This window comes from Euleptes europaea, chromosome 2 (genome assembly GCF_029931775.1).
Source record: "Euleptes europaea isolate rEulEur1 chromosome 2, rEulEur1.hap1, whole genome shotgun sequence".
In the NCBI taxonomy this organism is placed as follows: domain Eukaryota; kingdom Metazoa; phylum Chordata; class Lepidosauria; order Squamata; family Sphaerodactylidae; genus Euleptes; species Euleptes europaea.
In genome coordinates, this window is record NC_079313.1 from 122,086,906 (window position 1) to 122,158,994 (window position 72,089).

The window sequence follows — 72,089 nt, forward strand, 5'->3', positions numbered from 1 at the left end:
ACACCAGGGTCGCTACGCAAAGGGAGGCAATGGCAAACGACCTCTGAATGTCTCCCACGGGGTCACCATAAGTCAGCTATGACTTGACAGCAAAAGAAAAAAAGTGACATGGGGAGAGAAGGCGCATGGAAGCAGGACTTCTTCCCCTAAACGGGCCTTAGAGCCCACCTCTTCCCCAGCCCCATTCCCACTCACAGGATGAGCAGTCCGTAGCCCTCGTCCCTGTAGTCCCGGTAGGCTTTCCAGGGCTTGATTTCCAGGCGCTGCGGATAGGTGCTTTCCTTCCTATAGAGAGCCTCGAGCAAGCAGGGCGCGCCGATGTGCACCGAGTCAAAGGCGCCCAGTTTCATGCGGAAGATCTTGCCAAACTTGTGGTGGTAATCAGCCTGCAGGCAGAGCACACGGAAAGCTGCCTTCGTCAGACCCCTCGGTCCATCAAAGTCAGGACTGTCTATTCAGACCGGCAGTGGCTTTCCAGGGTCTTTCACATCTCTCCCTCCCCCCACCCCTTTTAACTGGAGATGCTGGGGACTGAACCTGGGACCTTCTGCATGCCAAGCAAATGTTCTGGATTCTCCCAGAAGGGGACAATAAGCCTGTCTGCTGGACTCAACGTGCTGATTTGGGCACTAGGGCCATGCCAAGACACTTGGTTAATCTAAGCGATTTCGCTGCACACTAAGAGAGGTTCACCCCCGGATGTCCTGCAAAGTCGCCGAAGATGCTGAAGTGCAGCTCTCAGGTTGCACCAAGATACTCAAGTGCAGCATTGCATGCAAGAGCTCCAGTGCTCACCTGTCATGCAAGATGAGCATAGGAGTTGAGGCAGCCCGCTGGGACAGGCAGCAGAGATTCTCTGGGGTTTCAAGAGGGTTTTTTCCCCCCAGCACCTGCTTCCTAAAATCACTTGAGATTGAACAGGGGACCTTCTGCATGCAAAGAAGACGACGAGTTGGTTTTTACATGCCAACTTTCTCTACCACTGAAGGAAGGCTCAAACTGGCTTACAATCACCTTCCCTTCCCCTCCCCACATCAGACACCCTGTGAGGTAGGTGGGACTGAGAGAGTTCTAAGAGAGCTGTGACGAGCCCAAGGTCACCCAGCTGGCTTCATATGTAGGAGTGGGGCAACAAATCCAGTTCACCAGATTAGCGTCTGCCGCTCTTGGGGACGAGTGGGGAGTCAAACCCGGTTCTCCAGATCAGAGCCCACCCTCCAAACCACCACTCTTAACCACTACACCACACTGGCAGGTGCTTTGCCATTGATGGGTTCTCAAGCCACTGCCTCCCCCAAAAGGAGCCTGGGGTGACTCACCAGCGTCTTTTTTTTAAAAAAATAATTTTTTAAATTGTTTTTCATTTAACATATCCACATGGAAACAATATCCAATAGTAAAAATAATAATAGTGATTAAAAAACCCCCAAGTAATATTACTAATTGGTTTTTGCAGGTTATCCGGGCTGTGTAACCGTGGTCTTGGAATTTTCTTTCCTGACAGTTTCGCCAGCAACTGTGGCAGGCATCTTGAAGATGCCTGCCACAGTTGCTGGCGAAACGTCAGGAAAGAAAATTCCAAGACCACGGTTACACAGCCCGGATAACCTACAAAAACCAATGAACTCTGACCGTGAAAGCCTTCGACAATAATATTACTAATTTAACAATAAAATGACTTCCCCCTCTCCCTCTCCCATCTAAAAATAAATTGTATAAACTTTTGCTAAGGGAACTAATCCCGATAATATTTTAATTAACCTGTTCTTATCCGACCCAACATTATTCGATCAGTACCCAATGCAAAAGGAACACCAAGTGTAGACTCACCAGCGTCTCGTGCTGCTTCTTGAGGCCGCCTTTCCGCAGGATCTGGACCAGGCTGCCCACCAAGGGCCACTTGGTGGGGCCGGGCAGGGCGGCGAGGGCGTGGGGCGAGCGGAAGGGGCACGCAGGCGCCTCCTCCTTGGGCTGCAAGGCGCACGCCGACGAGGTGGGCAGCAGCTGCTGCCGGTGCGGCGGGGGCGGCGCGCGGCCCGGCCGGCGGCGCTCCAGCAGGGAGCCGAGCAGCGGGGCTCGCTTGCCAGGGGTGGCCATGGCTCCGGGCACGGGGCGGTGGGGCAGGGCAGGAGAGCGGGCGGGACCGGGGCACGTGGCCCACTGCACACCTGCCGCCGGAGCCTCGAACCCGAACTAACCTCACCTCGTAGAAAAGGGCAAGAGTCCAGTTGCACCTTCAAGACGCAGAAGGGCAAGAGTCCAGTTGCACCTTAAAGACTAAGAAAGGCAGAAGGGCAAGAGTCCAGTTGCACCTTAAAGACTAAGAAGGGCAGAAGGGCAAGAGTCCAGTTGCACCTTAAAGACTAAGAAGGGCAGAAGGGCAAGAGTCCAGGAGCACCTTAAAGACTAAGAAAGGCAGAAGGACAAGAGTCCAGTTGCACCTTAAAGACTAAGAAGGGCAGAAGGGCAAGAGTCCAGTTGCACCTTAAAGACTAAGAAAGGCAGAAGGGCAAGAGTCCAGTTGCACCTTAAAGACTAAGAAGGGCAGAAGGGCAAGAGTCCAGTTGCACCTTAAAGACTAAGAAGGGCAGAAGGGCAAGAGTCCAGTTGCACCTTAAAGACTAAGAAGGGCAGAAGGGCAAGAGTCCAGGAGCCCCTTAAAGACTAAGAAGGGCAGAAGGGCAAGAGTCCAGGAGCCCCTTAAAGACTAAGAAAGGCAGAAGGGCAAGAGTCCAGGAGCCCCTTAAAGACTAAGAAGGGCAGAAGGGCAAGAGTCCAGGAGCCCCTTAAAGACTAAGAAAGGCAGAAGGGCAAGAGTCCAGGAGCCCCTTAAAGACTAAGAAGGGCAGAAGGGCAAGAGTCCAGGAGCCCCTTAAAGACTAAGAAGGGCAGAAGGGCAAGAGTCCAGGAGCCCCTTAAAGACTAAGAAAGGCAGAAGGGCAAGAGTCCAGGAGCATCTTAAAGACGAACCAAAATATTTTTCTGGCAGGGGATGAGCTTTCGTGAGCCACAGCTCACTTCTTCAGGCACAACTGAAGATGCGAATCCATCTGTCTTTAAGTCGAGGATTAAGTAATCTCACCTAGAGGGGCAGGAGGAGATCCGGCTGCAGGAGCGCTGGCCACGCAGGCAGGAAAGCCAGCGACGAGGCGCCGCTATCGGGAGGCAGGCATCGGGTTCCCCAAGGCGCTCTTACCAGGGATCCTCCGCCCGCTGCCTGGAGCTGAAGAGGCAGGGGGATCTTGTGGGCAAAAGGGGAGGTGGGGGGAAAGGGGGGGGGTCAGGGGCTCGACTAGGAAGGCGTCTGAGCGTCCTCCCTGGCAGCCCAGAACTAGCTAGCCTTGCTAGAGGGGATCTGAGCCGAAGGGCCGGCTCAGTTGCCTCTGGGATGCGCAGCGCAAAAGGGATCTCTCCCTAGACCACAAGGGGGGGGGGAAGGACCGATCCAGCCGCTGCGATCCTGGGGCCCAGGGATGCCGGCTGCTCTCCCGGCTGCCTTCCCGTCGAGGGCCCGGGACGAGGCATATATAGCGTGCGGACTTTCCTCCGGGGCCAATTGGAAGGGAGAGGAGGAGAGCGGGGTGGGGCGGGCGGATGGCTTGCGGGCCACCCCCTGCCCCCGATGCGGGCCAAGGGGGAGGGCTGCGCCCCAGGCGGAGAGGTGAGCCGGTTCGAGGCTCCCCCCTCCCCGCCGTGCCGAGCTGGGGCGCGAACGCCCGTCCCACCTTTCTCCAGGGCGGGGACGTTGGGCTTTGCATTAGAAATTTATGCAAAAGAGATTGCAAGTCTATTACAGGATGGAGGGAGAAGCAGGGGAAGTCGATTCCCCCCCCCCTATTCAATGTATGTTATTGTTACACCTTTTTATTAATAATTTTGGAAAATAATAAAAAAAAACATTTTTTTTTTAAAGAGAAATAACAGATTTTGTGATTTTGTGATTTCAATGAGATTGGTTCAGGGGGAATATATTGTTATGGTATTAGTGATGCTATTTTTAGTAATTGTTTCTACTGTGTATTAACCTTAAGTATACGTTGGGTGTTGTAAATTGATTATGGGTTGTTGTATTATGTATTATGGTTATGGTTAAGCTCAAGACCTTTGGTCAAAGGAGCTAGTAAATAAATGGAAATTAAAAAGAGAAATCTCTTTGCGGCGGGCCGAAACGCAGGCGATCGGAGAGCGAAACCAACCACGTCCACGGGAGGTTTCGCCTTGCGGGGGCCGCTCTCTAGATACGCATCGCCCCCATCGGGTTTCTCAAAACTCAACAAAGAAGCCCCCCATGCCGAGTTCTGAGAATTCAGATGGGGGCAATGTGCACCTAGACAGCGGCAAATCCGAGGCAAAACTTCCCATGCAGAAACGGCCATAGAGCACCGCAGTGCTAGATTTGTTACAGGTGAAGCATGGGAGGTTTTGCCTTGGATTCGCCGCTCTCTAGATGCACCTTTTCCCCATCCGGATTCTCAAAACTCAACTGTAGCGGTAAACAGGGGTTCGTGGGGGAAATAGAGACCCGAAGGATTATTTCAAGAAAACAGTCTATTCTGGCAGCTGCGACCCAGAGGCCCTAGCGGGCAGAAATCTCTGAGTCCTAATACCTTTCAAGACATTTCCAGAAAGGAAAAGAGATGATTACAAATTGCAAAATCAGTGGCTCTTCCATAGTCAGGGGAAGTCTACCTTGCTGTCTCACAACAATCAGCCCCCCCTGCAGAGTTTTGAGATCTCCGGATGGGGAAAATGTGCGTGTAAAGAGCGGCGAATCCAAAGCAAAATTTCCCGTGCGTGTTTTCTTCGGAGGGGAAGCCGGGATCGCTGAAAGCCAGCTGCGCAATATTGCCCCGGGGCTGCTTCCGTAATGAATAGGAAACCTAATCGCGTGCCTTTCCCGGCGTCACGCCCCCGTCTCCGGCAGTGGCCCATTTATTCATGGAAGGTTTTGCATTGGATTTGCCACTCTTTAGATGCACTTTTTCCCCATCCATATTCTCAAAACTCAAAAATAAGCCACCATGCAGAGTTTTGAGAATTCGGATGGGGGGGAAATGTGCATCTATAGAGTGACAAATCCAATGCAAAACCTTCCATGAATAAATGGCCAGTGTGTCCCCTTAGCCTTGCCCTCCTACGGCCCTAAGGAAAGCCTGTTGACTTCGGCTGGACCCTCCCGAGGTCGTGTGTGTGCCCCGACCGCGCAGTTTCGTTTCGAGGTGGGCCATTTATGCAGGGTCCGTTTTGATGCTTGCTCCAAGCTCCTTTTTAAAATCCGACCTTTACCAGGGCTATCCAGGCTCCCGTTGCAAGGGGAGAAAGTCAAACGAATTCCAACAAACCCCCACTCGCCTAGTCCTTCGTTTGCATAGCCATTGGCAATCCTCGTTTGTGTAGCTAAACCGGGGTTGTGATTCTTCATGCTTCCTTCGGTGAATGCTTCGAGGCAGGGGCTGAACAAATAAAAAAGGTCGCGTTAAAGGGGCTCTTAAGAAATGCGAAGCGGGCATGCCCCGGCTTCGCGGTGATGTCTGGAATGACCGTTCAGCGTGAAGAAATAAAAAGAAAATGTGGGGCACTTTTGCCTAGAACGCGCTGCTAATTACCAAGCATAAACGTCCTGGGAGTCCCTTGCCTTTCTTTCCAGCCACCCCGATCTCCGCCCCTGCAAGCAGGTGCAGCGGGAAACAGCTGGCAAGAAGCCAATCACCCTCTTTCAGCCTAACCTACCCTTGCAGGGTTGTTGTGAGGATAAAACAGAGGAGAATTACGTAAACCGCCTTGGGAGAAAGGCAGGGTATAGATCACACAAATAAATTATTGGCTGGTGCTTTAATAGGTCAGCTTTAACATTCTACAGTTGCTGATTGGGGCCAAATTAAGACGGCCTCTTCCCTTTGCAGTTCAAACGTCTGTAGTGCAATTCAAGGAACCGTTTAAATCTCTTCCACAGGTTGCCCCAGCAAGACTTCACAGGTTTTTTTTAGAACGAGTGCACTGCAAGCATCCTCATGGAACCATAGAGTTGGAAGGGACCACCAGGGTCATCAAGTCCAACCCCCTGCACAATGCAGGAAATTCACAACTACTTCCCCCCCCCACACCCAGTGCCCCCTACTCCATGCCCAGAAGATGCCCAAGATGCCCTCCCTCTCGTGATCTGCCTAAGGTCATAGAATCAGCATTGCTGACAGATGGCCATCTAGCCTCTGCTTAAAAACATCCCGGGAAGGAGCGCTTACCACCTCCCGCAGAAGTCTGTTCCACTAAGGAATTGCTCTGTTTCTTTTAATTTCGACCCGTTGGTTCTCGTCCAACCTTCTGGGGCAACAGAAAACAACTCGGCACCATCCTCTATATGACAGTCCTTCAAGTACTTGAAGATAGTTATCATATCCCCTCCCAGTCTTCTCTTCAGCCTAACCATACCCAGCTCCTGCATGCTTCTTTAACAGTCAGCAGGTGGGACTATTGATTTAGTTACCTCTGCTGTAAGAAACTGCCAGACTTGAGCCCCAGAAACTCATTCCAGTTATTTGATGTGTCAAAAAACAAACAAACAAAAAAAAAAAAACACCAGGAAGCAGGATTAACAGTGCCGCCCTGAAGGAGAGTTACACCCTTCTCACCCCACTGGCTTCAATGGACTTAGAAGGGTGTAACTCTATTTAGGATGGGCATGGAGTAAATCTAACCGATTGTGACAGGAGCGGTCATGGGTTGGGGCCTGCTTGGTCAGATGCTAGTCCCTAAGGGCCTCTGTCAGAAGGTCCCAAGTTCAATCCCCGACATCTCCAGTTAAAGGGACTAGGCAAGTAGGTGATGTGAAAGACCTCTGCCTGAGACCCTGGAGAGCCGCTGCCCGTCTGAGTAGACAATGCTGACTTTGCTGGACCGAGAGTCTGATTCAGTATAAGGCAGCTTCATGTGTTAATGTGTCTCAATAAATCTAAGTCTTTAAGATGCCACCAGACTTTTGACGTAATAGATTGGCATGACGATTCCTCTTGAATTTGCCAGAGCACGGTTAAAGCTCATACACCTTGGGGAGGGGTTGTGGCTCAGTTTGTAAAGCCTCTGCTTGACATGCAGAAGGTCCCAGCTTCAATCCTCAGAATGTCCAGTTAAAGGGTCTAGGCAAGCAGGCAATGGGAAAGACCTCTACCTGAGAGCCACTGCTGGTCTGAGCAGACAATACTGACTTTGATGGACCAAGGGTCTGATTCAGTATAAGGCAGCTTCATGTGTTCATGGGACAGCACCGTCTCGTTGACCTCACCCGGGATTGTGATGCCAGCACACACCACCCTGTTGCTGAAATTAATTTCTAGAGAATCAACAAGAAAAACCATGTGATTAAAAAAAAATGATGGGTATGTTGTAAGGTGTATACTTGAGTCTTTTCATCAAACCAGACAGAACTTTAGCGTTCCGTGGCTGGTAGAGGAAACTTTCTTTCCTGTTTCCCTTTGCATCACCTAGACTTGTTTTTGCCAAGCACGAAATAACAGTCGTGCTTTCATTCAACCAACAAAATGCTTTTTTTATTAGCTTTGGGAGAGGTAGGGAAAAGGTCCTCCCTATTGGCAGCATGAAAAAGATGCTACCGACATTTCAAAGGTTCTGGGATCACTAAGAAAAGCACGTCTGATTAAGGCATCATAATCCAATTGGGCTGCTGCAGTTTAATGAAATGGGGCCTTGGTGCGTTTGATGAACAGAGTTGCAGGTACAGGTGTTATTAAATGATAACATAGAACTCCTTCCCCCAAAGGACATGTTCAGGCATTGCGTCGGGCTCATGAAATCAGCAGCAAGCGCCGCTGTAATTGAAAACTGCCGCTGCCAGCTTTGCATCTGCACATAGCTTTTTTGGTGCTGGTCCAAACTTGGGAGTTGCCGGTTTATTCTTGGAGTAGATTAAGCTAAAGGAATGTGCAAGGGACAGGAAGAAAGTCTAAAGTGAATTCTGCTATTTGCTGGCAAAAATGGAAATGGATAAAGAAACGGGCATAAATCAGGGCTGTTATATATACTGCTGAACAGCTGTTCCAGTGGGGACAAGAGGTGGGATTTCTAGGAGAGGATGATTCTTTGGATCTTGTGCCAATACATCATAGCCTGATTTCACTGTGTTGCTGGTGAGCCAAAAGAGTTTACTCAGATGACTTTGCACATCTTGTTTAAAGTACGCTACTCTCTCTGAAGGGGAGGGAAGATGGCATGATGTACACACATGAACACATGAAGCTGCCTTATACTGAATCAGACCTTTGGTCCATCAAAGTCAGTGCTGTCTGCTCAGACCGGCAGCGGCTCTCCAGGGTCTCAGGCAGAGATCTTTCACATCACCTGCTTGCCTGGTCCCTTTAACTGGAGATGCCAGGGATTGAACCTGGGACCTTCTGCATGCCAAGCAGATGCTCTACCACTGAGCCACAGCCCCTCCCCAAATCTGGTCAGGTAGCCCAATCTGGTCAGGTCTCAAAAGCTAAGCTAGGTTGTTACTTGGATGGGAGACCACCAAAGAAGACTTTGTGGAGGAAGGCAATGGCAAACCACCTCTGCTTCTCACTTACCTTGAAAGCCCCTTGCTGGGATTGCCATCAGTCAGCTGCGACTTGACAGCACTTTACACACACAAAGTTAGAAGGCGGGAAGGTGGCATGGTATCGCCTGGTCTCGTCAGATCCTGGAAGCTAAGCAAGGTTGGTACTTGGATGGGAGACTACCAATGAAGACTCTGCAGAGGAAGACACTGGCAAACTACCTGTGCTTCTCACGCACCTTGAAAGCTCTTTGCTGGGGTCACCATAAGTCAGTTGCAACTTGATGGCACATATGTACATAAGCTCTATGAAGAGCTGTTGCAGTGAGCTTCCATGGCAGAGGGGGTTTGAGCCATGGACTCCCAGATCCTAGACCAAAATTCTAACCATTGACAACCATGTCCATTGACAGCCATGCCGAGTTTATTAATTTGGATTTTGAGGTGGGGAGGTATGTTAGCATTATCTGATTTTAGTTTATTGATTTTGTGTTGGGGATACCATGTTATGGATATCTCCATTGCTGTAAGCTGCCTTGAATCCATTTGGGAGAAAGGTGAGATACACATATTTTAAAAAACAACCCCCATTTCAATGTCCTTCTTCACCACTGCTGGGGTGGAGCCAGCAGAGGTTGGGGTTTGGGGAGGGGAGAGACTTCAATGCCATAGAGTCCAATTGTCAAGATGGCCATTTTCTCCAGGAGAACTGATCCTATCAGCTGGAGATCAGTTGTAATAGCAGGAGATCTCCAGCTAGTACCTGGAAGTTGGCAACCCTATTCATACCCCTGAGCAATAACTTAGTGTTGCAGTCCTCAAATGGGGAACAATCAACTGTGAGGTTGGCAACCCAAGCCTGAGGAGGGCAAGGTTTGGGGAGGGGAGGGACATCAATGCCATAAGAGTCCAATTGCCAAAGCGGCCATTTTCTCCGGGTGAACTGATCTCTATCGGCTGGAGATCAGTTGTAATAGCAGGAGATCTCCAGCTAGTACCTGGAGGTTGTATTCAAAAACAGCTATTAAGTGCTTACAGGAGGTTAGAATTCAAAATATGGCACTTAAACAAAAATATCCAAATCAGGACAGTCACAATGCAAAACTTGCAGTTAAAGCAATGTATTAGAACATTAGAAACAAAGCCACTTCTAACACAACAAATACAGTTAGAGCAGAGTTCCAAAACAATTACTAATATAATTTCTAAGGATATGCCGGCAACGCTCGGCGAGATTCAGTTCGTAATCTGTAGTGTGCTAAACAGTCACTTCATGCAGCACCAGGAACCAAGAGTAGAGTAGCAATGGATATCCGGTAAAATTCCATTTCGTATAGACTTTCTCAAGCCTTTTGAAAGTTCCGTGCAATATTCTGTGAAGAGATGCATAATTCCATAACAGCCCATCTGTTGTAGAGCACCAATAAATAAATAAATACATAGCAATAAATACATCGCAATAAATAGTTAAATAGTTAAAATAGGATACCATTCAGAATTTGAAGGAGTGTGCCTTTTCTTCTTTCTTGGGACGACAAAAGTAAGACGCCTAATTCATTCAGTGAGCCACGTCATTAAATAGGGTCTCAGAGCAAGCGAACTCTGAGACCCTATTTAATGACGTGGCTCACTGAATGAATTAGGCGTCTTACTTTTGTCGTCCCAAGAAAGAAGAAAAGGCACACTCCTTCAAATTCTGAATGGTATCCTATTTTAACTATTTAACTATTTATTGCGATGTATTTATTGCTATGTATTTATTTATTTATTGGTGCTCTACAACAGATGGGCTGTTATGGAATTATGCATCTCTTCACAGAATATTGCACAGAACTTTCAAAAGGCTTGAGAAAGTCTATACGAAATGGAATTTTACCGGATATCCATTGCTACTCTACTCTTGGTTCCTGGTGCTGCATGAAGTGACTGTTTAGCACACTACAGATTACGAACTGAATCTCGCCGAGCGTTGCCGGCATATCCTTAGAAATTATATTAGTAATTGTTTTGGAACTCTGCTCTAACTGTATTTGTTGTGTTAGAAGTGGCTTTGTTTCTAATGTTCTAATACATTGCTTTAACTGCAAGTTTTGCATTGTGACTGTCCTGATTTGGATATTTTTGTTTAAGTGCCATATTTTGAATTCTAAGTACCTGGAGGTTGGCAACCCTAGCCCAGGCCCAAACTCTACTCTTCTACTTACTGTTTCCTGTCATACAATACAACATCTCCCAACAGACAATGTTGTTCATGACCAATGCTATATCTAAGAACACCACACTTTCATCAGTCACACCTCACCTCTTCAGATTTGTGAAGGGAAGATCATACTGAGAATTTATCTTATGGGGAAGATTACAAAGCACCGGAGGGGGTGGGGATGGATGGCAGTTTCTCTTCATGTTTTGTTTGACCCCAAGTCTAGGCACTCAAAGAGTGTTGGTCAAAGGTTTTAGCTTAACAAGTTTGGGTGCCTCTGGCTGCCCCACCCCTAGGATCCAGCCAACACTCCTTCACCCCTCATTACCCAGGCATCTTGAAAAGCTGAATAGGCGCCCTAGGACTTGGCAAACATATATTTAGAGAGAGTTTGGAAAGCCCAAATGGGCATGCAGGGCCTGTTACACTGCATTTCAAGATGAGGAACAACCACAATATGATAAATGGCAACGGCTATATGATAAATACTCATGTTTTAAGTCCTTCTGTTTTTTTTGTGAGCATAGAGTAGAACGTTAAATTGGTATTTAGTATTTGAAGATTATAGTTCTAGTTTACTGATATATAAAGAGTATAGACCTATATTAACATGATAGCCTCTATTTGATTAGTAACTATTAATTAAGTGCTCCCAATTCCTCTGTATTATAATACGTCATATAGAAGAACAGTAAATTAATATTTAGTATTAATTAGCAATTAGTACTAGAACTTAATAAGGTGAGATTAAAGTTGATGATGGATGCATGTATTATTTCATTGAAGCTTGGTCACAGACATGTTTTTATTTGATTCCCCCCCCTTCTTTATATCTACTCATAGCTAATGCAGACAACAGAATTGTCTGCCCTCAGCAGAGGCTGTTGGTTGCTTCTCTGCATGAGTCCTAATGAGAAGATTTGCCCAGTTAAGAGTTTCATGAGAAAATGTAGAGGGGTGGGGCCTAGCTATTCTGGAAGTAGCTCATTCTTATTTAACACACACTGCAAGTCACATTTACATTTGACTCAGAAAATCTGTGATCAGAATCTCTGAAGGTTTTTGTTTTTAAAGGGAAAAATTACTCTAGGGTGCACAAGTGTGATTTGGATCAGAGCTGTGGTATGTTAAGTCCTCTGAAATTATCGTGTAACCAGGTGTAATGTGTAGTTCCTCCCTTTAAAAAAAAAACAGGAAAAAGAATACCCTGGCTGTTAGCTCCAACACAAACCCACAAATCAATATGCATTCGTTACCTCTCTTTCTTAAGAAGGACTTTGACTTGAAATGCAATTTTGAGATGGTGAAATGAGCCACAAGCAGGGAAAACCGTGGCGGGTATAGAAATGTTTTAGAATCCACATGCACTAAAGAATTATTCTCTTCTTCTTCTTTGGCTGGCTTCCTAGAGAAGCCCCTCTCAGTCATAAACATTGCAACACCAGGGTCACCAAGGAGCTCTTTTATCGGTGAATAGAGGCCAAGAAAATGGACAAGAGCCAGGCTTGTGTAGTCCGGTTAATATGGATTGGGAATGCAAGAAAATGTAGCTAAGCTTTTTTGCACAGCCGCAATCTTCGGCTTCTCTTGGAGAAAGAGGTCGATATTCCAACCACTTTAAGGAAACCAAACAAACTCTTTGGTCCAGAACATATATGCAGCAATGGAACAATGGCCGTTTGAAAGGCAGCCTCCTGGAACCAGCTTCAAGATAAAGGCAACACACTTTGTTGATTTTCACCAAGAAAAAGAGTTGTTTTTTACATGCCAACTTTCTCTGCCACTTAAGGGAGAATCAAACCAGCTTACAATCCCCTTCCCCTCCCCACAACAGACACCCTGTGAGATAGGTGGGGCTGAGAGAGTGTGACTCACCCAAGGTCACCCAGCCGGCTTTGTGTGTAGGAGTGGGGAATCAAACCTGGTTCTCCAGATCAGACTCTACCGCTCCAAACCATCGCTCTTAACCACTACACCACACTGGCTCTCTACACCAAGCCATCACAGACTGAGACAAGATAATTTCAGAGGGTAGCTTAGTTGGTCTGCAGTAGAACAGCTAGATTCAAGTCCAATAGCACCTTAGAGACCAACAAGATTTTCTGGGTACAAGCTATCGAGAGCCAAAGCTCCCTTTGACTCGTCGAAAGCTTATACCCCAAAAATCTCGTTGGTCGCTAAGAGGCTACTGGACTCAAATCTAGCCAAGACAGAGTTGTTCTTTTCCATAACATCTGTTCTCTGCCCAACATTTTAGGGAACTTAGATGGGGCACACAGCCCACATTAGGGCTTTTTTGGTGGTGGCTCCACTTTTGTGGAACAGATTGCCAGGTGAGGTAGGGCTGCCCTGTCCTCACTCTCCTTTTAAAAATACTTACAAAGTTAAGAGTGGCATAGACATTTGAGAAAAGCAATACAAGCTATAAATCACCATCTTTAAGGTCCAATTAGAATAAGGAACGGTTGCCCATTTCGTTGCAAAGGGGGCAACTGCCTTTCAGCAAGAAAGAACATTCGGGCCATTAATGCGTGGCTGTTCCCTTGCGGTCACCCTGCTGACTACTTGAGGGCTTTGCTTTGATTATGCTTGCATTTTCCCACTGTTAGAGGTCACCTCGCTCTCCCCCCGTGTTTTCCCCTTGTTTTCTGAATGCTGGCTAAACGCGAATCCAGAAAACGTGGGCAAAACACACAGAAATACACGGGGAGAGCGAGATGACGGTCGTAAAATGCAAGCATAATCAAAGCAAAGCCCCGAAGTAGTCAGTGGGGTGACCGCGAGGATACAGCCATGCATAAATGGCCTCAGTTAGAGTTTTATTTCATTGTTTCTCAGCACTAAATTGGCAATTCCTTCTTACTGGGGAAAAAATGTAAAATATGCCCACACCCCAGCTTAGCAGACACTTCCTTATTGCAAGCACTCTGTGCTGTGCAAATTCCTGTCAGACGCCTATGGCTTATTGCTGTAATCTCCCCACACCCCCAGCTGTTATAAGTGCTGGAACAGACAGAAAAAACTCTCCAGCCCTTAACTGACTTTTTTTTTAACCTTCCAGGGCTAATAGCAATCATAGAATCAGAGTTGGAAGGGACCACCAGGGTCATCTAGTCCAACCCCCTGCACAATGCAGGAAATTCACGACTACTTCCACCCCACACCCCCAGTGACCCCTATTCCATGCCCAGAAGATAGCCAAGATGCCCTCCCTCTCATGATCTGCCTACGGTCATAGAATCCGCATTGCTGACAGATGGCCATCTAGCCTCTTCTTAAAAACCTCCAGGGAAGGAGCGCTTACCACCTCCTGCGGAAGCCTGTTCCACTGAGGAACCACCGTAACTGTTAGAAAATTCTTCCTAATGTCTAGATGGAAACTCTTTTGATTTAATTGCAACCCATTGGTTCTGGTCTGGCCTTCGGGGGCAACAGAAAACAACTCTGCACCCTCCTCCATATGATAGCCCTTCAAGTACTTGAAGATGGTTATCAAATCACCACTCAGTCTTTTCTTTAGGCTAAACATTCCCAGCGCCTTCAACCTTTCCTCATAAGACTTGGTCTCCAGATCCCTCACCATCTTTGTTGCCCTCCTCTGGACACATTCCAGCTTGTCTACATCCTTCTTAAATTGTGGTGCCCAAAACTGAACACAATACCCTAGGTATGGTCTAACCAGAGCAGAGTAAAGCAATACCATCACTTCGCATGATCTAGACACTATACTTCTGTTGATGCAGCCCAAGATAGCATTGCCTTTTTAGCTACTGCATCACACTGCTGACACATGTTCAGTGTTTGGTCTACTAAGACCCCAAGATCCTTTTCGCACACACTACTGCTAAGATAAATCTCCCCCATCCTATAATTATGCATTTGATTTTTCTTACCTAAATGCAGAACTTTACATTTATCTCTGTTGAAATGCGTTTTATTGGTATTAGCCCAATTCTCCGGCCAGTCAAGATCATCCTGAATCCTGGCTCTGTCTTCCACCATATTTGCTACCCCTCCCAATTTAGTATCATCTGCAAATTTAATAAGCATCCCCTCTATTACTCCATCCAAGTCATTTATAAAGATGTATAACAACACAGGGCCCAGGACAGATCCCTGAGGCATTCTGCTAGTCACTCCTCTCCAAGTGGATGAGGAGCCATTAACAAGCACTCTTTGGGTGCGATCTGTCAACCAGTTACAGATCCGCCTAACAGTAATAAGATCTAATTCACATTTTCCCAGTCAAGTGGGAGGGCGCTGAACATGTGGGAAGAAGGTTTTAAACCCCACCTCTCCTGCCACTCTGTGGCGCTTCTCCAAGCCAGGTCTCTCTCTCTCTCTCCCCCCCCCCCAGTAATATTTAAAACCACTGGGCAGATCCATCCACCTGAGCCATGGGTTACAATGTCCCACCTTCTTTTTGGAATCTTCCGCACAGGGGATCGGATTTTGCACTTTCCCCATTGCTTGTGTGGCTGCAGATAAACTCCCGCAGCAATGGGGCTTCTACACGGCAGCTTTCCCCACAGATTCCCTGCCCCAGTCCCCTGGAAGTGAGATCCTCCTCCCCTGGGCCACCGGGGCTTTTGCAATTAAAAAAAAAAAGCACTAGGATTAATAAAGGATAGTTCTGAGGAAGGGAGACTGAGGAGTCTCCTATGGGAAGGATCAGACCAGAGGGTGAAGCAAGTAGCTAAATTCTGTGCCGCAATATATAAGATCCATCTGACAAAGCTGGGGCTTGGTAATTTAACTTAAAATGGAAAATATTTTATTAACTCGAGATGCTTAAATTGTATAAACTGTCTATGGCCATGTTTGCATGGTCAATTTTGATGCTCGCTCAAAGCTCTTTTTTAAAATGTGACTTTAAAAATGCCTTTTCACGGTCCTGACACAAAAGGAGAAGTTCCACTCCTCCCACTCGCCTGCTCCCTTGTCCCTGTTTGCATAGCCATTAGCATATGCATAGCTAACACACCTCTGTTGTTTTGCATTGTTCCTTCAGGGGGATTCTTTGCGGCAAACACCAAAGGTCGCATTAAATGGGCTCTTTAGTAATGCGAAGCAGGTGTGTGCCGGCTTCGCAGTCACTTCCGGCATGACGGTTCAGCGTGCAAATTTAAAAAAAAATATGCAGGGCTATTCAGCCTGGAATGTGCTGCTAATTACCATGCAAAAATGGCCTATGAATCGTATATCCCATAGTTTTAGTTGATGTATATTCTCCAATTTTAATTCTGTAACTGATATGAACGTTTTTAATGGCATTTGCCATATTAATAAATGAATCTGAATCTGTGCACTAGGATATGATTATATTGATACACCACTGTAACTATAGGTGTAGTAGTTTCTGGGAGAAATGGCTGCCATGTGAATAGGACCAGGAAAGTCTGAACTTCCCTGCCTAGCAGGCACCCATCCAGACTGTGGCATTTTATTGTTCCATAATCTGTTTGGGTGCCAGGATGAGGAGTTTGTTTTTCACTAAGGCTATTGTTTCATTAATAAGCCTCTGCTAATCTGCTTTCTCTTGTGGGTGCATTTTCTCTGGGTAACAAAAGACAGTTACGGGAGATCACGCAGTCAATTGCTGATGTCATACAAAAGCAATAATTCCCTTCAACAAGCCACTCTATGGAACAACAACCTGAACAAATCTATTTAATAGGCAGGCACAGGGGAAAAAAATCACTGCAGAAACTGTGGTTGGAGAGCAACAGTCGAAAAACCCTGCACACATTAAGCATTTCTGCTGTCTGCAGTACTGGAGTGACCTTTGGCGAATGACCCCAGATAAACTGGAACCGATTCATAAAAGGTCAATCACAGAGGATGCACTTGGAAATGCCTGAGAAATAATCACACCATAGTGCCCTCGAGGAACAGGCCAAGGGGAAAAGACTGCAGGTCTAAATAAGGCCTCCTGCGGCTAGCAGTAGCTTTTTTGGATGTTGCTAGCTTGGGCACTGTTCACTTGGCTTGCGGTGACCTGTTCAGACATGGCAGCGGGAGTTTCCCACTCTGGGGTGTTCTCTACAGAAACACTATGTTGGTGCCTGGGTTGTGCTTGTATATCACCTTGCCTAAACAACATGACCTCAGCAAGGGTTTTCATAGCGTTTACAGCAGACGACATGACATCCAGGTTCTTCTCCGGGGTGCCCTGGAAAGCCTTTGGCATCCTGTCGTGCCTGCGGTCATCTGCATCGATGCTCTCAACATGTCTTTGATTGTTGTTGGCCAAACACAGTGCATTCCTGGGGGGGGCAGACTCCTTTGGAGGCAGCGGGACCCCTACGCCGGCATCTGTGCCAACTGGCACGGATGCCAGAGTGGGGCCATTAACGCCGGCCCCCCTGGACCATTGGTGGCTGTGCAACCCTTGGAAGCTGGTGCAGCCTCCTGCCGGCATTCTCCCAGTGTAAGTCCCTGCGCCAGCATCCCAGAAGGCTTTCCTGGTGCTTTCTGGGGGCGGGGGGAGCTGCTGTTAGGCAGCTTCCTAACCCCTTTGCAATGGGAACATCCTCTAACGCAACAGCGTTGCTGTGACACCATTTTTGGTGGCGCAGCATCGCTGTTTGAACTGGGGCCTTTCCCCCCATTTTGAGGTTTAAAAAAATTAAACCCCCTTTATTCCCACGGAAACCTCATTGGAGGCACTGTGGTGGTGCTGCGACCATGCTATCCCTGGCCGCTGCGGCTCTCAGGAATGGGCTGTAATTCTTCATGTCGTCTGGCAGAACTTTCCTCCTCAGAGTCACACCGCTGCACTAGCTGCTGAGCCACATCGTTGAGCACTGCAACGCGCCTCTTCCTGTTTCTCACCAAGGTAATCCGTCTTGCGAATGACACAACCCAACCAGAGGCTGTCCCTTCTGCTGTGGGCATGATGGATCACCTACCAAAAGTAAGATCTGTGGTTAGGTCATTGATTAGGCATCCACATTGTGCCGTGTACATTTCCTGAGATCTTCAAAAGCTGCATCTGGAGAAAGCAAAACTGCAGAATCCCTAAACAGAACACTGCATTTTGATTTGACAGTCTAATGGCAATTTGGGAAGGACCCTTTCTTTGGACAGCACACCGTATAGCATGTCACAGTTCCCTGCAAGTTGCAAAAACATGTGGCTAAACGGTTATATGGCAAGTGATGAGGTGTGAAAAAGGCCTTTGCGGCGAGCTCTCCCCAAACTTCATAGCAAAGCATGTTTGGGAAAGATTGGGAAAGGCTAGGGAAACCCCAGGAAGTACACAAATGCTCCATAACACACTGTATGTGTGGGGGAAGAAATCCTGCTTCCCAACAGTATCCTACCTGAGGCAAATAACCCGTGTGCCCAGGTGTGTGTTCTTCAACTCTGCCTCCAAAGGTTATTTTTGGTGCTCTGAATTAGGTAATTTGCAATATTTGGCATAATTTATTCCGCTTCCAAAAATCACTAGGGTAGAAGTACATTAAGAAGAACTGGGGAGTCACAGCGATTGGCAGGAAGGGGATTAGTAAGAGGATCATGAGTGGAAAAAGCAGGTTAGAACAGTAATCCTTAAATGTGGGGCTGGGAACCCAAAGTGGGCTGTGACTCTCTCACAGTTGGGTTGAGACGGCTGCGGGGTGGGGGGGGAAGGGTGTGCTGTCAAGTGAGGCTTGGTGGTAAACCTGCGTTTACCCTTGTCCAATATCCAAAATGGGCCATGTACCACGGCCTGTCTGTTGCTCACTAATGTTAAAAATGTATAACTAATGACAATGAAAAATAAAAACTTGCTCAGTGTTAACTGACGCTCTCTTTAAGTATTTGAAGACTGCCACTTCAAGGAGGGCAGGGAGCTGTTCCTGTTGGCAGGAGAGGATAGGACTCGCAATAATGGGTTTAAATTACGGGAGGAAAGGTACCGGCTGGACAGTAAGAGTAGTTCAGCAATGGAATCAGATGCCTAGAGAGGTAGTGAGCTCTCCCTCACTAGCATTCTTCGAACAGCGGCTGGATGCACACTTGTCAGGGATTCTCTAGGCTGATCCTGCATTGAGCAGGGGGTTGGACTAGATGGCCTATATGGCCCCCTCCAACTCTATGATGTAAGAATTATTCTCCGTGCTGAGCACATGCCCAGAAGGTCTGGACATGCTGTAATGCTCAGCGTAATCAGAAGATATGTTTATGCAGTATATATACGTTCTTTACCCTGATATGAATGCTGAAAGGAAGTGGGTTTTTCTCTCATTTCCCCACCACACTGTGATTCTTTCATGCACCTCCCTGGTTTTCCCTACATTTCCTTTGCTGCAATATTTTGGGAAAGATGGCAGCACAGCTGAGGTGGTTGGCATGCAGGCAGGAAAGCTCAATGAATCTTTGGTTTCTGTGTTCACTGTGCAAAATGTGGGGAACGTACCCATGCTGCAGCCACTATTTTCAGGAAGGGAGTCTGAAGAACTGAGTCAAATTGAGGTGACGAGAGATGAAATTCTAGACCTATGGGAGAAATTAAAAACCAATAAGTCTCTAGGTCCTGATGGCATACAGCCAAGAGTTCTTAGGGAACTCAAATGTGAGATAGTTGATCTACTAACCCATATGTGTAACCTATCACTAAATTCATCCGCTGTACCAGAACACTGGAGAGTACCAAATGTTACACCGATTTCTAAAAAAGGATCAAGAGGGGAACCAGGAAATTACAGGCCAGTCAGCCTAATATCTGTTCCAGGCAAATTAGCAGAAACTGTAATCAAAGATAGAGTTATTAGGCACATAGAGGAACAAAGCCTGCTGAGGGAAAATCAGCATGGCTTCTGCAAAGGAAAGCCTTGCCTCAGCAACCTTCTGGAATTCTTTTAGAAAGTGAACACACATGTAGATATCGGTGAACCAGTAACCACTGGACTTTCAAAAGGTGTTTGACAAGGTACCTCACCAAAGAGTCCTGAGTAAACTTAGCAGTCAGGGGATAACTGGACGGGTTCTCTTATGGATTAAAAGTTGATTAAATGATAGGAAGCAAAGAGCAGGAATAAATGGACTTCTCCCAAAGGAGGGCAGTAAGCTGTGGGGTCCCACAAGGATCAGTGTTGGGGCTGGTACTATTTAATTTGTTCATAAATGATCTGGAACTAGGGGTGAGTGCATAGTGGCCAAGTTTGCAGATGGCACAAAATTTTCAGGATGGTGAAATCCAAGGATGACTGTGAAGAGCTCCAGGAAAAACTCCACAGATTGGGTGAGTGACAGTGTGGCCAATGAAGCTCGATGTTGGCAATCAATGTCCTCCAAAATATCCTGTCTTTAACAGCTTTGCTCGGGTCTTGCAAATTGAGGGCCGTGGCTTCCTTTATTGAGTCAATCCATCTCTTGTTGGGTCTTCCTCTTTTCCTGCTGCCTTCAACTTTTCCTAGCATGGTTTTCTTTTCCAGTGACTCTTGTCTTCTCATAATGTGACCAAAGTGTGATAGCCTCAGTTTAGTCATTTTAGCTTCTAGGGTCAGTTCAGGCTTGATTCGATCAATAACCCACTGATTTGCTTTTTTGGCAGTCCATGGTACCCATAACCCTCTCCTCCAACACCACATTTCAAAGGAATCTACTTTCTTCCTGTCAGCTTTCTTCATTGTCCAGCTTTTGCACCCACACACAGTAATAGGGAATACTATGGCATGATATAGGGAATACTAATATCCCATATATATATATCCATATGATTTCAGCCAGGATTTGGCCTCGTCTTTCTCAATCTACCACCTGTCTATCTGCAGTTCCTCCATGCCCAACTCTGAGAAATCCTGAGTCAGAGCTTTGATGTTCTAATTATAGATGCTTTCCATTCTTTTACATACACATACAGTACAAAGAAGAAACAAGAACTAACAGAATTATCGTTCCATCTTCCTGCAATGTCAGTTAACCCCAACCCATTGGCCATAGTTCACTGAACTCAATGCCCTCTGAGAACCAGCCGGGATATCTCCATTCTTTTGTGTCGAGATGTTAAAGATTAGTTCGGGCAGCTGGAGCGGCTCTCGGGATAAACTCTCTGCCTTGGATCCACCCGTTCACTTCTCCTTCCCCACCTGGCTGGCAATTCTCCCTCTGTAGCAATGGGTTTAAGATTATGCCGCCACAGGGGTAAAGGATTGCAGCTGTTATCCTGTTATGCAACTAGGGTTGCCAACCTCCAGGTGGTGGCTGGAGATCTCCCGCTATTACAACTGATCTCCAGGTGACAGAGATCAGTTCCCCTAGAGAAAATGGCTGCTTTGGAATATGGACTCTATGGCATTGAAGTCCCTCCCCTCTCCAAACCTTGCCCTCATTAGGCTCCACCCCCAAAATCTTCAGGTAATTCCCAACCTGGCAACCCTAGATGTGGCTCAGGTTCCAATTAGGGCACATCATAGACGCTTGCCAAGATTCTACTTCCCCGTCTGAGTCTTATTTTAGTGATGAAAACTTGGGGAAGGGGGGACTTTGCCCTGAGCCAGAGCCCCTCCCCTTGAACCTGGGTTCCATGTGGGTAACATGGGCCTTGCTTCCAGGATTGTTGAACAAAACCCAGTGTTGCAATGGCCCAGCACTTGCTGTTATAAATCAGGGGCGATTACCTTGGAATTTTGTGGGATTCCATTGCTGTGCAAAAATGAAATTATTCATATTTTGGGAAATAATGAAAGTGTGGGGGGAGACAACCCACATAACTTTCTAAGTTGCGAGCTGCTTCCTTGTAACAGAGGCCAGCAAGTTCATCCAATTCCACCAGGGACATGGCTTTCACTTTTATAAGGCAGGAGGAAAAAACAGCAAGGCAGTTCCAATAATACCTACCCTCTCGCACAAATCTTGCCTGTGCTTGTGGGGTGGGGGGAAGTCTTCTTTGTTAAGCTCGGTAGCCATTCCACCCCTTGGAACCAACCTTTCTGCCCTCCCTTTCAACTGGGAAGAAAGAACAAAATTGACTCAGACATAACATGGATTATTCATTCGAGAAAGTCATCAGGGAGCTGATGGGACCAACCTAGGGTAATACCCTTCAGAGAAGGGAAAGCAACCCAGTCACCTTTGCAAAATTACAAATGGGTGGGGATGGGAGAAGGGCAGATTCTTCAGAAGCATCCTCTCAAATCTCCTGGCATCCTGAAAACTCCAGACATACTGGCGCCCAAGGAGGCAGATCTAAATGGCACCCTCCCATGCATGCTAACACATGTGAAGTTTTCCGATGCAACGTGGCAATTGCAGCCGCACGGGGGCACCTCAGAAATCCCTACAAACACCTTGTAAGGTAGGTCAATGTTATTAACCCCCTCCCGTATTACGGATAGGGTTGCCAGTTCTGGGTTGGGAAATGCCTGGAGATTTGGGGGGTGGAACCTGAGGAGGGCAGGGTTTGGGGAGGGGAAGGACTTCAATGCCACAGAGGCCAATTGCCTAAGCGGCCATTTTCTCCAGGGGAACTGATCTCTGTCGCCTGGAGATCAGTTGTAATAGCGGGAGATCACTAGCCACCATCTGGAGGCTGGCATCCCTAATTACAGATCAGGTGTTAAAGCCCAGTGGTTTCTTTAAATTCATGACCAAGTTCTAGGGTTGCCAACCTCCAGGTTCTAGCTGGAGGTCTGCTGTTACAACTGATCTCTAGTCGATAGAGATCAGTTCACCTGGAGAAAATGGCCACTTTGGCCATTGGACTCTATGGCATTGAAGTCCCTCCCCTCTCCAAACCCTGCCCTCCTCAGGCTCCACTACCCAAATATTCCAACCCAGAGCTGGCCACCCTACCAAGGTCAGGTATGAAGGTGGGCCTCCCAGGTCCAGAACAGCCAGCTGTTCTGTGCTTTAATTGTATAGCTCCCACTCCTTTCAGTGATGCTTATTCATGAGATGGCGAAGGGGTGCCAAGAGTCCTGGAGAAAAATGTCCTCCCCTTTGAAAAGAGGCTTAATTTGTTGGATTGGCAGCTGAAGGTTTTCATGGCATAGATGTATCGGTAAGTAACATCGTCTTGTAAATAATACCCCATTAAGCCTGCCTTAAGGGACATTTTTCTTCAGGTGTCTTGGCAACCCTACCTTAGCCATGTGATGCCCCAAGGTGCATCTCTAGTCAAATAGCCACATGATGCAGGCCACAAAAAGCTTCAACTGTCCAGTTCTACAAATTAAGCCTCTTTTAAAAAGGAATAGTTTTCTTCAGGTCAGTTAACTTGTCAGCACTAGTCCCTATTCAGAACCAATAACCACAACAGGAGACACACTGGCCCAAGGAAGATGGTTTACTGGCAGCATAGGGTTGCAGAGCATACAGGATCTAAGACAGCAATGGGGGGGCACTGGGATACACTTGACTATATAAAAGCATAGAAAAAAGCATTCAGCATTCAGCAGCCTAGGACAGGCTAAAGAGATTACATTTTCAAAACAGCCTAGAGATGCCTCCGTTCCCACGGAGTACCGTCTACTTCAAAGAGGTCAAATATGCAAAACAATCCTTGGGAGCAAGGTGGTGGAAAAGCGAAACTGAGAGACAGGCCTGACATAACTCTAGTGGTATTCTGGCAATATGTTTTAAATCTGAACAAATGCTAAGAAGTGGGGTGGGGGGATCATTCCTTCATTGTCGAAATTTGGTTTGTTATATCCACTACTTCTGCATATCGCAGGTCAAATGGTAACATTTCACAATGGCAACAGCAAGACACAGCCTCTTACCAGCTTCCCCCCATCCTTTCATTTAAGGGGGAAACTGCCATGCCAGGCGTGGGAGCTCGCATGGAACAAGGTGTGTCTGTGGATGCCCCATGAGAGTTCAAAGTCCTTGCCAAAGTTTTGAGAGCGGTTGGGGAGAAGAAAAAGAGTTGGTTTTTATACGCCAACTTTATCTTTTAAGGAGAATCAAACCAGCTTACAGTCTCCTTCCCTTCCTCTCCCCACAACAGACACCTTATAGGTGGGGGTGAGAGAGTTCAGAACTGTGACTAGTAGGGTTGTGTATATCGATATACCCGAACCAAAAATAAACCTGAAATTAGCCGTTTTGGCAATATTTGGGCTTTGGGTCGACCGAATACCAAAACCTGGGAATCTGCCTGAAGCCGAATAAGCGATACCTGAAAAAGCCAAATACATATTCAGATATTTCGGGTTTCAGCTATTCGCCTTTGCTCAGATGCACGGCTCTGTGCTTTCTCCCATTTTTTTTTTAAATCTTTGACTGGTTTTGTAACTCTTCACCTGCGTGGATGAGCAATCTCCTTCACAAGAGCTGCCTTGGTCATGAATTCGGCTGGCTCCGATATCACCCCCTACCCCTGAAAACCTGCTCTCAAATTGAAGGTCGCCCCGAGTAGTCTTCTTTCCCCCGCACCGTGACCATCTCTTGAAATCACATTTTTGATTACTATAATACAGGAACGTTCATAGGACGCCATTTGCCAACAAAATAATTTTTTTCTGTGCCTTATTTTTCTTGCATTTAAGCTGTTTTCCTCAGTTTGAAGCTAATTTGCATGGACATCATTCTATGCACCCCAGATACAAAGGGAGCCCCCACACTTTGAGGCACCAGCCTGCCAATCGGCTCTTTCTGCCAGTCCTCGGCAATACTGAACTTCTGAACCCGAAAACCGATGGACAGATCGATTCGCAAATGCCTGGAGAATGGGGGTGACCCCTTTGCAGGCCCATAAAATTAGTCCCCCTGTCCCAACATTCACCAAACTTCGGTGTCTGTCTAAGGAAAGTCCGTTGCAGCTACACTGAAAATTTGGTGACTCTACCTCCAAAAATGCCCCCACAGGAGCTTTAAAAAGATCCCCATAGATTACAATTGACCCATTTTTTTTTTAGTAAACCCAGAAATAAAGCCGAAATACCCCTTTACTGGTATAGGTATTTGGCTTATTCTGGGTTTAGTGAAAAAAAATTGAGCCCAATAAACCTGAAATTTACTGATTTTTTTTTTTGCATGACCCTAATGACTATCCCAAGGTCACCCAGCAAGCATCATGTGTAGGAGTGGGGAAACAAACCCGGTTCACCAGATTACAGCCCACCGCTCATGTGGAGGAATGGGAATCAAACCTGGTTCTACAGATTAGAGTCCACTGCTCTTGACCACTACACCACTACTACAAAGCCATACTTTTGTCCCAGAGCTTCCAATGATTTCAGTGGAGTCAGGATTGTACCCTTTTGACTTTGGGCGTATTTGCATACTGCCTCTTTAAAACCTCAGATTGAGTCTCATAGAATCATAGAGTTGGAAGGGACCACCAGGGTCATCTAGTCCAACCCCCTGCACAATGCAGGAAATTCCAAACTACCCCCACAAACCCCCAGTGAACCCTACTACATGCCCAGAAGATGGCCAAGATGCCTTCCCTCTCACCATCTGCCTAAGTTTATAGAATCAGCATTGATGACAGATGGCCATCTAACCTCTTCTTAAAATCCTCCAGGGAAGGACAGCTTACCACCTCCCGAGGAAGCCTGTTCCACTGAGGAACCGCTCTAACTGTTAGAAAATTCTTCCTAATGTCTAGACGGAAACTCTTTTGATTTAATTACAACCCGTTGTTTCTGGTATGACCTTCTGGGGCAACAGAAAACAACTCGGCACCCTCCTCTATATGACAGCCCTTCAAGTACTTGAAGATGGTTATCATATCCCCTCTCAGTCATCTCTTCTTCAGGCTAAACATACACAGCTCCTTCAACCTTTCCTCATAGGACTTGGTCTCCAGACCCTTCACCATCTTTGTTGCCCACCTCTGGACATGTTCCAGCTTGTTTACATCTTTCTTAAATTGCGGTGCCCAAAACTGAACACAGTTCTCTACGTGAGGTCTAACCAGAGCAGAGTAAAGCGATACCAGCACTTCACGTGATCTGGACACTATACTTCTGTTGATACAGCCCAAGATCGCATTTGCCTTTTTAGCTACCGTATCACACTGCTGACTCATGTTCAATGTTTGGTCTACTAAGACCCCAAGATCCTTTTTGCACACACTACTGCTCAGACAAGTCTCCCCCATCCTATAATTATGCATTTGATTTTTCCTACCTAAATGCAGAACTTTACATTTATCTTTGTTGAAGTGCATTAGTTTTAGCCCAATTCTCCAGCCTGTCAAGATCATCCTGTATCCTGGCCCTTCTACCGTATTTGCTACCTCTCCCAATTTAGTATCATCTGCAAATTTAATAAGCACCCCCCTCATGATTGGATGCCCAGGCAAAGAGGGAAGAGGAAATGGGGTAATATGCAAAATATTCATCTCAGTAGACTGTGCAAGTTCCAGCATTAAAAAACAATAAGATTTATGTTTAATCGCCCTGCTCTGAGACCTTGTGCAAAAATCCCCTCACAGAAAACACTTCTTCTGATGGGATTCAATGATAGAATCGATTGGTCCAAAGATAATGGAGATCACGTACCTTGTAATGTTAGTTAGGCAGACTTGTTCACCCTAAAGTGTGAGGCAGGATGGTGGAAGGAGTATAAACCTCCAAGGAATTCCGTGCTCTCTTAGTTCTGTTGATAAGGAAACACAATAAACCAGAATGATAGGTCGTAGCGGTAGTGCAGAAGGTCTCAGATTCAGTCCTCAGCATCTCCGTTAGAGGATCAGGTGGTAGGTCGAATGAAAGGTCTCTACCAGTGACCTCCTACCAGAGAATAGGAGACACAATTGACCGTGAGACACATACAGTGCATTCCGAAGGAGAGTTACTCCAATCTAAGCCCATTCATTCCAATGAGCTTAGACTGGAGTAACTCTCCTTAGGAATGAACTGATAGTGTCTGATTCAGGATAAGGAAGCTTTCTTTATATGTATTCTTGTATTCTATGCAAGTTTAGTGATTCCAAAGTCCTGAGAGAAGATTGGTACTTAACATACCAGAGACAATCAACACAGTTGTTTCAAGACCTCCTTGCTCTGATCCACCCAGAGTGATCACTGCAGAGGTGAACAAGTTCCTTCTGTCTTCGAGAACTGTGTAGCCCAGGGGGGGAATCGGCAGGAGCAATTTGTCATATGGGATGATGCAGTTGTGAGAAAAGACAAAATAATCTCTTCTTTGTTAAAATGCACAGACTTTCTTCTACTTTCAACAGAGGCTTACGGTCAAAACATGAGGTTTGGCTCTACCTGCCAAAGGCTAGCCTAGTTTCTTCCCTTTCTGCTAAAGGGCCAGGCTGTGTCTGAGGTTGGGCATCGGCAGTTATACCCCCCCACCCCAAACATGTTCTTTTTCGGTCTGTAAAGTGCCGTCAAGTTGCAGCCGACTTATGGCAACCCAGTAGGGTTTTCAAGGCAAAAGACTAACAGAGGCGGTTCACCATTGCCTTCCTCTGCATAGCGACCCTGGTACTCCTTGGTGGTCTCCCATCTAAGAACTAACCAGGGCCGACCCTGCTTAGCTTCTGAGATCTGATGAGATCAGGCTGGCCTGGGCTATCCATGTCAGTGCAACATGTTTTGTAGCTCCCCCAAAAGCAGCCATGATATAAATCAAGGGCACAGCGTTTGGGGAAGTTGGAAGGTTAACTCTTTCCTTCTGCTGCTTGCCTGATCAAAGCCACCCCTCCCAGCTTCCACTAGGTTTGGTATGCAAAAAAAGGCCGGTCAAGTATTTACTTTGTGTGCCCCCCACTGGTGCTTAAATAAGCACTATGTTAGGAGATCCAGTAATGAATCCACAGTTTCATATTTAGTTTGGTCCTAAGTTGGCTTGGGTGGGGGGTTGAAACACAGGCTTTGGGGCAGAGTTTTCAACAGGCTTTGGGGCAGAGTTTAAAGAAGCAACCCTAAACATTTCCCCAGGGAGTAAGTCCTATCCAGCTGGGGTTGCCAGCCTCCACGTGTGGCCTGGAGGTCTTCACAGAGTTACAACTGATCTCCAGTCTATAGATAGGGTACTAGCTGGAGTACCACTAGGTACTAGCTGGAGATCTCCTGCTATTACAACTGATCTCCAGCCGATAGAGATCAGTTCACCTGGAGAAAATGGCTGCTTTGGCAACTGGACTCTATGGCATTGAAGTCCCTCCCCAAACCCCGCCCTCCTCAGGCTCCTCCCCAAAATCCTTCCACAGGTGGCAAAGAAGGACCTGGCAACCCTACTACTGAGGTATCTCACCAAACCCCACCCTCCGCAGGATACACCACCGAATCTCCAAGAGTTTCCCAATCTAGATTTGGAAACCCTAGGCCTATTATGTTGTAGGCCTAATGACTAGGGTTGCCAGCCTCCAGGTACTAACTGGAGATCTCCTGCTATTACAACTGATCTACAAGCAATAGAAATCAGTTCCCCTGGAGAAAATGGCTGCTTTGGCCATTGGACTCTATGGCATTGAATTCCCTCCCCACCCCAAACCCCACCCTCTTCAGACTCCACCCCCAAAATCTCCAGGTATTTCCCAAACCAGAGCTGGCAAACCTACTAATTACTCGTGAGCACACTGTAGCTTTATGAGGCAGTGTTTTCTTCAATGTGTTTTTAACTGTACACTTTTTTTTTTGCTTAAGTGCATAGCTGTTAGGGTTGCCAGGTACTAGCTGGCGACCTCCTGCTATTACAACTGATCTCCAGCTGAAAGAGATCAGTTCCCCTGAAGAAAATGGCCACTTTGGTAATTGGACTCTATGGCACTGAAGTCCCTCCCCTCCCCAAAAATCTTCAGGTATTTCCCAACCCAGAGTTGGCAACCCTAACAGCAGTTGAGCAGAAAGGGTGAGGATAGAAAAAATATTGAAGGAAGGGAATTATTTAGCAAACTACGCATCTTGCAACATTCCTTCTGCTAGCTGATGGTAAACAGGATATTTTTATATATGTGATGTAAGAAACCTTCCAGACCTTCAAGGATAGGTTTCCCTAATTGTCCCTGCTGCATGAAGGAATTTAAACACGGAAAGCAACAAGTAAAAGCAGGGCCAGCTCACGCTATGTTGATGCAAAAATTAATTAATGTTTCGGTTGCATTAGCGAAGAGCTCCGGGAATTCTCCCTCACCTTTCTGACAGCTGCCCACACTTCTTATTGGGTGACATTAAGGAAAAGCTTCATCGGTTCAAGACCTATCAAAACAAGCCAAATGAATTGGCAGAAAGAAATACTGTAAATGGAAAAGGTGTGGGTCAGATCTGCTCTTGGAAGGCCATGCCTTATTACTAGGGTTGCCAGGTCCCTCTTTATCACCATCGGGAGATTTTTGGGGCAGAGCCTAAAGAGGGCAGGGACTTCAATGCCATAGAGTCCAATTGCCAAGGCAGCCATTGTCTCCAGGTGAACTGATGTCTATCAGCTGGAGATCAGTTGTAATAGCAGGAGATCTCCAGCCACCACCTGGAGGTTACTACAAAAAAGAACCAGTACTACTCAATATATACAAAATCTATTCGATACTAAGTGCAAACATGAGAGACGGTCAAAACACAACAGGTTACAACAATAAACACAAAATAAAAACAAGGTGAGTCAAAAAGCAGTAAACTGCAAACTGTATAATACAAGCATAATAGCTATCTCCAAAGGGCTAGACGTCAGTCCAATGTACAAAAGGAAGAAGAACAGGATCTTCTTATCCAAAAGTAGACAGTTGCTCCAAAGTAGGCAGCAGAAGTGTCCAAAGGGGACGGCTCCCGAACTGGCCTAAGGAAAAAGTTGGGAAAGGACTACAGCAGGAGTTAACAATATGGTGCCCATGGCGACTGCCGACCTTTTCTGGCTTCAGGCAATTATGATGGGAGGAGAGAATTTGTGTGGGAGGAGAAGAAGAAAAAGAGTTGGTTTTTATACCCTGGCTTTCTCTACTGCAAGGTATCTCAAACTGGCTTACAATCACCTTCCCTTCCTCTCCCCACAACAGACACCTTGTAAGTGGGGCTGAGAAAGTTCAGAGAAAACTGTGACTAGCCCAAGGTCACCCAGCAGGATCATGTGGAGGAATCAAACCTGGTTCTCCAGGTTAGAGTCCACCGCTCTTATCTACTACTCCACGCTGGAAGGAATAGCTGAGTTGATGCCCATCACTGGTGCCTTGACCAGGTAAGAACTGAGTATCCTCTCCAATTCTGGCTTACAGTGCTACACCAAACTGCTGCAGTTGGCTTGCCTCTGCCTTCAAAAAGAGACCTTTTTAGTGCCAAGTGTAAGGAGCAATGTTCGGGTCCTCTACATACAAACCATATTGCTCTGCCACACCATTGTGTAGTGGTTAGAGGATCAACCTAGGACCTGGGACGCCCAAATTCAGATCCCTAGGGTTGCCAGCTCAGGGCTGAGAAATTTCTGGAGAGGTGTGGGGGGGAGGGGAGGCTTGGGGAGGGCTAGCTTTGCGGAAGGGAGAGACCTCAGCGGGGTATAATATCGTAGAGTCCCCCTCCAAAGCAGGTATTTTCTCCAAGGGAACTGGAGTCTGGAGATCAGCTATAGTTCCAGGAGATCTACAAACCCCCTTGCCTTGGGTCAGTCGCTCTCTCGCAGCCTACCCTACACGGTTATGAGGGATAAAATGCAGGCAAGGAGAACAATGCTGCAAGCCGCTTCAAGTCGCGAATGTGGAGAGAAACAAGGCATAAATATCGGAATAAATGAATCAGAGTTTGAAGGGACCACCAAGGTTATCTAGTCCAACCCCCTGCACAATGCAGGAAATTCACAACTACCTCCCCCCCACCACACCCTCAGTGACCCCTACTCCACGCCTAGAAGATGGCAAAACAACAACAACAACAACCCCTCCAGGATCCCTGGCCAATCTGGCCTGGAGGAAAATTGCTTCCTGACCTCAAAGTGGCGATCAGCATTGCCCTGGGCATGTAAGAAAGGGCCACTGATGCAACCCTTCCTGCCCTCCCTCTCATGATCTGCCTAAGGTCACAGAATCAGCATTGCTGTCAGATGGCAATCCAGCCTCCGCTTAAAAACCTCCAGGGAGGGAGAGCTTACCACCTCCCGAGGAAGCCTGTTCCACTGAGAAATTGCTCTAACTGTTAGAAAATTCTTTCTACTGTTGACACAGATACTCTTTTGATTTAATTTCAATCCATTGGTTCTGGTCTGACCTTCTGGGGCAACAGAAAACAACTCGGCACCATCCTCTATACGACAGCCCTTCAAGTACTTGAAGATGGTTACTGTATCACCTCTCAGTCATCTCTTCTCCAGGCTCAACATACTCAGCTCCTTCAACCTTTCCTCATAGGACTTGGTCTCCAGACCCCTCACCATCTTCATTGTCCTCCTCTGGACACAATCCAGCTTGTTACATCCTTCTTAAATTGTGCTGCCCAAAACGGAACACAATAGCTGAGGATTAACCAGGGCAGAGTAAAGCGATACCATCACTTATGCACGATCCGGACTTTGCGTGATCTGTTGATTCAGCCCAAGATCGCATTTGCCTTTTTAGCTACTGCATCACACTGCTGACTCATATTCAGTGTTTGGTTTACTAAGTGTGTGCTTGTGTGTTAAGTGCCGTCAAGTCGCTTCCGACTCATGGCGACCCTATGAATGAAAGTCCTCCAAAATGTCCTGTCTTTGACAGCCTTGCTCAGATCTTGCAAATTGAGGGCTGTGGCTTCCTTTATTGAGTCAGTCCATCTCTTGTTGGGTCTTCCTATTTTCCTGCTGCCCTCCACTTTTCCTAGCATGACTGTCTTTTCCAGTGACTCTTCTCGTCTCATGACGTGACCAAAATACGACAGCCTCAGTTTAGTCCACTGGTTCCCAACCAGGGGTCCGTGGACCCCCAGGGGTCCGCGAGAACTAAATTAAGGCCTGCGAAACAAAGTTATAAACCCATAATAAATTAATATTTTCAATTAAAAGTTCTCTATTATAAAATATATATATTCAAATATTATTCTAAGTTTAATGTTTAACTAACAGTTATGATTAAAATTTATTTTCAAATTCTCTGGATTTTTATTTTGAACCTTGGGGTCCCTGAAACAAACAAAAAAGTCCTAGTGGTCCCTGGTCAAAAAAAGGTTGGGAACCACTGGTTTAGTCATTTTAGCTTCTAGGGTCAGTTCAGGCTTGATTTGATCTATAACCCACTGACTTGTTTTCTTGGCAGTCCACGGACTCCGTAACACTCTTCCCCCAACACCACATTTCAAAGACCCCTTAGCAAACCTTTTCACACACAGTACTGCTAAGACAAGTCTCCCCCATCCTATCGTGATGCATTTGATTTTCCCTACCTAAGTGCAGAACTTTTCATTTACCTCTGTTGAAATGCATTTTATTCGTTTTTAGCCCAATCCCCCAGCCTGTCCAGATCATGAATACTAATGCTGCCCATCACCTAGTTCACCTAAGCAGGAAATAAAGGCTCCGGTGAGCCTTTGCAAATAACATATACCTGCAGGCGCCCATTGCAATGCAGACGTAAAGACATACCTTTGCAACTACTCCCAACCTCTCTCCCCCCCCCCGGCTCACCCCGCCACCTACCGCTTCCTGGCGTGTACTGCAGCCACCCAAGCCTTCCTGCCTATTTTCCCCCTTTCACCAGGACCATACCAAGCTCCACTGACGGGGGGGGGAGGAAGAGTATTGTGATTTATTATATCAGAATTATTTTATCCTCCCTTAAAGCCGCTTTCTACTTCCTTTTTTTTTTTTTGGTTCAAAAGACTGCAAAGAGATAGAAAAAGAGATCGGGGGGAAAAATCCTTATAAAGGACTCAGGGTCGGCGAGCGGCCACACACCCCCCGTTGAGGAGGGGAAGTAGAGCGGTCCTCAAGATGGCGGCGACCATGAAGAAAGCGGTGAGGGGGCCGAAGCGGGGGAGGGAGCGGGGCTTGGGCTTGTCCTTATCGTCCTGGGGGGAAAGTTGGGGGGCAGGAAAAATGGGGGGGGCACCTCGCCTTTGCTGAGGTGGCGAGGCTGGGGGAGCGTTGCTTTTCCGCCGGCGGAAGGCATGCGAGGCAACCGCCCAGCTGGACCTAAGCATGGTCGGGGGTGGGCCCTGTTGGGAGGAGGGAAGCCACGCGGAACTGGGGGGGGGGTTTGTATTTTGTTTTGTTTTGCAAACTTCTAAAACCAATGCATTCTTTATTGTCATAAGGAGGGGGATAGTTCGCAGTGGGTCGCCGTGTTAGTCTGTCTGCCGTAGTAGAAAAGGGCAAGAGTCCAATAGCACCTTAAAGACAACAAAAATATTTTCTGGCAGGGGATGAGCTTTCGTGAGCCACAGCTCACTTCTTCAGGTATCTGAAGAAGTGAGCTGTGGCTCACAAAAGCTCATACCCTGCCAGATACCTGAAGATACCTGAAGAAGTGACCTGTGGCTCACGAAAGCTCCTACCCTGCCAGATACCTGAAGAAGTGACCTGTGGCTCACGAAAGCTCCTACCCTGCCAGATACCTGAAGAAGTGACCTGTGGCTCACGAAAGCTCATACCCTGCCAGATACCTGAAGATACCTGAAGAAGTGACCTGTGGCTCACGAAAGCTCCTACCCTGCCAGATACCTGAAGAAGTGACCTGTGGCTCACGAAAGCTCATACCCTGCCAGATACCTGAAGAAGTGACCTGTGGCTCACGAAAGCTCATACCCTGCCAGATACCTGAAGAAGTGACCTGTGGCTCACGAAAGCTCCTACCCTGCCAGATACCTGAAGAAGTGACCTGTGGGTCACGAAAGCTCCTACCCTGCCAGATACCTGAAGATACCTGAAGAAGTGACCTGTGGCTCACGAAAGCTCCTACCCTGCCAGATACCTGAAGAAGTGACCTGTGGCTCACGAAAGCTCCTACCCTGCCAGATACCTGAAGAAGTGACCTGTGGCTCACGAAAGCTCATACCCTGCCAGATACCTGAAGATACCTGAAGAAGTGACCTGTGGCTTACGAAAGCTCATACCCTGCCAGATACCTGAAGAAGTGACCTGTGGCTCACGAAAGCTCATACCCTGCCAGATACCTGAAGAAGTGACCTGTGGCTCACGAAAGCTCATACCCTGCCAGATACCTGAAGAAGTGACCTGTGGCTCACGAAAGCTCCTACCCTGCCAGATACCTGAAGAAGTGACCTGTGGGTCACGAAAGCTCATACCCTGCCAGATACCTGAAGATACCTGAAGAAGTGACCTGTGGCTCACGAAAGCTCCTACCCTGCCAGATACCTGAAGAAGTGACCTGTGGCTCACGAAAGCTCCTACCCTGCCAGATACCTGAAGAAGTGACCTGTGGCTCACGAAAGCTCATACCCTGCCAGATACCTGAAGATACCTGAAGAAGTGACCTGTGGCTTACGAAAGCTCATACCCTGCCAGATACCTGAAGAAGTGACCTGTGGCTCACGAAAGCTCATACCCTGCCAGATACCTGAAGAAGTGACCTGTGGCTCACGAAAGCTCATACCCTGCCAGATACCTGAAGAAGTGACCTGTGGCTCACAAAAGCTCATACCCTGCCAGATACCTGAAGATACCTGAAGAAGTGACCTGTGGCTCACGAAAGCTCATACCCTGCCAGATACCTGAAGAAGTGACCTGTGGCTCACGAAAGCTCATACCCTGCCAGATACCTGAAGAAGTGACCTGTGGGTCACGAAAGCTCATACCCTGCCAGATACCTGCCAGATACCTGAAGAAGGGACCTGTGGGTCACGAAAGCTCATACCCTGCCAGATACCTGAAGAAGTGACCTGTGGCTCACGAAAGCTCATACCCTGCCAGATACCTGAAGAAGTGACCTGTGGCTCACGAAAGCTCATACCCTGCCAGATACCTGAAGAAGTGACCTGTGGCTCACGAAAGCTCATACCCTGCCAGATACCTGAAGATACCTGAAGAAGTGACCTGTGGCTCACGAAAGCTCATACCCTGCCAGATACCTGAAGAAGTGACCTGTGGCTCACGAAAGCTCATACCCTGCCAGATACCTGAAGAAGTGACCTGTGGCTCACGAAAACTCATACCCTGCCAGATACCTGAAGAAGTGACCTGTGGCTCACGAAAGCTCATACCCTGCCAGATACCTGCCAGATACCTGAAGAAGTGACCTGTGGGTCACGAAAGCTCATACCCTGCCAGATACCTGAAGATACCTGAAGAAGTGACCTGTGGCTCACGAAAGCTCATACCCTGCCAGATACCTGAAGAAGTGACCTGTGGCTCACGAAAGCTCATACCCTGCCAGATACCTGAAGATACCTGAAGAAGTGACCTGTGGCTCACGAAAGCTCATACCCTGCCAGAAAATATTTTTGTTAGTCTTTAAGGTGCTACTGTACTCTTGCCCTTTTCTGCAGACAGACTAACACGGCTACCCACTGTGAATTATCTTCATGGAAGGCACCACATTTAGCCGTACAGAATGGAAATCCATCAACCTTGTGACATACTAATGCTTGTCTGAATTCACTCTCCTCTACTTAAAGACAGATGGATTCACATTCTAGCCCACTGGTTCCCAACCGGGGGTCCGTGGACCCCCAGGGGTCCGCGAGAACTAAATTAAGGTCCGCGAAACAAAGTTATAAACCCATAATAAATTAATATTTTCAATTAAAAGTTCTCTATTATAAAAATATATATTCAAATATTATTCTAAGTTTAATGTTTAACTAACAGTTATGATTAAAGTTTATTTTCAAATTCTCGGAATTTTTATTTTGAACCTTGGGGTCCCTGCACCGAACAAAAAAGTCCTAGTGGTCCCTGGTCAAAAAAAGGTGTATCTGAAGAAGTGAGCTGTGGCTCACGAAAGCTCATACCCTGCCAGAAAATATTTTTGTCGGTATCTGAAGAAGTGAGCTGTGGCTCACGAAAGCTCATACCCTTTTCTACTACAGAAAATATTCTTGTTAGTCTTTAAGGTGCTACTGGACTCTTGCCCTTTTCTACTACTGCAGACAGACTAACATGGCGACCCACTGTGAAGAATATTTTCTGGTAGGGTATGAGCTTTCGTGAGCCACAGCTCACTTCTTCAGAATCTGAAGAATCTGATCTGAAGAAGTGAGCTGTGCCTCACGAAAGCTCATACCCTACCAGAAAATATTCTTGTTAGTCTTTAAGGTGCTCCTGGACTCTTGCCCTTTTCTACTAATGAGGTGGAGACAGGAAGCTCAGTTGCGCAAGCAAACGCTAACTGTCCGTGTGAGGGTGTTCGTTTGTTTTTTTGCCATCTTCTGGGCATGGAGTGGGGGGGGGGGCGTTGTGAATTTCCTGCATTGTGTAGGGGGTTGGACTAGGTGACATTGGTGGCCCCTTCCAGCTCTGTGATTCTTTGAGCGTCTGAATTGTGCTTGTCCCCCGATCCATCTTAGCTCGGTTACAACAGCTGTCCAGGAACCTCAGGCAAAGAAGGCGCTTTGCCAGCGCCCGCAGCTTGAGTCCCTTTAAAAAGAAGAGGAGGAGTTGGTTTTTATAGGCCGACTTTCTCCACCACTTAAGGGAGACTCAAACTGGCTTACAATCACCTTTTCATTGGTTCTTGTAGGTTATCCGGGCTGTGTGACCGTGGTCTTGGTATTTTCTTGGTATAAATACCAAGACCACGGTCACACAGCCCGGATAACCTACAAGAACCAATGAACTCTGACCGTGAAAGCCTTCGACAATATTTTAATCACCTTTTCCCTTCCCCTCCCCACAACAGACACGCTGTGAGGTAGGTGGGGCTGAGAGAGTGTGACTAGCCCGAGGTCACCCAGCTGGCTTCGTGTGGAGGAGTGGGGGAAACAAATCCAGTTCACCAGATTAGCCTCCGCCGCTCATGTGAAGGAGCTGGGAATCGAACCAGGTTTTCCAGATCAGAGCCCACTGCTCCAAACCACCGCTCTTAACCACTACACCACGCTGGTGTAGTAGGCATTGAACTTGGAACCTTCTGGGTATTTGGCATATTCTGTACTGATGTATAACTTCCTTTGCGCGAGGCCTTGTGCTTGGCATGTAGGTGCTTTCCACATCATTCCCCATTTAATGTTCACAGCAACAAATCTATGAGGGAGATTAGGCTGAGTGCTAGTGACTGGCCCATTCAGCTTCCATAGCTTGGGGAGTGGGGATTTTAACCTGGGTCTCCCAGGGTCTGAGTGATGTGAAGGACCCCAGCCTGAGACCCTTGCCAGTCTGAGAGGGCAGTACTGACCTTGATGGATGATTGGTCTGACTTGGTACAAGGCAGCTTCCTGTGTGCATGACAGTAGTTGTATGTCGAGGTGGCGTTGGGAGGAGGTGGTAGATTTTTAGCCAAGGTTATTGACTAAAAGGGGAGGGGACATGGCTCAATGGTAGAGCATCTGCTTGGCATGCAGAAGGTCCCAGGTTCAATCCCCGGCATCTCTAGTTAAGGAGGCTAGGCAAGTAGGTTATGTGAAAGACCTTTGCCTGAGACTCCGGAGAGCTGCTGCCGGTCTGAGTAGACAATACTGACTTTGATGGCCTGTGGGTTTGATTCAATATAAGGCAGCTTGATGTGTTCATGTGTTTATGACTGGGGATGGATTAACGTTAAAGAGCCTACTCTTGAAGCTAAGCATGACTCCTTCAGTTGCCTGGTGGAGAGAGTGACTACCAGGGAACCTTATGCAAGGTGCTTTGTGGTCTTCGGTAGAGGACCCAAATGTAAGCGTAGTAATGGTAATAAATATTAATAGTGTGTATTTTCTTTATTTATAGTCTGCTGTTCTTTGCAAAGACTCAAGGAAGGCTAGAATAATTAACATAATTATTGATGCGTACAATAAAAACTCAAGATACAGAATTATAGGCCCCAAATTACTTTTGCTATTATTGCAACTGAACCACATGGCTAGTATAATTCTAACACCCTGTGTATACCTTTCTTTCCTCCTCAAACTTACTCAATGGGATTTGCCCAAATTTATTTATTTATTTGATCATTTTTATCTCTTACCCTCGCCTGGGTGGGGTCAGGAGAACTTACATCACAAAATATAAATTCAAACATAAATATGTAAGCAGTGATAAAATTAAGATCTAGGCAATCTAAAACCAATCTAAAAAGTGACAGTGCCTAAAAATTTCACAACACCCTCCCCGCATTTAAAATCATAAATTTAAACAACAACGAATCAGGGCATGAAAATCCCCCTCAGCTGCCTGGCAGAAGAGCTGATGTGGGCAAATAGCAGGCGGGAAGTGCACAAATTCAGTTCAGGTCATCAGTTGTAAGATGGTTGCTGTCCTCAACTATGTGTTTGTTGTTCTTGGGGACTGCATATGGGAGACAATTATACATGTTGGTTTTTGTGGGATACGTAGGAACCTAACAACATATGGGGTTAGTAAATCTGCCACCAATTTTAAGCCTGTTTATACACCACCCAGAAATCAAAGTGTATGACAGCTTTTATGCTAAGATTTTTTTTCTTTACTGAGCTGTCGGCTATTATGATGTTATGATTCTCACTCTAGAAAGTGAGAAGCAGCAATGAATTGGAACAGGGTTTGAGAGTATGGAACTAATGAAAACTTGAGAGGGAAGAAAACAAGTTTTCCGCCAATGTCTGTGCCTTCATTTATTTATTTCTTGCTTTTCTCGCATGAACACACGAAGCTACCTTATACTGAATCAGACCCTTGGTCCATCAAAGTCAGTATTGTCTACTCAGACCGGCAGTGGCTCTCCGGGTCTCAGGCAGAGGTCTTTCACATCACCTCCTTGCCTGGTCCCTTTAACTGGAGTTGCTGGGGATTGAACCTGGGACCTTCTGCATGCCAAGCAGATGCTCGACCACTGAACCACAGCTGCTCCCCGATGGGGGACCCAGAGTGGCTTGCAATACCATTATCTCCTTCACTTTCTCGTCACAACACCCCTGTGAGGTAGATCAGGCTGTGGGTGTGTGACTGGCCCAAGGTCACCCAGCAAGCTTCCGTGGCAGAGTAGGGATTCAAACCTGGTTCTCCCAGATCCAAGTCCAAAGCTTTAACACAATGTTGGCCCTTACAGTTGAGCTGTAAGAGTACTCCCTTTTCCATTTTTTTTTAAATACAGGTAATCAGAACTATAATTTTTTTATAGCACATATAACCCATTTATTCAAGCTTTGGTAGATGTCCCTCAGGAGAAAAATGCCCCCCTCCCAACATGCCCTAGCTCTTGGTACCTTTGTGATCTCAGGTGTTTCCCAGGGTTACTCTTGGTGTATGCAATAGCCCCAGGAAGTTTCCTGAGGCTGTCTTCATGCTCCTGGACTGCCCTTCATCTGGTTATGATCCTGTCCGTACTGCGCGTATAGTATCTTGCTGGTTTGGAACACTTTGGACAGTTATGCTGGCGAAATGTTGATATGCTGACTGTTTACTCTGATGGTGAGCCCCGTGTACTCTAATTAAACAGAGGGAGGCCAATAGCGGGTCCCTGGCATCAGTGTGGTATAGGGGCTAGAGTGCTGGACCACGCAGGGAGACCCAGGTTCAAATCCCCATTATTCCATGAAGCTCACTGTATGACTTTGGGCCTAAGCTCCATCATAGGGTTGTTGTAAGGGTAGTCACAGAGTGTTGGAAACAATGTCGAAGGTCTTCTAGTTCAACCACTGGCTCAGTGCCGGAAAATGCAGCCACAATATCCCTGGTTGACAGCCATTTAACGTCTAGGGGAGGAGCCGTGGCTCAGTGGTAGAGCATCTGCTTGGCATGCAGAAGGTCCCAGGTTCAATCCCCAGCATCTCCAGTTAAAGGGACTAGTCAAGTAGGTGATGTGAACGACCTCTGCCTGAGACCCTGGAGAGCCGCTGCCAGTCTGAGTAGACAATACTGACTTTGATGGACCAAGGGTCTGATTCAGTATAAGGCAGTTTCGTGTGTGTTTGCTTAAAGTCATCCAGTGAAGGAGGGTGCATCACCTCCTGAGGCAGTCTATTCTGTGTTGAACAGCTCTTACCATTAAGAATTTTCTTCTAATATTTAGCCAGAATCTCATTCCTTGTCATTTCTGTCCATTAGATTTAGTCCTGCCTTAGGACAATCATAGAATCGTAGAGTTGGAAGGGACCACCAGGGTAATCTAGTCCAACCCCCTGCACAATGCAGGAAATTCACAACTGCCTCCCCGCGCCGCACATCCCCAGTGACCCCTACTCCATGCCCAGAAGATTGCCAAGATGCCCTCCTTCTCCTGATCTGCCTAAGGTCAAGTCTGTTCCATGTTCACTGTGGCTGCAGCGAGATGGCAATCGTGTCTCCCCCTAGCCTTCTTTTCTAAAACGGGGTGAGTGGCGCATGTAGACAGCCTTGACTTGCTTGGAAGAACGGTGGCTAAAAATAGAAATGTGTGTTGAGCTCTCCCTGTTTCCCTTGTTCAGGCGGCGGAAGATGTCAACGTTACGTTTGAAGATCAACAGAAAATCAACAAGTTTGCAAGAAACACCAGCAGAATTACAGAACTGAAAGAGGAAATTGAGGATAAAAAGGTACTGCTGCTAGAAGGCCTCTGAGCCAGGGCTCAGTGGCAGTGCGTTCCTAAGCGAGTTACCCCTTTCTAAGCCCATTGACTTCTGCTCAGGATTCCATTGTTGAGTCTGCATTCTTAGCATACTTCGAAGAAGAAGAAGTGTTGGCTTTTATACCCTGCTTTTTCTGTACCTTAAAGAGTCTCAAAGCGGCTTACAATGGCCTTCCCTTCCCCACAACAGGCACCTTGTGAGGTGGGTGGGGCTGAGAGAGTTCTGAGAGAACTGTGACTGGCCCAAGGTCACCAAGCAGGATTCATGTGAAGGAGCGGGGAAACGAATCCAGTTCACCAGATCAAAGTCCGCTGCTCATGTGGAGGAGCGGGGAATGAAACCCGGTTCTCCAGACTAGAGTCTGCCGCTCTTACACTATACCATGCTGTCTTATTAGAAAAAGGAATATTGTTTTGGGGAGGAGCTGTGGTGGAGCATCTGCTTGGCATGCAGAAGGTCCCAGGTTCAATTCCCCTACCATCTCCAGTTCAAGGGACTAAGCAAATAGGTGATGTGAAAGACCTCTGCCTGAGACCCTGGAGAGCCGCTGCCAGTCAAGTAGACAATACTGACTTTGATGGACCAAGGGTCTGATTCAGTTTAAGGCAGCTTCATGTGTTGACCTTGCCTCTCAATCTGTGTGCTCAGGGATCATTAGTGCATAGCCCACTATTGGTGCTCAGTGAGGCTGAATTTTCATGTTACTCTGGCAGTGTGGTTGGCGGTGTGGCCCTAGTGCTGGACCTGGGCTAACATAAGAAGGAAAGTCATGCTATGACTTCTCACTACTCCGGTTGAAACTTCTGGGAAACTTGAGTAACGCTGGCATGGAAAGGAGATGCATCTTGTGAGCAGGGGTGTCAAAGTGGCGGCCCGGGGCCCAAATCCGGCCCCCAGAGGGCTGCTCACCGGCCCGCGAGCCAAGCCGGGGGGCCCCCGCTGCCCCCCTCTCCTGTGCAATCCTGGCCCCGGCGGGGGCCAGGCTCACCTTCCTTGCCTCCCCCGCCCCTCTCTCCTGGGCGTAGTCAGGCTGCCGCTTTCTTCTCCTTCCCACCCCCATGCAGGCCAGGTCTACTCATTGGTTTCTATGCGCGTAGAAACCAATGGGTAGACCTGGTCTCCATGGGGGAGGGGTCTCAGTCGGGAGGCCAGGTCTACTGTCATGCAAACCAATGGGTAGACCTGGCCTAGGTGGGGGGAAAAAACCCATCTCCATTCGGAGGCCAGGTCTACCCATTGGTTTGCATGACAGTAGACCTGGCCTCCCGACTGAGACTCCCATGCAGACCAGGTCTACCCATTGGTTTCTATATAAACCAATGGGTAGACCTGGCCTCTGTGATGGGGGAAACTTCCCAGTGGGGATTCCCCACCACCACCACAGAGGCCACCCATCTTCGGCCCGACCAAGAGACATCAATGTTCAATCCGACCCTCCTCACAAATGAGTTCGACAGCCCTGCTCTATAGTCTGGGGCGTCTGCTAGAAGTGCAGGAAGACGGGTTACTGCAGGAGTCCTCTACCAAATGAAATGTGTCAGACCTTTCCATCTGCCCCCCTCCCCTTTTGAAGTACGCATTTCCCTTTGATTGGCTGTGTTGAGTAAGTTTTGGTCAGTTGCCATCCAAATAAGAAGCACCTGGCTGTAAGGTATAAAATAACCTCAATTTTGGAAACTAAAAATCCACTCTATAACCTTTCCTTCCAGGATAGGTGTTCCAACATTTTGAGTTTTTTCAGTTGTGATTTCAGTTCTGTGATTTCCCCAGCTCTTCAGCACCCTTTTTGAGTGGGGTGACGAAGACTGCATGTGGTCCTCTGAATGTTGGTCCTCCGTCTGTTTATATAATGTCATTGCGATCTTCCTTTTTATTCTCAGGCCCCAGATAATCTAAGTCAGCCCTGATTGGTACTTGGATGGGAGACCACCAAGGAAGTCCAGGGTTGCTATGCAGAGGCAGGCAGTGGAAAACCGCTTCTGTTCGTCTCTTGCCTTGAAAACCCTATGGGGGTTTGCCATTAGTCAGCTGCAACTTGATAGCACTTTCCACCAGCATTTTATTCTCAGTTTCCTTTTTGATAGTTCCTGGTCTAGAATAATTTTTTTGTGCTTTCACCCCACACACGTGTTGATGTTTTCAATGAACTATGCACTGTGACTCTTTGCTGGATAACCCCAGCCAATTTGGAACAATTTCTATAGGTGTGGTTACCGCTTTGTTGTGGGTTTTTTCTGCTTCTTTATGTATGATGTTGCCCTTCAGTCGTATCAGATGGGGAAGAGTGACTGATCTTTTGACCACAGAAACAGCTTCAGAACCTGGAAGATGCCTGTGATGATATCATGATGCTAGACGATGATTCGCTGCTGATACCATATCAAATTGGAGACGTCTTCATTAGCCACCCCCAAGATGAAACTCAAGAGATGTTGGGGGAGGCAAAGGTTAGTAATTCTGTGTGTGTATGGGTGCATCCACATACTGTTGGCTTTTGCATTGTCGTTGTACTAGAGAAATCATTCACAATTGCTGTAGTTCAGATTAAACCAGAATACTTGCAATCCCGCTAATGTTGCAAGTACCCTGGTTTAATCTGGATTACAAAATGATGGCAAAGATCCTCATCAAGCACTTTTGACATGGGAATAGCATCCTATTTGGATGCAAGAATCAGCATGGAAGGTGGACACTAATCTCTGCAAGAATGTACTTTTCAAGTGGTTGGGAGTCTCTGTGCAAAACTTCCCGATGGTTTATTGTAGCCTGAATGTGTAAAGTTTTTTTTCATTCTTGCTCTCAAGTCCAACAGCTTTCACACATGCTGAATAATGAACTTTCAGTCCACTTTCAATGCACTTCAGCGATTGTTTGCAAGTGGGTTTTGCCTTTTCACACAGTAAAATCCAGCTGCAAAGCGCATTGAAAGCAGATTGAAAGAATCATAGAGTTGGAAGGGACCACCATGGTCATCTAGTCCAACCCCCTGCACAATGCAGGAAATTCACAACTACCTCCCCCCACACCCCCAGTGACCCCTACTCCATTCCCAGAAGTTGGCCAAGATGCCCTCCCTCTCATCATTTGCTTAAAGTCATAGAATCAGCATTGCTGATAGATGGCCATCTAGCCACTTCTTAAAAACCTTCAGGGAAGGAGAGTTAACCACCTCCCGAGGAAGCCTGTTCCGTTGAGGAACCGCTCTGTTAGATAATTCTTCCTAATGTCTAAAGTACCGTATTTTTCCATGTATAAAACGACCCTTTTTCTGTAAAATTTAGCTCCAAAATTAGGGGTTCGTCTTATACACGGAAGCCAGCTGATGCCGCCTCTTTCCCCACTCACTTTCTTTCTTTGCCCAACAGCTGACTGGTAGAGAAAGAGAGTGAGTGGGGAAAGAGGCTGGTGGCCCTGGCCGGCCGGCTTCTGGCATTCAAACCGATTGCCGCCACCCTGCCCATCAGCTGTTGGGCGCCCGGTTTGAAAGCTAGATACCGGCCAAGGCCATCAGTCTCTTTCGCCCTATAAGACGCTCCCATGTATAAGACGACCCCTATTTTTTCTTAACTTTGGGTCTTAAACATGGGGGCGTCTTATAGATGGAAAAATACGGTACGTTCTTCAGCCAGCATGAAAACACATGTTGGGTGTGATATCAGTGTGTTAGGTTATGGTTATTAACCTTTTTCTTTTTCAGAAAAACTTGCAGGAAGAGATTGGAGCTTTGGAGTCACAAGTAGAATCCATCCAGAGAGTATTATCAGACCTCAAAGTCCAGCTGTATGCAAAGTTTGGCAACAATATAAATCTTGAGGCGGAAGATAATTAAATACCCTAGAAATAGCATTTGGTTTCTTTTGTACTAATTGTTTCCCTGTTACAATAATGTTTTAAGAGGCTTCACCTATTTTTTTTAAAAGAAAAAGTATATTTGGTTGTTCGTTCTATGTATTTAATGAACATGTCTTATTTTGCATACCTATAATTATTTATGTTAAGACAATAAATCCAAGTACTGCTGGTGCATCATCAAGGATGAGGGCTTAAAAGTTTATTGAAATAATAATAATCAAACTTCTTGTGCCTCTTGTCTTTAAGGTGTGGCTTAAAATTAGCATATGGTGTGAAAATGGGACAGAGTTGTGAATGAATCCCTTCTAAGATAGTAGCCCTGTTCACATGTTACGGCGCCATGCATCCTGCATGTATGTGTGTTTCTAACAAACGAAACGGGGCACCAGCACCTGGATAAATTTGGGGTTTAAATCACACCTTCACAACTTTTTTACTATTTGTATTAACCTGTGGGTAGAGTGTAACACTAAGGTTTTTAATGGTAAATTGTAAGATCTGTGCTGGTCTATGTCTGTTTTTAATAAAGATTGATTGATTGAATCACACCCTCAGCTGTGCAGGTGCTGAACATAGCATGAGAATTACTCAATGCATGTATTTAAACAAATCAACTGTACGCCATATGAGTGTCCACTGTAACTTGTGAACAGGGCTGTCGATTGATAATGATCTGCCGTCTTTTGACGGCTGCTGTTTTATGAAGCGCCATCGATTTAATGGTGGTGGACAGTGTAGGGTAGCGGCTTCACAAACTGAGCTGCGAATGAGAAAAGTCCCGAGTTCAAGTGTCTCCCAGTTCAAGTGTCTTGTTTCTATCATGAACTCACTAGGTGAATATTCTCTCTCAGCTCTTCTCTTGCAGTGTGGGGATAACAATGGTAACCAGAGCAGCTGGGGCAGGAGAGCCATTTGCCTCACGTTTAGAAACTTGTTAAATTTTTAGCATGGGATAAGTTCTACAACTTAGAGGGGTTTTTTGCACATCATGTGTCATCTTTTTTATTTTTGTTATGTCTAGAGGGTTCACTTGGAGTATCCTATTGAAGTAGAGTCCAAGCCTGCTCCAGTGTGGTGTAGTGATTAAGAGTGGTGGTTTGGAGCTGTGGCCTCTGATCTGGAGAGGCTTGATTTGATCTATAACCCACTGATTGGTTTTTTTTGGCAGTCCACGGTATCCGTAACACTCTCCTCCAACACCACATTTCAAATGAATCTACTTTCTTCCTATCAGCTTTCTTCAATGTCCAGCTTTCACACCCATACATAGTAATAGGGGAAAAGGAACAGTCAATTCAGAACAATTTATTTTATGACTTACGCCGCATGTACTGTTAGATGGGTCACCATATAGTTTTTAAAGCTTGGTCCTAGCCCTTGCTTTGTAACATTAGTAAGGTTTGCAGCATGAGACGGAAGAATCAGAGGCCAGGATGTAGGGGTTTTTTTTACTGTTCAGTGCCATGTTCTTAATTCGCAACTTGGCGTCTGGCGGCCACACAGAGCAATATGTGTGTGAATTTCAAGGGCAGAGAATCATTAGATTCATCTTTAGGACCCCAAACTGCTATTTTGACAGCCCAGGAGATGGCACTAGCATGCAGTCCATCCCCAGCCGTACTTAGAAAAAAGAGCAGCTTGTTTAAACTGTTCCCTAATAGACTCTGACATCTCTAGCAGATAACTGCATGTGTAGTAGAAACCCAGCATTACAATCCAAGGCTGATACCATTTCCCTTTTACTGCACTAAGCTGGGTCACTCGATGCAACTCCTGGCTGTGTAGAAAATGAGTCATTTATGTCGGTACAGGTTTCTGTATATCTTTTCAAAATTATTATTAAGCTACCGTGGGCGCTTGCAGAGGAGGAACAGGTTAAAAATAATCTAAGGACAAGGCCCCATGTAATTTGATGGTGGTGTGAAGCAGGCAGGCAGGAAGTACTTTGCTAATTTTGTTGTTAATAGTTCTCCCACCCAGGTAAGTTGGACACCTGCGGAGTCTTCAGGAGAACTGCATTGTGTACCTGTCAATAGAAGAAGACGAAGAAGAGTTGGTTTTCATATGCTGACTTTCTCTACCACTTAAGGAAGAATCAAACCGGCTTACCATCACCTTTTCTTCCCTTACCCACAACAGATACCCTGTGAGGTAGGTGGGGCTGAGAGTGTGTGACTAGTCAAGGTCACCCAGCTGGCTTCATGTGTAGGAGTGGGGAAACAAATCCAGTTCACCAGATTAGCCTCAGCCACTCATGTGGAGGAGTGGGGATTCAAACCCGGTTCTCCAGATCAGAGTCCACCATTCCAAACCACCGCTCTTAACCACTACACCATGCTGGAAATATAGCATATTTCATTTTTTAGTGGAGATTGTAGCCGACCTTCCCTCTAAGTGATGTACGTGGGCCATCCCATTTTTATCCTCTCAGACCCATAAAGCTTTTTGGGTTGAGACAGTGACTGGGTCACTTACTCAGCCAGCTTCCTGGATGGTAAGGATTTGAACCCAGGTCTTCACTTCCAGGTCCAACCAGTTGTTGCCTCTAAAGTTTTCTTTTACAAAGTAGTGATGTGTTTCCGTATGGGATTGGTTGATTAAACCCGTCAAGCAAAATATTATTGGGCTTACATTATGGGTTTGTTAGTCAGCAGCATTGGCTCCATCATCAACCAAAACGGAGTCTGCGATCAAAAAATCAGGAGATTGAAACTGGGGAGGGCAGCCATGAAGGAGTTGGAAAAGATCCTTAAGTGTAAGGATGGGTTGCTGGTGACCAAGATCAAGATAATTCATACCATAGTATTCCCCATTACCATGTACAGGTGTGATAGCTGGACAATGGAAAAAGCTGGAAGAAAGTAGATTCCTTTGGAAAGTGGTGTTGGAGGAGAGTTTTACAGATACCATGGTCAGCCAAAAAGTCAAATCAGTGGATTCTAGATCACATCAAGTCTGAACTCTCTCTAGTTGCTAAAATGACTAACCTGAGGTTATTGTACTTTGGTTATGTTATGAGAAGATCAGAATCACTGGAAAAGACAATAACACTAGGAAAAGTTGAAGGCAGCAAGAAAAGAAGACCCAACATGAGAGGGATTAACTCAAAGCCACGGCCCTATTAACATTAGGACATTTTGTAGGTTATTAATTTGTAGGGTTTGTTAGACAGCAGCATTCCTTGGCTTCATCATAAACCAAAGGTTGGAAGTGACTTCATGGCACTTAACACACACAGTCAGCAGCTCTTGGGTGTTGCCTTCTGGCATGCAGGTGTTGAATCCACCAAACCAAGTCCATGGAACAGATCACCCCACCTCTTCTCCCTTCCATAGCCCTCTATGCCTTCATGAAGCTGTTTCAGACAGCAGAGCCCCAGGAACAGGGGGATGAAGGGGGGGGTCAATGGCAATTGCCTCCTGCACCCAAACTGGTGTGTGAACGGCGGAATGTGTGAATGGCAGAGAGAGCCTGTAGAAAAGTATGCAAAAGGCACAGTTTGGCCAGGGCGGAAGGGGGTGGCATTCTCAATATTGGCCTTTTTCAAAATGAACACTTGAGGGAAAACTAATAAAGGTTACAATTAGATTTGCGGGTTGTGTTTCCTCAATCTTTGTTGGCTGGCAATGTGATTAAAAATTTTCTGCATAGCATAGTGAGCTTTTCCTAAAGGCGGAAATAACAAAGCTGGCACAGACCTATTTCATCCATGCCCAGATGTTACTTGACTTCTGTAGGCTTAACTATGCTGGAAGAAGAGTTTTTTATAGCCTGCATTTCTCTAACTTAAGGAGTCTCAAAGCAGCTTACAACCATATTCCCTTCCTCTCCCCATAACAGGCACCTTGTGAGGTAGGTGGGGTTGAGAGTTCTGAGAGAAACGTGACTGACCCAAGGTCACCCAGCAGGCTTCATGTGGAGGCGTGGGGAATCGAACCTGGTTCTCCAGATTAGAGTCCATTGTTTGTAACGACATCAGCTGGAAGAGTTGGCAGCTATTGTAGAAAGTTAGTGCCATATAGGGGTTAGAGTGTGCCCTCAGATCTGGGGAGCATGGTTCTTTGGTCTTGTTCACACAGTGGTAGAGCATCTGCTTTGAATGCAAAAGGTCCCAGGTTCAGTCCTTGGCATCTCCAGCTAAAAGGATCAGATATGAAATGACAGGAAAGACCTCTGCTTGAGACCTTGGAGAGCCAGCACCAGTCTGAGTAGACAATACTGATTTTGATGAACCAGTGGTCAGATTCAGTATAAGGCAACTTCATATGTGTTAATCTCACTGCCTTTGGGTAATGCTGATAACCTGTCTGTGGCTGTTTAAATTAGGATGGCTCATTCAGATATGCCTTTCATCATGCTGGCAGAGCTCAGAGGAGGGATTGTTTTCAACTGTTGCTCCTAGGAGTAAACACTAAATGTGTAATTAGTTGCTTCAGAGGCAGGGTGTATTTGAGTACTGTTTGCTGGTGGGGAGGGGAATGTAACCGGAGAACTGCTGCTGAATCTGTCCTATTCTTTGGGGGTTTCTGGAAGCATCTGGCTGTCCCTCATTGGAAACAGGATGCCGGTGTGGATTGAACAGCAGTCTGTTCCTGAAGCCTCTTCTATCACTATTAGCTCTGCTAATCTCTAGAAAGTTCAGGTGCCTTCAAAACAGTGCCACCCATGCCCAAGGCAACGTGTTGGGAAGCAAGCTGAACATTGCTTTCCCCAATCAGCCTCCCATTAAGGATGGGTAACATTGCAACATCTTTGCACTGGTTCTGTATGATCCTCCACCATTCCATGGTCCTCCCATTCAGCTATTGCTGGGGCAGATAATCCTAGTACATAATTAATTACTTGATTGTTTTTGGTGCAATACAGAGACACAGCAGCCAGACTCCTTGGACAGCCTCTTTGGAGCCTTTAATTGTTGGGTTAATTTATTTCTTACGGTATGTTGCATGTCCTGGTCCACAATCTGAGAATTACTGGCCTGGTAAAAAATTCAGAAAGAAGAAGAAGAGTTGGTTTTTATATGCTGACTTTCTCTACCATTAAAGGCAGAATCAAACTGCCTTACAATCACCTTCCCTTCCCCATAGCCCTCTAAGATTAGGAAAGGCAGAAAAAAGTCTGCAAAATAAAGGTCATTAATGTTGATAGATATAACAATCACCTGATCTGGATGGCCCAGGCCTGCCTGATCTCGTCAAATTTCCCAAGCTACGCAGGGTCAGCCCTGGTTAGTTCTTGGATGGGGGACCACCAAAGAAGTCCACTGTTGCTACATAGAGGCCGGCAATGGCTAAACACCTCTGTTCGTCTCTTGCCTTAAAAACTCTGCGGGGTTGTTATAAGTCATCTGCATTTTGACGGCACTATAACAGCGCCCTCTGTGAGCCTGGTGGATAATGCCCAGCTTCGAAAAGATGATGAATGAAATCTTTAGCTTGACTTCAAGCGGCATCCAATTTGTGCTTGTTGATGGGATGTTTGGCACTTCAGACACCGCGATCATAACATCAGGTGCCAGACAAGCTTTAGCCAGGAGCAGTGATTAATGCTAGGCTGAGGTGAGCAGTCGTTTGCTTGTTTCTTTAACCACATGTAACTACTTGGCTCGCTGCCCAAAAAAGCAGGAACGTGCAAGTCTCAAAATAGACACCGGCTTATCAACTGGAAGGGAAATGCCAATGGATGGACGTCTACTTCCAATACATGAAAACGCAGTGCTCAGGCACAGCGCTGTGAAAAGCTGCTCGTTCTCAGTGCAATAATAAATTACGGGAGGACTTGTGCTAACAAGCAGTGACATCACAGACTTACCAAAGTGTGATAAACACGGGAGGAAACAAACAGAGGTTGTTTCATTGGTCTCAGGGACCATCGTAAGAACTGGTCACGTTTCACAGGGATATGGGGCCATGGCTCGGTGGTAAAGCACCTGCTTTGCATGCAGAAGGTCCCAGGATCGGTCCCAGGCATCTCCAGTTGAAAGGCTCAGGTAGCTGGTGATGTTTAAGAGCCTGCAAAGCAGACAACATTGACAGTGATAGACCAAAGGTCTGACTCAGTACACGTCTCCATCCTGTGTTTAATGTATAGTACATAACTATAGGGTGTTCTTAAAACACGGTAGGGTGGCTGCCCCAGGGCCCTGGAGACAGGGTTGCCAACCACCAGGTACTCGCTGGAGATCTGCTATTACAACTGATCTCCAGCCGATACGGTTGCCAGGTCCCTCTTTGCCACTGGCGGTAGGTTTTGGGGGCAGAGCCACCACGCGGGCTAGTCAAAATTGCTGGATATACCACATAAGCCATACCCTGGGGTACTTGCCTGTACAACTACAAATTCACACCGGGGAATCCAAAATCAACCCCCCTAAAAACACTACACCAAAGACTTGGTCCCAGGCAGCCAATTTATGCTGCCGTTTTACAGGTGACAAATGCTGAAACGGAGAGAGAAGTGGTTATCTGTTCTTTGCCATTTACAAGCAACAACTATTTGTGTCAATATTCATATTTATGATTCTATTAGAGAGGGGTGTCTGCAGTTTGTGCAACTCACTGGTTGCCGTAGCAACAAGGGCCATCCCTCACAATGTAATGAACTTTGTGGAATCAGGATGGGAAGAGAAGACTGGCCTCATTCTGGGAGATGCATTTAAACCGATAGAGCCTGGCTTGGATGGGGCTAGTTTTCTCTTCCCAATTCGAAAAGGTTCTGTCTGGGTTCAGTCAGGCACCTGGGGCAACAGGCAGAAAGCATAGACCAAGGCATAGTTCAAAGTTCAAGCACCAAAACAGAAGGGCAAATCCAAAAAGCACAAGCCAGGTCACAATCCAAGGTTGAGGACTGTGAAGAAGTCCAAGAAACAGTCCAAGAAACAAAGTCCCAATCCAGTCCAAAGTCAAACATGCAGAATTTTGAGGCGCAGCACAGGTATTCAAGGGTTCTGGACAAGTTGCTTCCACACTGGTTTACTTTTTTCTGGCTGCAAACCCTGTTCAGGAGCAGGTGCAACTCCTCAACCTGCTGAATCATCTGCGGACAGGAAGCGCTCATCACTGGCATGGTGAAAGCCATCATGGTGTAGTGGTTAAGAGTGGTGGACTCTAATCTGGAGAACCGGGTTTGATTCCCTGCTCCTCCACATGAGCAGCAGACTGTAATCTGGTGAACTGGGTTGGTTTCCCCACTCCTATACATGAAGCCAGCTGGGTGACCTTGGGCTAGTCACAGTTCTCTTTGAGCTCTCTTAGCCTCACCTACCTCACAAGGTGTCTGTTGTGGAGAGAGGAAGGGAAGGAGATTGTAAGCCGGTATGATTCTCCTTAAAAGGTAAAGTCAGCATATAAAAATCAAATCATCATCATCTAAATTGGGAGGGGTAGCAAATACGGTAGAAGACAGAGCCAAGATACAGGATGATCTTGACAGGCTGGAGAAATGGGCTAGAACTAATAAAATGCACTTCAACAAAGACAAATGTAAAGTTCTGCATTTAGGTAGGAAAAATCAAATGCATAATTATAGGATAGGGGAGATTTGTTTGAGCAGTAGTGTGTGTGAAAAGAACATGAGTCAGCAGTGTGATGCTGTAACTAAAAAGGCAAATGCAGTCTTGGGCTGCATCAACAGAAGTATAGTGTCCAGATCACGCGAAGTGATAGTATCACTTTGCTCTGCTCTGGTTAGACCTCAACTAGAGTACTGTGTTCAGTTTTGGGCACCACAATTTAAGAAAGATGTAGACAAGCTGGAACGTGTCCAGAGAAAGGCAACAAAGATGGTGAGGGGTCTGGAGACCAAGTCCTATGAGGAAAGGTTGAAGGAGCTGGGTATGTTTAACCTGAAGAGGAGAAGACTGACAGGGGATATGATAACCATCTTCAAGTACTTGAAGGGCTGTCATATAGAAGAGGGTGCCGAGTTGTTTTCTGTTGCTCAAGAAGGTCGGACCAGAACCAACAGGTTGAAATTAAATCAAAAGACTTTCCGTCTAGACCACTGGTTCCCAACCAGGGGTCCGTGGACCCCCAGGGGTCCTCGAGAACTAAATTAAGGTCCACAAAACAAAGTTATAAACCCATAATACATTAATATTTTCAATTATAAGTTCTCTATTATTAAACGTAGAATAAAATTTGAATATATATTTTTATGTTTAACTAGCAGTTATGATTAAAGTTTATTTTCAAATTCTCAGAATTTTTATTTTGAACCTTGGGGTCCCTGCACCGAACAAAAAAGTCCTAGTGGTCCCTGGTAAAAAAAAGGTTGGGAACCACTGGTCTAGACGTTAGGAAGAATTTGCTAACAGAGCGGTTCCTCAGTGGAACAGGCTTCCCCGGGAGGTGGTAAGCTCTCCTTCCCTGGAGGTTTTTAAGAAGAGGTTAGATGGCCATCTGTCAGCAATGCTGATTCTGTGACCTTAGGCAGATGATGAGAGGGAGGGCATCTTGGCCATCTTCTGGTCACTAGGGGTGTGGAGGGGGAAGGTAGTTGTGAATTTCCTGCATTGTGCAGGGGGTTGGACTTGAGGGCCCTGGTGGTCCCTTCCAGCTCTATGATTTTATGATTCATCATCATCATCTTCATCATCATCTCCTCCTCCTCCTCCTCTCTGGTGACGCTGGAGGTGAGGCTGCCGTGCTTCTACTTCTGTTTCAGATCCCCTGCTGTGAGACTGAGGGTGTGGCATGCTGACTTTGGCCTGAGACTCCCCTTCTGCACCAGATAGCATCTCTACTTTGGTCGGTCTTCCTATGGCTTTCAAGGGCTTCCTCTCTCTCTTCTTCATCTGAGGAGATGCTGGCAGGCAGACCCACGGCTGGCCCTTGTTGTTATAGCAACCGGCCTGTGCGTATCATGACTCATTCTAGATTGCAAACTACCTTCTATCCACCACTGCCATAAAATATAGTAAACTTTTAAAAAACCAATCTAAGAAGTTAGGGATGAGTAACAGACTTTTTTATAATTCTTCACTGAGCCAGAATGTGCATGAAAAGTGGATTTTGGTAAGATCGTAGAGGCTTTTGCAGATAAAAAGAATATATTGGTAATCCTGACCACTGGGTGAGTCAGAAGAACTATGAGCAACATGCACTCTTATGAAAATAAAGTCAAATCTGGACACAAGTTTATTTATTTTGATATTTATACCCCAATTTTCTTCCCAATGCAGCTTACGTCATTTCTCTCCTCTTCCATCGCCCCCCACCCTCACAACATGCCTATGAAATAGGCTAGGCTGAGAGCGAGGTAGGTTAGGCCCAAGAGTAGGGTTGCCAACCTCCAGGCACTAGCTGGAACTCTCCTGCTATTACAACTGATCTCCAGCTGATAGAGATCAGTTCACCTGGAGAAAATGGCTGCTTTGGCAATTGGACTCTATGGCATCGAAGTCCCTCCCAAACCCCATCCTCTTCAGGCTCCGCCCCCAAAATCTCCAGGTTTTTTCCAGTCCGGAGCTGGCAACCCTACACAAGAGGAAGGAACTGGCCCAAGGTCACCCACCAAAATTCCATGGCAGAGTGAGGATTTGAACCTCAGCCTCCCAGAGTCTTGTCTGACACTCCAACCATGCTGGGTCTCTAATGTGTCTGCTTTGTACATGCACAAAGGGCAGATTAGAGAGAGGGTTCAAGGGGGACAAAAATGTAACTTGTTCCCGGGCCTATAAATCTTAGCTATGCTTTATGTATTCTCCAAGCGTTTTGACCTCATTATACATTTCCTCCCATCATCACTCAATATTATGATGTAGGTGTGAATGACCGCACAATGCCATCAGGAGTGAAGTAAACCATCCTTTGGGAGAGAAGGCTGCATAGTATAGCCCACTCTCATCAGATCTCAGAAGCTAAGCAGGATCGGTGCTTGGATCGGAGACCACCAAGGAAGGCTGCAGAGGAAGACAATGGCAACCCACCTCTGCTTCTCGCTTGCTTTGAAAGCCCCTGCTGGAGTCGCCATAAGTCAGTTACAACTTGATGGCACACAAATACACACGTAAGCCATCCTACATGTTGGGTTGGAGGAAGCGGTATCCCAATACGCATCCACCATTTTTGTGCAACATCCCTTGGTTTCTTATAATGTCGTTCCACCTGAAAGGCTAGCCATGGTCCAACTCAAAGGTGTTTAAGCATGCTTTAAGCTATTGAAACAAGTGGAGTTAAGCACCCCACCCTTCCCCGCTGAATTGTATTATTGTGGTTGTTGTTGTCGTCGTCATTATTATCATCATCACTGGGTATTGACTCTGCAAAATGACACACAGTTTGATTAGTGTCCCACGAGCCAATGCACACAAATGAAGCAAAGCAGTCTCCATCACTGGCTTCTGTCAGAAGCTAGATAAGTAATTCATGGCAACTCATTTACCGGGCGCATTTTAAGTCACAAATTGCCTGTGAAAAAGCAAGGGTGATTTTTCTCCAATGGAGTAATTATTCAGGATGAGTCACCTCCTCGTTCTTGTGTTCCTTCCTGTCCGTTTCCTTGCAAGGATCCAATATTCTGGGAGTCTTGATGCTACGCATCACACCGTTTAGATGGGTATTGATCTGTCTGTACCTGATTAGGGGAGCAACCCTGGTAAAATACAACCTGGGAGCTGATGGTCATGATTTCTAATGTGAGATTCAATTTGTGTTTGTTGTCAAGGATGCTTGTTTTCAATGTTCACTTCTCCACCCCACTCTCAACTGGCTTGCCTTGTAAGTAAACTCTGTTTTGGACTATTAGTGGAATGAAAACAAACTAACACTAATTCATGGGGGTACACAACATTACATCGGTGTTACATTTAGATAACTGGCACCAGATCACATCCCACACTTGCTTATACCCCATCTCCAGGCTGGCTGGTTGTGGTGAGGATAAAATGGAGGCGAGGAAAACAATGTACAGTGAGGGGGAAAAGTATTTGATCCCCTGCTGAATTTGCCCGTTCGCCCTCTGACGAAGAAATGACCAGTCCATAATTTTAATGGTAGGTTTATTGTAGCTGTGAGAGACAGAGTAACAACAGGAAAAACCCCAGAAACCCAGAAGACAAAAGTCAGAGATTGATGTGCATTATAATGAGTGAAATAAGTATTAGATCCCTTTGCAAAAGATGACTTAGTACTTGGTGGCAAAACCCTTGTTGGCAATTACAGAGGTCAGACGTTTCTTGTATGTGGCCACCAGGTTTGCACACATCTCAGGAGGTATTTTGTCCCACTTCTCTTTGCAGATCCTCTTCAAGTCAGTAAGATTTTGAGGCTGATGTGTAGCTACTTGAACCTTCAGCTCCCTCCACAGATTTTCGATGGGATTAAGGTCTGGAGTCTGGCTAGGCCACTCCAGAACCTTAATGTGCTTCTTCTTGAGCCACTCCTTTGTTGCCTTGGCCGTGTGTTTTGGGTCATTGTCATGCTGGAACACCCATCCTCGACCCATTTTCAATGCCCTGGCTGAGGGAAGGAGGTACTCACCCAAGATTTGACGATACATGGTCCCGTCCATCGTCCCTTTGATGCAGTGAAGGTGTCCTGTCCCCTTAGCAGGAAAACACCCCCAAAGCATAATATGTCCCCCTCCATGTTTGACGGTGGGGATGGTGTTCTTGGGGTCGTAGGCAGCATTCCTCCTCCTCCAAACACGGCGAGTTGAGTTGATGCCAAAGAGCTCGATTTTGGTCTCATCTGACCACAACACTTTCGCCCAGTTCTCCTCTGGGTCATTCAGATGTGCATTGGCAAACTGCAGACGGGCCTGTACATGTGCTGATTTGAGCAAGGGGACCTTGCAGGCTCTGCAAGATCTCAGTCCTTCACGGCGTAATGTGTTACCAACTGTTTTCATGGTGACTATGGTCCCAGCTGACCTGAGATCATTGACAAGTTCCCCCCGTGTAGTTCTGGGCTGCTTCATCACCGTTCTCATGATCATTGCAACTCCACGAGATGAGATCTTGCATGGAGCCCCAGACCGAGGGAGGTTGACAGGGTTAGGGTTAGGGTTGTCACCTTCTCACCAAGATGCTTGACAATAGTCTTGTAGCCCAGTCCAGCCTTGTGCAGGTCTACAATCTTGTCCCTGACATCCTTGGACAGCTCTTTGGTCTTGGTCATGGTGGCTAGTTTGGAATCTGATGGATTGATTGCTTCTGTCGACAGCAGAACCCTAACCTGGCTGGTTGATAGGGGATCAAATACTTATTTCACTCATTATAATGCACATCAATCTCTGACTTTTGTCTTCTGGGTTTCTGGGGTTTTTCCTGTTGTTATTCTGTCTCTCACAGCTACAATAAACCTACAATTAAAATTATGGACTGGTCATTTCTTCGTCAGAGGGCAAACAGGCAAATTTAGCAGGGGATCAAATACTTTCCCCCCCTCACTGTAAATTGCTTTGGGTCCCCATTGGTGAGAAAGATGAGTTGTAAATGGAATAAAAAAAGCACAGTATCTCTGGGTCTGGTACAAATCTGTATCATAATCCCCTTGTCCTCCATCCCATCTCATACATACAATGTGATGAGTTATGAAAGGAAAAACAACAACCCTGTTTTATTTTTCAAAAGGTTACTCATTCACTTCTGTGTGGGGGAACATTCAGACAGCAAAATCAATCTTGGTCATCCAGAGGCTAAAATAATATAGTCCCAGGAACACTGCACCACATGATTTATCTCCACATGGGCTGTAGCCCTTGATTCTGATCCCAAGAATTAACCGTTTTCTTTCCATGGGCTCTGCAGAATGCTGTGCAGGCATCAAGTACTGTTTCTGCTTTCTCAAACAGCATTTTACTTCCCAATCTATTTAATGGCCTTCAGTTAAAATGCCAATTAAAACCTAATTTGTTTGAAACGACCATCCCATCTTTAATTACATTGCAGCACATACAGAAAAAAAAAACACATTAAATTGGAAGCAGAGTGCTGAAAGATTATTAAACTTCCAATATATGCTGGAATTAAAGGGCAAATTTTTTTACCCTGTAATAGTCTTAAAGTGAGCACAAACATTTAAATCAGTGAGAATCGTTTGAGCAAGCAACATTCAGGGACTGTTTGGGGCAGGTCTTTGATGCAGAACTAGAACTAGAGTTGCCAACCTCAGGGGGGGGGGGAAGGTCTGAAGACCTTCCAGAATTACAACTGATCTCCAGATGACAGAGATCAGTTCCCTTTGAGAAAATGGCTGGGTAGACTCTGCGGTATTGTATGCTGCTGAGGTTCTTCCCCTCCCTAAACCTGAGGCTCCACCCCCAAATGTCCCAGGAATTTTCAAATCCAGAGTTGGCAACTGTAGGGGTGGTGGTGAAAATTAATCCAATCCCTTCTGTAGGGCAATATCCCAGCACTCACTCGGTGCAGGATATTCCACCTGTTTCAAGCAGCAGAATTGCAAAACAGCCAATACTACCAATGTGGAGGAATATGAATAGCACACGTGTTAAAATTGAAGAAAACTGTTTTTAATAAATGTTTATAAAGTCCTTTAAAACAAACAACATTTTTTCTTTAGAGGTTTCTACTACATTTACCTCATCTTAATTGAAACATTGTGTGATATTGTGATATCTTGTGTGATATTGTGTGATATCTTTAGAAAGTGTGAGGCAGAGAGAGAATGAATGACAGTTGGTTGCAAGTACTGTCACTGTCACTAGAAGGGATGGGCTGATTCTAGAGGAGCACAGAGCCCTCTGTCAATCAAATTAGGCTCCAACGTTTAATCCAACAGCAACACTGTGTAGAACCTGTGAAATGTTTTGACCTTAAAGTAGACTGGATTGGAAGAAACCACTGGTCTAAAATTGCTTATGATAACTTGCTGTTCATTTACTTACTTATTTACTTCATTTGTAGTCCATCTTTCTCACTGAGTCTCAAGGTGGATTACAATTAGCGGGTGATGAAAAGTACTAGCAGGAGATCCCCTGTTATTACAACTGATCTCCAGCCAATAAAGATCAGTTCACCTGGAGAAAATGGCCACTTTGGCAATTGGACTCTATGGCATTGAATTCCCTCCCCTCCCCATCCCCCCCCCAGACTCCACCCCAAAAAGCTCCTGCAGGTAGCAAAGAGGGACCTGGTAACCCTAACCTGGAGGTTGGCAACCCTACTGGGAAGGGCAGGATAATGCTGCTGCAGTCGTCTTGTTTGTGAGCTTCCTAGAGGCACTTGGTCGGCTACTGTGTGAACAGACTGCTGGACTAGATGGACCTTGGTCTGATCCAGCATGGCCTTTCTTATATTCTTATGGGTAGAGTTTTGGGAGGGGAGGTACCTCAGTGGGGGTTAATGCCATAGAGTCCACCCTCCAAAGCTGCCACTTTCTCCAGGAATTTGACCTCTGTTGTTTGGACATCAGTTGTAATTCCATGAGATCTCTAGGCCTCAACCTGGAGGCTGGCAACCCTACTGGGCAGGGACTTCTATACATAGATTGCATAAGGAAGCTAGGCAAGGGAAATGACTGCATAGAAGGGAGCAGAATGACCGCATAATATTCTGCAAGCCGAGCAACGAGATAGGCTTTCTGACATCCGCACAATTAAAGTAAACAAGACTAAAAATAACGCCTGACTGGGAAACAAATTGAGCAGAGAATATGATTATATCTAATTTCCATGGACTTAATGTCATCTTGCACTCTCAACGTTGCTGTTGTTTAGCGGAATAATCAACATGTTGCTCTTGTTGGATTGTCTGTTTCTGCTGTCCCAACAAGGAACAATGTGATGCAGAAATAAAACGGCAAGCCAAATGGAAACGTGTCGCGTTTTCCCACCACAAATGGCCAAGGCCAGGAAGGAGTTCTGGTTCTGCCATAACAAATGTGTGCTGGTGAAGGAGTGTTCTTGCCTGGAGTTGCTCCTGGCTGTGTTACGTAATACATCTGGCTCAGTGGTAGCCAGCCAGGATTCATCCTGCAAACAACGAAGCACAGTGCTTTCTCCATGATCCTTAAATCAGCATGGAAGCCCATCCACCACCCACACAGAATGGCATGAGGGCTCCATGCACACTCTTCATCTGGATTCAGGTAGGGGTGAAAACCAAGGGTGAAACATAAGAACATACGAAAAGCCCTGCTGGATCAGACCAACGTCCATCAAGTCCAGCAGTCTGTTCACACAGTGGCCAATCAGGTGCCTCGAGGAAGCCACTTACAAGACGACTGCAGCAGCACCATCCTGCCTGTGTTCCACAGCACCTAATACAATAGGCATGCTCCTCTGATACTGTAGAGAATAGGTGTGTATCATGACTAGTATTCATTTTGACTAGTAGCCATTGATAGCCCCATCCTCCATAAAAATATATGGAAAGCCCTGCTGGGATCAGACTAAGGCCCATCAAGTCCAGCAGTCTGTTCACACAGTGGCCAACCAGGTGCCTCTGGGAAGCCCACAAACAAGACGACTGCAGCAGCATTATCTTGCCTGTGTTCCACAGCACCTAATATTCTCCTCTGATCCTGGAGAGAATAGGTATGCATCAAGACTAGTATCCATTTTGAATAGTAGCCATGAATAGCCCTATCTGCCATGAACATGTCCACTCCCCTCTTTAAGTCTTCCAAGTTGGCAGCCATCACCACATCCTGGAGCAGGGAGTTCCACAATTTAACAATGTGTTGTGTGAAGAAATGTTAACTTACATTTCTTACCCATATTGTCTGTCTCAGTGGGCTGGATGAGAAAAATGGGAGGTATCATTTCAGCTACCTTACCAATATTCTGTATCAAACCACACTGGCTGACTTCCACCTCTGGTTAAATCTTCTGTCACCTCCTGCTGTCAGTATTTGCATCTGAGCTCTGAGTGGATGCTTTGCAAATCCATTTATTTATGACCTTTCTTATCCTGCCTTTCTCAGCGGCCTCAAGGCAGCTTACAAATCCCTGAAAAACACAAAAATAAAGCATCATAAAAAAACAAGAACCTGACTTCCCCCTACAGCCAACTATAACAAAAAAAAAATTACAGCCGCAAAAGGAACGATTGGTCATTTGCAGTGCGGACAATATTCAGCATCTCATTTGACAGCTGTGCTTAACCAAATGCCTGCTGAAGATAAATAGCTGTACAGGCTTCTTGCCAAAGGGAGAGAGTTTCACATTTATCTGCTGGAAATCCATTCCATAAAATGATAGCTCTTCTACCAAATGGACCTGTAAGAAGTGAGCCTGCTCCCACCTCCCATTGTTCTAGCCAATGAGCAGAAGCCACTGTTTGGACTTACATGTATGCAGAAATATTGCATGTTTCTAATTGGCCAGTATATGATGAAGGGATGTAAGACCTCAACATTATTAGGTACTGATTTCTGAAGTCATTTGAAATTATCTTTGTTTGGCAAACAGCGTGCGCTGGTACATCTCATTTCTATTTATGACACTTGCAGACAAGGAAATGGGATTGTAGAATGTTTCAATGCTTATTGTGTCACCTTGCTTTTAATGCATTGTCTTCTACCGTTGTAATCTGCTTTCTGCATTACGGCATGACATGCCTTAGGCAGGCTTTTTGTTTGCATTGCTTTAAGAACATAAGAAAAGTCATGCCGGCTCAGACCAAGTCCAGCAGTCTGTTCACACAGTGGCCAACCAGGTGCCTCGGGGAAACCCACAAACAAGACGACTGCAGCAGCATTATCCTGCCTGTGTTCCACAGCACCTAAGATAATAGACAGGCTCCTCTGATACTAGAGAGAATAGGTGTGCATCATGACTAGTATCCCTTTTGACTAGTAGCCACGGATGGCCCTATCCTCCATGGACATGTCCACACCCCTCTTAAAGCCTTCCAAGTTGGCAGCCATCACCACATCCTGGGGCAGGGAGTTCCAGAATTTAACTATGTGTTGTGTGAAGAATGTGATCTTAGTCCTATTGCATTATTTCTTGGAAGTCTTGTGCTGTTCAATGGAATTACACACACATACACATTTGTAATCTGCCTTGAATCTCAGTGAGAAATACAGGCTATAAAAGAAGCAGACAAATAAATACATGTATTGGGCAATCTTGCTTTCCAGCTGGAACAAAGAGATTGGATAGGTTAGCTTTTGGTTCTTTGTAGATTAAAGATTTAATTATTACGCTAAAGAAAGAGACCGATCCCTCTGACATGATAGCTGTGAAATTCCAGCCTTTAGTTTCATAATCTGTATTTGGTAACTTTAAAGTAGAATAATTATAATCATAATATTCCTGCATTCAGCTACAATTCATTTTTATTATCTGCAGGCCCAATGTTTAATTTATATAAGAGATGTTCAGAGTACAATATTTATTTACTTAAGCATATATTTACTTTAAATGTTTATAAGCAGCTTCCATACCCTTCCCCATCAGAAGAAAAAAAAAGTTTCCCAAGATTCTTGAATAAAACCAATAATTTAATATGCAAATAAGAAAAGCATGAAACAAAATTTAAAAACAGATAAACAAACACAGCAAGAAATGAAATAGTAGCTAGTAAATCAGATAAAGGAAAAGCACAAAAGCAATGCTGAATTTAAAAAATGTTGACCTGGCTGGTACCTAAATAAAAATAATGTTCAATGTATCCACAGAAAGGTATTCCAGCTATGAAATCACTTACTACCCTTGGGAGTGGTGGACATTTTTGGTCACACCTCTTTTAAAAAAATATTTTATTAACTTTTATAACATAAAACAAAACAAAAAGAAAAAATACAAACGGATACTGACAAAATTTTCAGACTTCCTTATATAGTAAGTTAAAAACATTTCAAAGTATCCTTAAAATCCACCACCCACTCTAAAAGTGTCCCTCCACCACAACTTCTGGAGAAGTGTCTTAGCAGTATATAATTAAACACATAAAAATATTTTCAAATTTCTAAATTGCATCTATAACTCGTTCACTATATTAGTAAAATTCAATTTCGCCAGTTTGTCCCAATATGCAAAGGCCTTTGACCATATATTTTAAAATTCTTCCAAATCTTTTCCATGAAGAGAATCAGTCAATTTGGCCATCCGCATATATATCCATAATTTCTCTCTCCAGTCTTTAATTTGAGGTCTATTTACTTGCTTCCAGGATTTAGCTATTGTATTCCTTGCAGCTGCAAAACTATATTGGCATATGACTATCATTTTTATTCATTTTATCTTTAGAAATTCCCAATAAGCAAAAACCAGGATCCATTTTTAATTTACTATTAATCAAATTATTAATCTCCTTTAATATCTTTCTCCAAATGTTTAAAATCTTTTTACAAGTCCATCAGGCATGCATAAAAGTGCCTTTTTCCATTCCACATTCCCAACATAGATCTGTAGTTCCTTTTTTCATTTTACTTATCATCACTGGAGTAATATACCATCTATAAAACATCTTGTATAAATTCTCTCTTATTTCATTAGTGATTGTAAATTTAAATTCTTTTTTCCAGAGATTCTCCCAAATCTCCAAATCAATATTATATCCTAAATCCCTCATCCATTTTATCATCACTGGTTTAATCCTCTCTTGCTCTAGGTTTACTTCAATTAATAATTTATATATCCTTGCTATCATTCCTTTATTTCCCTTGTTTAATGCTAATTCTAACTTAGATTTGTTTCTACTAAATCCCATCAGTTTATCTTGATTAAATATATCCTTTAATTTATAATACATAAACCAATCTTTAATATTAAGCTCTTCTTTTAATTTAAGAGACCACTCCCCATCACAACACTCCGTGATCTCTCTAAAATTGCCTATATCCAAGTTCAATTGCTTACCTCTCTTCATAAATGCTTCTACTGGATTAATCCACCCTGGGGTTTTAGTTTCCAAAGATCTCTTATATCTTTTCCAAATTTGAAATAAACTAGATCTAATAATATGATAATTAAATTCTCTATTTACTTTATCCTTTTCATACCATAAATATGCATAGATTAAATCCTTCCATTTCATCTGGGATTCTCTAATAGGATCCATTTTTTTAGCCAGACTAAACAGGATGCTTCATAATACATTCTCAGATCTGGTAAGCCCAGACCCCCTGTCTCTTTTAATTCAATTAAATTATTATATGCTATCCTGTGTCTTTCTTTTCCCCATAAAAAAATGAAAATTTATTTCTTCCAAGCTTTAAAATTTTTTACTCCTTTTAAAATTGGTAGATTTTGAAATAAAAAAGCATCTTAGGTAATATCATCATTTTAACCACTTCTCCCCCATAATGATAACAGTAATTTTCCCTAATTTTTAAAATCTATAACAATTTGTTGCCACGTTTTAATATAATTATTTTGAAATAAATTAAGATTATTTGAGGTTAGCCATATACCCAAATATTTTATTTTAGCTTCGATAATGATGGTCACACCTCTTTAAGGGAATGGAGCACAAGAAACCTGAGTGGACATGTTTAGGCCAGGTGGTTTTTTGTGTCCCAGCCAATAGGAAGCATGGTGGGAGTGGTTATATAATTAGGATTGCCAGGTCCTTCTTCATCACCAGTGGGAGGTTTTTGGGGTGGAGCCTGAGAAGGGCAGGGTTTGGGGAGTGGAGGGACTTCAATGCCATAGAGTCCAATTGCCAAAGCGGGTATTTTTTCCAGGTGAACTGATCTCTATCAACTGGAGATCAGTTGGAATAGCAGGAGATCTCCAGCTATTACCTGGAGGTTGGCAACCCTATATATAACCCTTCCCCACCTCCAGTGTGCAAACTTTTTTCTACAGCTACTGAGTCACCTTCCCTTTGGGGAAAGAACAGAAATTTTGGGGGTTTCCTTCAGATTTCCCGAGAAGGAGGCCTTGTAGAATTGTCTTTGCATGCTATTGGAAATGCCAGGACTTGCCCCCAAGTGTTATCCAAACTGGACCCAGAGAGGCCATTCACATCAGTTGTAATTGGTGACAACACTGTCCAGTTAAGCAAGTCCAGATGTATAGTAAGTAAGCAAGATGTTGGCTGGGAAGGTTGCCATGAAGTTGTAGCTGACTTATGGTGACCCCATAGGGTTTTCAAGGCAAGAGAGGAACAGAGGTGGCTTGCCATTCTCTCTCTCTGCATAGCAACCCTGGACTTCCGTTGTAGTCTCCCATCCAATACTAACCAGGATCAACTCTGCTTATTTTTTGAGATTGGAGGAGATTGGGCAAGCCTTGGCTAGCCAGGTCAGGGCTGGTTCTGCTTAAATCCTAGTTAATACAACAGGAACCTACTAATAACTTCTAATCCAGGTGTTTCTGAGCATGTGTTGTGCTGCTTTCTTTGACAGTGATAGAGCCTGCTAGCGATCTGTAGACAGAATTCGTACATTTTGCAAACTCCCCCCCCCCGCTTCAAAAATTATTTCTGAGGAGACCTTGCTGGGAATAAATCAACTTCATCTTAACAGGACTTGCTTCTGAGCAAAGATGCATTGGATCGGGCTGTAAAATAGGAGAAGGACGGCAGTGCCTGGGGACTTACAGCGCCTTAATTCCTCCTGACAGAGAAGCAGGCTGGCTCTATTGTCGAAAATAAACGGCGATCATCTTGCTTCCAGTGTAAGCAGGATCACTGTAAACTAGTCTATAAATGAGAAATTTGTCAGGAGAAAAATAAATAAATTAACCCTGACAGCTCAGCTGCCCCCAAACCCATTTAGGATTCAAAAGTATGCAAATGGTGATTCATGCTTCTGGTCTGCCACCAGATAAATGCGGCTTTGCTGACATTCATTATTGTGGTGTGATCACTGGCATTTGCGTCCCGAGACAGCCGGCCAGCCGACCATGCTGATGAGATGCTCTACCAAGGTGGACCTACAAATCCCAAGCAGTGCCAAGGAAAAAGCTCTAGCTACAGTCGAGCCACCCTGTTTCCATGCCACTGTGAAAAGATGGATGATAATGACTGGATGCTATCAGGGTTTGGGGATCTGCAGGGCTGGTGTCAGCGCTTGGTGGGGTGGGGCAGTTGCTAGGCTGCATGGTGTAGTGGTTAAGAGCGGTGGTTTGGAGCGGTGGACATTAATCTGGAGAACCAGGTTTGATTCCCCACTCCTCCACATGAGTGGCAGACACTAATCAGGTGAACCAGGTTGATTTCCCCACTCCTTCACATAAAGTTAGATGGGTGACCTTAGGCTAGGCACAGCTCTCTTAGAGCTCTCTCAGCCCCACCTACCTCACAAGGTGTCTGTTATGGGGAGGGGAAGGGAAGGTGATTGTAAGCCGGTTCGATTCTCCCTTAAGTGGTAAAGTTGGAATATAAAAACCAACTCCTCCTCCTCCTCCTCCTCCACCACCACCACCACCACCACTGTGGTTCTATTCTCTCCAATTACGGCCATGTCCCCTCTCAGTTGCATCTCCCTGAAGATGGCTACTCCTCCATCTGATGCTCTGTTCCCCCTTCCCTAATTGTAACTCCTCTTCCCAAATTGGGCCCACCCCCCCAAATGTGGCTGTATTCTCCCCTCCTTAATTATGGTCACCCCCGATTGCGGCTTCCTTCTTCTTGACCTACTGAAGCTTTGCTGGAGGGAGAGGACCGTGACTTCTTTTCATCCCATCAATGCTGGTGGGGTCTTAAAAGAGCAGGACCGAGTTGTTGCCATTTCCCAAGGGCCTCTGGGCTGATGGGGGTAGGTGCCAGTCTTCTGTACTCTGCTTCTTCTTCCAGACATTTTCCCCATAGGAAAACCTAACATCTCCAGGCTGGTCCTTCTGTGAGCTTTGGCAGGTGGCCAACCAAGGTGATTATTGATGGTGGCTCTCCAAGGAAAACCATTGAGGAAATGACTACACGAGAGTAAAAGTTCTGGGCCAGATGAACCAATGAGTTGATTTAGTATGACAGCTTCTTTTGTTCAAGTTGTGTCCCACAATTAGAGCCAAATTAGATGTGACAGTGGCCACGGGGCTAACCCGTGGCCAAAAAAACAGGAAGAAAAGGGGGAAGAAACCCAACCTTAAAAAACCAAAAGCTGGGTACCCAAGGTTGGGTGGAAAAGATAAAATAATAATAGAGAAATATATTTTAAGGCGAAATATCAGAATTAAAAACATTAAAATCGATAAAACATGGCATAATGGCATCTTATAAGGTTGAAAGACCTAAACCAGACACGTTTCAGCCATCAGGCCTTCATTAGTGGTCAAATAAAACCCATATAATGAATACACAAGTATTTACAAATATCTCAACATATGCAGACAACTATATACCAGCCCAGGCATGCATGTAGGGTGTTAAATAGATTTCAAATTATAAAGCCCTCTAGTTGGAGTGCCTACAAGTTGTCCTACAATGGGCTGTATTGGTCTCCCATACAGAATGTGTATGCAAGGATCAACCTGGTAAAGCAGTCCTTTCTTTTAATTTTAAAGTGTTGAAACAGCCTCCTATGGCTTTTTCGGCACTTTAAAAAGCACTGGGGGAACTAGATTCCCTGTTGCCGTCTCACCTCAATTCTCCTCTCAATGGCGCTAGCGTCATGTCTATTTTGGCCCTTAGTCCTGCAGATTCAGTGGGGAGCAAGATGTTCCCATCTCCTCAGCCATGCTTGCTAACTCAATGCAAATATGCTCACAGTGGGCCAAAGGCCTCTGGCTAACACACTAATTTTTAGATGGAGAATTAATTCTCCTTTTGGGGGGGCACTTTTGATTGTTGGTGTAATTCTTGTAAACATTCCACCAAGAAATCTCATTGAAGTGCTTGAGAAGATAGAACATTTGTGCTCTTGAGTATAAACAAATTTTATTAGATCGAAATGTAATATAAATAAATAGAATTACCTCTTCGTTTTCCACATGAACAAGAGAGAGGCTTCAAGATTAAAAAGTGTGTACGTGGGGGCGGGGGAGAAACCCTCTTTCTTCTCCGCACCTGTCACGCTATATATCATACAATCAAATTTCCTCTTAAATCTCATCAGATGAACTCCCAAAGTCATTGCAGAGATAATAAAATGGGTTATGACACTCGTCCTGGTATATATCAAAATGTCTTTCATATATCTTTAAGAGGTTATTAATCTCTGAATTAGCTTAGAATACATTAACCTTCAAGGTAAATTAGTTCAATCAAGAAAATGACTCTAAAGGATAGGTCTCTCTCCCTCTCAAACACACACACATATTCAAACACAGTTTATGAATCTCAATAGGTTTAATTAGGGGTTTCATTTAGGAACAGCAGGGGGAATGTTCATGCCCCCTGTCTTGTGGCTCAGACCACAGGCAATCATGCCTTTGAAGGACCTGTATTTCTGAACCTAGTTATAAACAAATACACTTATGAACCAGTGATATGCATCACAATGACGGCCACAACGAGACTGAATCTGGGGGTATGCCAATTTTCTTTTTCCCTTCCCCCAATCCCTCTATTTTAAAATTTGTGACGTTGACATTTAGAGAGTTACAACTCCTTTTCAGAATATGAACATTAAAAAACAACAACATTGTGCTCATTGTATCCCCCCCCCCCAAACAACCCGGTGGTAATGTTCTATATTCTGCTCCCCTGATCTGTTCTCTCTGTCGATTAAACATTCCCTGTTGTGGCAGCTCCCACCACGTAGAACAGTCCGCCTGATGAGGACAGGAAGGCTTTCACATTTCTTTTTTTTTATTTTTTAAAATATATTTTTTTAAATATTAAACACATATTACAACATATACTAATAATCAATAAACATCAAAATAGATAAAAAACGTTTATCCAGATTACTACATTTAATCTTAAATTAACTTCCCCTACACCCTCCTCCATCTCAAAATAAATTTGTATATTCTTTTGCATAAAATTTCTAATCCTGATATTTATTTCCATTATTTACCTATCCCTTATTATAACATATAAGGAAACAGGCTTTCACATTTCTACCATTCTGCAGAACGTGTAACATGGTACTGTTCAGGAGGGAATTCTTATGAAGTGAATGAGAATATAGTCGACGTTTGCAGAATTTAAGGCAGTCTTCCAGGTTTAGTGTACGTGCTGCCAAAGTGAGCGCCCTGGCAGATGCCAAATGCATATATGCAGCTGTAAGTCTTTGAGGCAGGGATTTAAACCCAGTCTGATTATCAATGTATCTAATTCTCATGGGTCAATGACAGATCTTTTTACAAATTTAAGGGGAAAAAATCAGGTTAACCATCACCAAATGATAGAAGCAGAATCTATAGCTTTAAGAAACAAAATGTTTGAACTAGCAGAAATGGCAAAACTTACTGCTTTAGTGAATCAAAAAGAAAATGAAGTATTTGAGAGAGAATGGGAGGCATGGACGATATATTGTGAAAATGAACTCAATATGGGAAAAGTTAAAGGATATGTCTCAATCTAATTCAATTTATTTAGAAAAGATGAAACAGTTAATAGTTAAAGTATAGAATGTGATGATAAGTAGATTACTGTTAAGATTAAATGAAATAAATATAAAGAATTAGAAATTAAATATAAAGGGGAATGTAGAGATATTAAAAGGATAGAGGTGGGTAGGGGGGAAGCTGAAATAAAGTTAACAGCTATGAGATTGATTAGATAGGAACTGTTTATGTTACGTAATTATGTAATTTTTGATGAGTTTATATGAGAAAATAATATAAAAAAAGACAGGCAGGGGGAAGGGGTGGGGCCCTTTTCAGGGCTATGCTTAAGATTGCGCTCCCTTCCCTCGATGGCCTAGGCTAGCCTGACGTTGTCAGATACTGGAAGCTAAGCAGGGCTGGCCCTGGTTAGTATTTGGATGAGAGATCTTCAAGGAAGTCTAGGGACACTACGCAGAGGCACACATTGGCAAACCACCTCTGAACATCTCTTGCCTTGAAAACCCTATCGGGTAACCATAAGTTGGCTGTGACTTGATGGCACTTTCTACTACCATGGGGACTTTTAGGGACCATGGCTCACTGGTAGAGCATCTGCTTGTAGGGTTGCCAGGTGCCCGCTGGTGGTGGGCAAACCCCCGGCAATTGTCCCCTCTGCCCGCCGACCACTTCCCCGCCAGGCAAACGTGCATGTGCGCGTGCATACAGTGCGCGACACTTCCGGATTAGAACCGGACGTTCCGCCTCGCGAGGGGCCTTTACCTCTTAGTTTGAGTGGTAAAGGGCCGCTTTACCACTCAAACTAAGAGGTAAAGGCCCCTCGCGAGGCAGCACTTCTGGTTCTAAACCGGAAGTGCCGTGCGTGTGTCGGTGCGCACGCACGCACTTAAACGCAAAATCCTCCCGCTGGAGGAGAAGAGGGACCTATCTGCTTGGCATGCAGAAGGTCCCAGGTTCAACCCCAGGCATCTCTAGTTAAATGGACTAGGCAAGTAGGTGATGTGAAAGACCCCTGCCTGAGACCCTGGAGAGCCGCTGCCGGTCTGTGTAGACAATACTGACTCTGATGGACCGAGGGTCTGATTCAGTGTAAGGCAGCTTCATGTGTTCAGGGAAGGGAAAGAGTGGGGGAGGGGAAAATGAGATGCCCGGCCAACAAATCCTTATCTGTAAATGGTCATGAAGTCTTGAAACAATTGGAAACAAACAAATCATGAGAAGTATTCTCCTTAAACAGGCATTCACTGACATCCTTCCTCCGTTACGGAAGCTACTGGATGCTTCCAAAGGACACAGTCATCCAGTTTCCCTACAACTGTGATTTTCAGCCTCTTTTGCTTCTGTCTAAGCCCTGTGACACTTCTTTTTTAACTCGGGTATGTACACGGTGGTGGTAGAAAGTGTCCTTAAGTCTCAGCAGACTTCTGGTGAGCCTGTGGTGTTTTCAAGTCCAGGGACATTCAGAGGTGGTTTGCCATCGCCTGCATCTGTGTAGCAGCCCTGGAATTCCTTGGTGGTCTCCCATCCATGTACTAACCAGGATCAACCCTGCTTAACTTCTGAGATCTGATGAGATCAGCCTAGGCTTACATGTGGTGTGCAGAAGTATGCGTGTATACATGGCATGTATCCAACTGTTCAGTTCAGAAGAGAGGGGAATAGCACTGCTGACCCCCACTTTCCCCCCTCTTCTGCTTCTGAGGTCTTGATGATCCCAAAGGAGTTTGTGTGGGCTGCTGGAGGGGATGGTGGTAAAGTTTCACTCTGCAGTGTGAAACTTTTCACGAGCACATTTTCATAGACCCAGTCCTTTCTCCAGCTGCATCAAAGGGGTCACAAATATGTGTATTACATTTGATTTGATCCTTGTGTTTGCCATACTTGGGTATGAGTCTCCACGTCGACAAACAATGCGGGTGTATGAAATGATCTTATAAAGATCTAGTGAACAGGCCGAGAACTCATTTTTTCAGGTCAGAGGTCATAACAAAAACCATAATTTGATATAAATTATTTAGAATGTCATCTCATTGATTGGTGCCGCATGCACTCAGGAAATTTCTTTGAGGGCACGCGCTGCTGCACAGGGAAATTAAACCACCTTTGCAGATATAGCTCTGTTGCTGTAGGAACTTGGTTTTGTAGGAACTTGGTTTTGTTGTTTTTGTTGTTGTAGATTTGACCAAATAACAGTTCCAGCAACAAAGTGCTCTGGATACCGATGCCTCATAGGTTTATTTTATTACAATAGTTATACACTGCCTTTCCCTTGTGGCTCAAAGCAGCTTGTGTGTGTGTTAAGTGCCGTCAAGTCGCTTCCGACTCATGGCGACCCTATGAATCAATGTCCTCCAAAATGTCCTATCTTGCTCAGATCTTGCAAATTGAGGGCTGTGGCTTCCTTTATTGAGTCAATCCATCTCTTGTTGGGTCTTCCTCTTTTCCTGCTGCCCTCAACTTTTCCTAGCATGACTGTCTTTTCCAGTGACTCTTGTCTTCTCATAATGTAACCAAAATATGATAGCCTCCCGTAACGCTGTCCTCCAACACCACAATTCAAAGGAATCTACTTTCTTCACTGTCCAGCTTTCACCCCCATACATAGTAATAGGGAATACGATGGCATTAATTAACTTAATCTTGGTGGCCAGTTTACAATTCCAAATTTACAAACATACAAAATTCAGTAAAAAGCCCTAATTAACTCCCCTTCCCAAGAAAATGTCTGTGGCCTACATCCCATTAAAAGCTTTGCTGAATCGTTTATTTATTTATTTATATCCCACCTGAGCTGGTCAATCTAGTTCCAGTCTGGTGGGAACAACTCTGCATGATCCAAGACAAAGGCCTTTCTCAGTAACTAATATCCTTTAATAGTACATGCCAAGGATTGAACTGGGGATGTTTGGCATGGAAAACATATATCTCCACCTCGGACAGCTTTTTTTTTGGGGGGGGGGGAAAGTGGGATACACTACAGCACGGAAAACCAATCTTGTTGGGCTTGAAGGCACTTCTAGAATTGTGTGGAAGGGTAGCGGGCCTCATCAAAAAATGGCTGCCAAAGATGCATGGCTGATCACAAAATCGTGGGAGGCTTCAAGTCCAGGCAGCTGCTTTCAAACAGGTGGGAAATTGATACCTCCTGTGCTCTACTGAGGAGGTTGAGGAAATCCAGGATTGGTTGTTTAGAGAAGGAGACGCTTGGTTTCAATTCCAAAGAAAGAGGATGGTTTGCTTCTTGTGTAAGCTGGGTACCCAAGGTTGGGTGGAAAAAAAAATATATAAGTCTATGTATAAATACTGAAAGTATAATTTATTATACTGCTTTACTAGGTTGATACCTGCACCCATAGTATTTGAGAGACTTATACTAACCAGTATTACAACAAGAACCTATTATACCAGATGTTTGAGTAATTGGGAATAGAATTTACAACATATACACATGCCTGGTTGGGTTTGAACTGTTTGTATTTGTATTCCTTAATGCATTTCTGTAAATGTGTGCAGGTTTACAAAGGGTTTTAATTAACCACTGATGAAGGCCCCATAGGCCGAAACGCGTTTGGTATGTGGGTATAGTTATCAACCTCAGGAAATGCCATTGTGCTATTTTAATGCTTTTAAATAATTTTAACTTTTATATAGCGCTTCTAATAAATTATACTTTCAGTATTTAATCATAGACTTATATATATTTTCTTTTCACCCAACC

General features: G+C 45.4%; 2 protein-coding genes across 2 annotated transcripts in view; one reads left to right on the top strand and one right to left on the bottom strand.

Moving 5' to 3' along the window:
• LOC130473365 (1,25-dihydroxyvitamin D(3) 24-hydroxylase, mitochondrial) overlaps positions 1–2,097 on the bottom strand; it is a 14,902-nt gene extending 12,805 nt beyond the window's left edge. The window contains exons 1-2 of the mRNA XM_056844884.1: positions 1,831–2,097; positions 196–386 (exon numbers count right to left, since the gene is read on the bottom strand). Of these exons, the coding sequence (XP_056700862.1) occupies positions 196–386; positions 1,831–2,097 (458 nt within the window). The remainder of the gene's footprint in view (positions 1–195; positions 387–1,830) is intronic.
• A 30,397-nt stretch (positions 2,098–32,494) lies between these two features.
• Positions 32,495–44,048, top strand: PFDN4 (prefoldin subunit 4). Its single transcript, XM_056845075.1, has 4 exons — positions 32,495–32,546; positions 40,067–40,174; positions 42,514–42,654; positions 43,905–44,048. Exons 1-4 carry the CDS (start codon positions 32,523–32,525, stop codon positions 44,034–44,036), a joined length of 405 nt encoding a protein of 134 aa, XP_056701053.1. The 5' UTR covers positions 32,495–32,522; the 3' UTR covers positions 44,037–44,048.
• Positions 44,049–72,089: the final 28,041 nt, after the last annotated feature.

What these genes read in the sequence shown, in the direction of transcription:
- PFDN4 (XM_056845075.1), top strand. Translation starts at nt 32,523, where the DNA reads ATGGCGGCGACCATGAAGAAAGCG. An exon ending in CGGCGACCATGAAGAAAGCG is followed by an intron (nt 32,547 to 40,066) that starts GTGAGGGGGCCG and finishes TCCCTTGTTCAG; the next exon opens with GCGGCGGAAGATGTCAACGT. An exon ending in AGATGTTGGGGGAGGCAAAG is followed by an intron (nt 42,655 to 43,904) that starts GTTAGTAATTCT and finishes TTTCTTTTTCAG; the next exon opens with AAAAACTTGCAGGAAGAGAT.